Source organism: Malaclemys terrapin, chromosome 10, assembly GCF_027887155.1.
Source record: "Malaclemys terrapin pileata isolate rMalTer1 chromosome 10, rMalTer1.hap1, whole genome shotgun sequence".
NCBI lineage: Eukaryota > Metazoa > Chordata > Testudines > Emydidae > Malaclemys > Malaclemys terrapin.
This window is the reverse complement of record NC_071514.1, coordinates 86119672-86174252: the sequence shown is the minus strand read 5'-3', so window position 1 is coordinate 86174252 and position 54581 is coordinate 86119672. Positions and strand designations below refer to the sequence as shown.

The 54581-nt window shown below is 48.5% G+C and overlaps 3 protein-coding genes across 5 annotated transcripts; 1 reads left to right on the top strand and 2 right to left on the bottom strand.

The window, feature by feature from the left end:
* Positions 1–1645: 1645 nt before the first annotated feature.
* Positions 1646–24845, bottom strand: GGA2 (golgi associated, gamma adaptin ear containing, ARF binding protein 2). Its single transcript, XM_054042338.1, has 17 exons — positions 24759–24845; positions 20374–20458; positions 19326–19401; positions 18387–18485; positions 16116–16239; positions 13258–13361; positions 12578–12658; positions 11851–11988; positions 10355–10436; positions 8660–8776; positions 8249–8413; positions 7959–8014; positions 7120–7277; positions 5651–5820; positions 4648–4817; positions 3634–3744; positions 1646–2915 (listed from the first exon to the last, which is right to left on the bottom strand). Exons 1-17 carry the CDS (start codon positions 24796–24798, stop codon positions 2805–2807), a joined length of 1887 nt encoding a protein of 628 aa, XP_053898313.1. The 5' UTR covers positions 24799–24845; the 3' UTR covers positions 1646–2804.
* A 1445-nt stretch (positions 24846–26290) lies between these two features.
* EARS2 (glutamyl-tRNA synthetase 2, mitochondrial) lies at positions 26291–37538 on the bottom strand. Of its 3 annotated transcripts, none has more exons than XM_054042584.1 (9): positions 37188–37538; positions 34517–34672; positions 32957–33146; positions 31993–32465; positions 30553–30661; positions 29704–29857; positions 28509–28639; positions 28165–28300; positions 26291–27384 (listed from the first exon to the last, which is right to left on the bottom strand). In XM_054042584.1, the coding sequence occupies exons 2-9, from the start codon at positions 34530–34532 to the stop codon at positions 27301–27303; spliced, it is 1293 nt and encodes a 430-aa protein (XP_053898559.1). In that variant the 5' UTR covers positions 34533–34672; positions 37188–37538; the 3' UTR covers positions 26291–27300. The 3 variants fall into 3 exon arrangements, with proteins under 3 accessions (XP_053898559.1, XP_053898557.1, XP_053898558.1); XM_054042582.1 differs by lacking the exon at positions 37188–37538 and adding an exon at positions 36811–37176; XM_054042583.1 differs by lacking the exons at positions 34517–34672; positions 37188–37538 and adding an exon at positions 36811–37175.
* An 81-nt stretch (positions 37539–37619) lies between these two features.
* Positions 37620–51356, top strand: UBFD1 (ubiquitin family domain containing 1). Its single transcript, XM_054042056.1, has 7 exons — positions 37620–37699; positions 38089–38370; positions 38488–38696; positions 39895–39960; positions 40138–40243; positions 44063–44145; positions 45827–51356. Exons 1-7 carry the CDS (start codon positions 37672–37674, stop codon positions 45935–45937), a joined length of 885 nt encoding a protein of 294 aa, XP_053898031.1. The 5' UTR covers positions 37620–37671; the 3' UTR covers positions 45938–51356.
* The last annotated feature ends 3225 nt before the right edge of the window (positions 51357–54581 follow it).

The window sequence follows — 54581 nt, the reverse complement described above, 5'->3', positions numbered from 1 at the left end:
CTCCCCTCCCTCATGGCACCAAAAGAAAAAAACTGCAACTGCAAGTCCATGCCCAGTAACTGGCCCAAGTGCCAAGTTCTGGGACCTCTCCTCCTAGCTGGGCGCCTGCCCAGAGTTATTTGCTCTGTAAGGAGCAATAACATCTATGGCCCGGAAACGAAAGGCAAAGAGCAGCCTCAAGGATCCTGAGGCTGGGAGAGGCACAAATACCAAGAGATTCACCCCCATGCATACTCGGGGAAATCGGCACAGCTGACAGCGTGTTCTTTGGCCGGTGGTGGGGAGTTACCGTGGGGATGGGGTGTTCAGACCGGGTATTTGCTAAGCTAGATGATTGGAAAGTGTCACAGGCACTAGGCGGCTGCTCTCTAACGTGGTTAATGAGGGTGGGGTTGAGTTGTGAAGTGCTTGTACCTTAAAGAATTTGGGGACAGAGGAAGAGTCAGGTGGAAAAACATACTAGTAAGCTGGGGGAGCATAGCTCTTCAGGCCAGATCAGCCCATCAGACCTCTTGCATAGCCCAGGCTACCAGCAGCGCCCACCACCCGCAACCCAACAACCAAAGTCAGACCAAACTATGACAGCCCACAAGGGACAAGACTATGATGTGCCACAGGCCGAGAGCAGGAGGGGCCCCTGGACCCAAGGTCCCTGCAAATGGCAGGGAAGTGATTGAGATAGACCCAGATAATCCTGGCAAGTGATTGCACACACCCCTGTCGCAGAGGAAAGCGAAACCCCCCAAGGTCACTGCCAATCTCACCAGGGGTGGAGGTAGAATTGTGGTGATCAGTTCGACTCTGAGCATGTGAGCAAGAGCCAGCCAGCCAGCCCAGCACCTGAGAGCGAGCATGCTCAGAGCCCTCCCTGTCCAACCTCCCATCTCCAGCTGTGGCCATCAGAGGAAGGTGATGACAAAACCCCACAACCAACCCAAAATAGATGGGGGGAGGAATCCCTTCTAGACCCAGGCAGGTGGCGGCTGAAGCCTGAAGCTGTTGGCCAGGCCAGAAGTTGGCTGGGCAGGGCCTGACCCAGTGCTCTGGGACAACCGCACCTTTCACAGGGATTTGATGGGCACTTCAGTGACAATATTAACACTGACCTCCAAAAAGGGAGGGCCTTGCAAGGTGGTGGGGGGGAGTGGCACAGAGGGAGGAGCTTGGATATCCCAGGGATGCACTGGGTGTGAGACCTGAGACAGACCCCAGGCTACTTTGGGGAGGAGCCAGGGTGTGATGAGGCACAGGGCCGTGAGGGAGATGGCAAGAGAGAGGACAGGAGGGATATGCTACACAGAGCCAGGGAGAGCATGTCCTCTCCTCCGTAGGCCCTTCCAGCCCCTGGGGATGGCTTAACAAGCTCCGTACCTGACAACCACTGCTCAGACACAGATCCTGTCGTGAACCAGACATCTGCTGTCTGCTTCCAGCTCTCTCTCCTCTGCCCGTTCCTCGCTACAGCAGATGATCTTTGCAGCAGGAGCCTTGTCTTCAGCTCTGGCTGTGAAGTGCCATTGAACATGTTTGAATAAAATGAGGAGGCTAAAGCCCAAGTGCCCCTCGTCCCCCTCACTCAGCCATTCTCCTGAGCGGCAGAGAGACCTTGCATGCAAACTCAGGAACCACCAGCAAGCAGCACCTGTCAAAGCAAATGCTCTTTATTATGATTGTACCTGGGAATCCAGTGCTCTGTAAAGTAATAAAAAGCTCAAACAGCGCCCCTGTGTGGCCAAACTCCACCGAGCTGGGGATAACTAACGCTATGGCATTTCAGTCACCAGCAGCAACAATGACAACCAGGAGTCAAAAATACTTTGATTAAAAAATGTGCAAGTTCAGCATCTTATAAAACCTGACGCACAGGACGCTGGACTGGCTGGCTGGGCACGTTCCACTAATAACAGCACAGGGGGTCCTTTCTCCCCTGCTTCCCGGCAGAGAGGACAAGGGGAGAGCTGGCCTAAGCAGAGGTTTATCTAGACACGGATGTACAAAGTGATTTCTCCAGACAAGCTCTCCCCGTGGAGCAGCTCAGATGCCTTAGTACTTGATCCATGTTTCCACTTGTGCAGCAGTGAAATTCTTTATACATTTTTCCCCTTAAGTTTTGAGTGACCAGGAAGGAAACTTAAGCTTTGCATAGACACAAACCCCCATGCTGCAGGGGGCCCTGCCTGCTGGGATGCTGCCCAGCGTGGAGGCTGCCTCAGGAATCACGGTGAGGCTGAGAAGGCACCGTGGATCCCAGGGGAAAGGGCGAGGACCCAGGCCCTTGCGGTGCTGAGGCTGTGGCAATACCCAACAGGTTTGGCTTATGGATCCGGCCCTGTTTCAAGCCACAGTCGTTCCGTTCCATTCCCAGGTGCTCACACCACACCCATCACTGCGAGGTCAGAGCACCGATCCCCAGACACTGCGGACACCAGCATCAAGAGCTGCTCCGCCCTGGGAGCAAACAGGGCCTGAATCGGAGAATTGTTTTCAAAGAGGCCAGCGGGCGAAATGGCTCAACAAGCAGAAGGAAGCAGAAATGCTGGTAGAAAAGGAGCATCCAGCCACTGGAGGGATGAAAGCTGCGGTAAGGCCAAGAGCAGGAGCAGCTGGTTTGCACTCCCTCCTACCAGATACCCACAAGGAAAACCGGAGCAGGAGTGGGAGACTGGGCCCCGGGGAGAGCAGCCAGCATGGAGCCCACCCCGGCTTTCCGGGTGCCGGGCGCCTCCCCCTGCCCCCCCAGGTGGCTCCCCACAGGGCTGCGCTAAGGCGATGCGGCAATGTCCACGTTCCATCAAAGCAGCAGTTCAGCTCCCGCGCCACAGCTCGGCCTCCGGGAAGCCAGTCACCTCCCCCACTTCGCTGAAGGGCCGCTCGCCCTGCGTGAACATTAGCTTGTACCGCAGTCGGATGGGCTCCTGGACAGGGGAGAGAGGAACGTTACACGGGCAGGTTACGTGGTCTGCTCCCCTCCACCCCACCTCTGCTAATGCCAAGGGACTGATGGGTCCTGCAAGGGGAGGGCAACATGCTGAAGCAAGGGACACAGCAGTTGTAATGCTACGGGGGGAAGGGAGCTGTCCCACAGGCCACCCAAGGGAGTTCCCGGAGAGCTGCGCCTGGTCACATTCCCCCTCTGGCTGCAGAGATGGCTGAGGAACCCACAGTCTACCCCATAACCATTAACCGCAGAGTCACCCTCTAGGGCCTGGCCAGCATGACGAACTCCTCTAGGGTTGCCTCATGTTCCAGCAGGAAGAGCCACCAGCGTTCCCATGGCATGTCAGCACCAGGGATCCCACCAGGTGCCACCACTGCATACAGGCTGCAGCGGGGTAAGGCAGTGAAGGGGATCAAGCTGCAGCCCGCAACAGCCTGCTTCTCCCCCCCGCCCCTTGAGATCACCAAGCCCATCAGCTGGAGTCTCTCCTCTCTCACCTGGCTCATCCCCCCCACTGCCCTACAAAAAGCTCCAGATATCACCGATTTCTCACAGGATTCAGCGCTCTGCACTGCTAGGAGAGCTCCCCAATGCTGCTGCCTTGCTGGCAGAACCCAGATGGCCCTGCCTCTCCTAGCATCAGTTCCCCATACACACGTCCAAGGTGAGCGCTTAGCAGAGTCACTGCCACGTACTTTGTGTGGGTTGGCGAGCAGCAGAACCTGGGATATCACGGCTGGAGGGAGCAAAGGGCTGAAGGCAGGAAGCTCAGAACCAGACGCCGGCTGCAACTTTACTCTCATAACCTGCCAGGAGAGAGAGAACACAAGACACATTCTAATCTCCACTGGAGATGGGCTGGGAGTACTCAGAGCCAGTCTGGGTATGCCAGCCACATGTCTTGTCATCCACTACACGATCAGTGCACCATGAGCGAAGAGTAAGTGCTGAGAGGAGCATGCAATGGATCCACACAATGCAAACCACCCTCAGTGTCCAGAGGAAGGAAAGCTGCTACTATCGTCTTAAAACCCAGGGGGCAGGGGTGTCCTGGTTCTGTGCCTGGGTGCCTGAAACTGGCCCACAAACTCAGGACAGAGGCTTGCATGTGGTCTCTGGAGGGCGTGGTCAGTGCAAGGGGCGGGCTGAACGTAGGAGCAAAAAGCTACAGGAGTCCAAGGGCTGGGACATCCCAGTGACACTGGGAGGCAGTACGATGCAGAGAGCGCCAGGGGACAAAGGTAGAGACTCCAGGGGTTTGGCACACGCAAAAACCTGGTGAAACTGAGCACAGACCCAGTGTGTCAAACCCCTGGAGTCTCTGTTACACGGTTCTGTTCACACACGTGTATAACATACCTGGGCTTTCCCCAAGGCCCAGTACAGCGAGGGGGGCATGCAGAGGCTCTAAGCCAATGCATGCCCCTTCAGTAGAATTTTAATTAAAGGCTTTTAATTGAGCACAGGTACAAAGACAGGATGTGGGCTTCCTCACGAGGTGGTTATCCTCAGTGCTAAGTAATGCACCCAGGCCAGGTCTCCCGCAAAGCAGGGGGCAGAGATGCATATTAAGCATCTAGTGAATCCATTACCAGAAACTAGCAGCTTGGTTACTTCGTTATTTCAAGTGCTTGAGGAAACCCCTAAGCCAGAAACGACAATGCTTTTATTCAGGATAATTTTCACAGGTCCCGCTCTCACGTTCTCACCTTTGGGACCGCGGCCTGGAACACAATGTCCTTAATTGGCTGAGTGGATGTGCTGAGCATGGAGAGCACCATCACCAGTACATCTGGTCGCCCGGGGGCTAGGTCTCTGGAGAAATGGATCATGACCTTGAAACCATCTTGATCATACACTGTAACTGGAGGGATACTGCCTGTCAAAGACAAAACAGAGAGTCAGGAGAGGATGCAAAGGCCACCTGGGAGCGGGAACCGCCCCGTCCTTCAGAGAGAGAACAGGAGAGAGATAGAATGAGGAACAAAGGAAACGTTCTCACAAACCGTCATCTTCCTCAGTAACATCACAGGTCAGTGCAAAGCCCAAAGGTGTCTGTGTGCACCTGTCCTGCTGCTCCTTTGTGACAGAGCGCAGGGAACCTGAGCCTGCCTAAAGTCAGGGCTGGGAGAGCAGCAGCTCCGATTTTACCATCCAGCTGGGACTTCACTGTCCAGGCCCTCCAAAGTCTGCTGAAGTCCTTCACGTAAAAGAGGGAAGGCAGGCAAGGAGGTAACGAAGCCTTTGAGTCTACCTTTATAGCTCAAGGAGCAGTAACAGGCTGGGCCTTTAACATGACATTGACATGCTTCAGCCGTACCTTGCTGTGCTGGGCCCAGTATTGCAGGGAAAAGGCAGAGGGAAAAGAGCAGAGTTCTGCTTATGGAAGAGAGAACCTGCCAATGCATCAGTTAAGGCAAACTCTGGCGCCCAGGCCCGGCAGAGAGCTGCTCAGAGGATGATGCCACCTGCAGGTTTCAAAGCCCACTGTACAGTTCACGTATGTGTATCGTGAGAACAGGAGGCAACCTGGCCATGGGTAGGGAGGGCTAAGTACATCTCCAGGGCTGGGCTCAAACACGGTAAGTACTAGGAAGAGTCGTCCTAAAATCTGTCCAGCTGCCCTTCCCCACCCCATGAGCAATCCCAGCCTTGAATGCCATAAAGACGCTGCGGTGAGCAGAGCTGGGACACAGAGATCAGTGCACTTACTCGGTGTAATTGAAATGAGCGGGACAAAAAGGTTTGCCAAAGCAGCATCATTGGAGGCTGGCTGCGAAGGAGCAGCAGGTTTCAGCTCATAGGCTGGGTCAGAGAACAAAGCGTCTGCAGCTAAACTGCCCGGAAGGCCTGCCGCGGACAATTGCACTGGTGGTAAGTTCCTGGAAGGAAAAACATTCAGATAACTGACATTAACTGACGAGATCACGTACGGGATCTCCTCCTGTCCTCTCCAGCATCTGCCCTGCCCTCAGAATCATCCACAAAGAACTACTGTCCGAAGACTTACGGGAGTTGTTGTCAAGTTTGGAGGCAGGCAGGCAGCGCTATGTTACACTGAAGATGCTGCTGCTTCAGTGTTCGTTAGGCTGACCTGTTGTCTCTGTCGCAGGGAGTAGATTTTGTTACAGGGTGCTGGCAGTGGCTCTCCCTGACTGCCACAGCCAGGCTCCACTACAAACCCTGCTTTCAGTCTCCCTGTAATGCTGGAGCAAGATTAAAGTACGCTCCCGCCCCCCCACAAAGTAAGGAGTTGAGGCAGGAATCACTGTGTGAAATCCCCTGGCCAGCGGTCAGGCTAGATCATTACAATGGGCCTTTTGGGCCTTAAAATTGATGGAAGATTAATTTAGCCTGACAATTGTGACATTTTCTCCAATGGCCTTGAAGAACATGTTGGCAAAACTTGAAGAACGCTGCTTCAAGTGTTATTTGAGTTACAGTGTTAGAAAAAGACCCAATTTTAAATTGTGTGCGCGCGCGTGTGTGTGTGACTGACGGACCACTGGTCCATCTAGCCCAGTATCCTGTCTTCCAACAGCAGCCAGTGCCCAATGCTTCACAGGAAATGAACTGACCATCCCTGACCATCTTAGCTACTTGCCATTGAGGGACCTGTTTTCTATGAACTTATCTAGTTCTTTTTTGAACTCGGTTATACTTTTGCCCTTCACAACATCCCCTGTCAAGGAGTTCCACAGATTGACTGTGCGTTGTGTGAAGAAATATTTCTTTTGTTTGTTCTAAACCTGATGCCTATTCATTTCATTTGTTGACCCCTGGTTCTTGTGTTATATGAAGGGTTAAATGACACTTCCTTATTCACTTTCTCCACACCAATCATGATTGTACAGACCTCTATCATATCTCCCCTTAGTCATCTCTTTTCCAAGCTGAAAAGTCCCCGCCTTTTTCATTGCTTGCTCCTAACCCTTGGGATTGTCCATCAAGTTAGAACTCCTTGAAAACATGGCGCTGGCTATACCCAAAGACCCGAGCTTGCCAGTCAACAAAGCTAGAAATGACTGTTGTATCCAACGAGACGAAGTTACAGTGAGCCGCCAAGCAGCTTGCCCTCTACTGGCAGGTTGCAGTTTAACAGATGATGAGGGGTTTCCCGTACTTCAATGCCAGAACAGAGGACTCCCATTTTCCAACCCAGTGCTGTACAGTCTGCTTACGTTGGAAATGGCCTGGTCACAGGAGGCGGAGACAGCTGCCCTGCCAAATCCTGAAGCGCATTTCTCTCTGGCGAGCCGCCCTGCCAGCTGTCCCCCAGCACCACGGTTTGATGGGTATCGGCATTTCCAGTTTGATTATATCCATTGTGCCCAGCACTCTGCCAAATAAAGAGGTCCTGATTCACTGAGCAGCTACAGAACACCAGCAGAAGCCACACACATCCTGCTCAAACAACCTGCTTTTAAACACAGGCTGAAGCGGGACGATTATAGGCAATGTAGTGGCAAGTCCCACCCCACAACACTGCCACTCTCAGACTAGGGCTGGGACACAAATGCCTCCCCAGCCTGCCATCCTGGTGGCTCTGCATCCGCAGACACCTACAAACCCCAGGAGTGTCCCTTGACCTCCTGTGTTACAAGGCACAGGGAGCACATGGCCCCTGTTTCTGTAGCAGAAGGCTGTGCCTTTATACCTAAGCTGAAGGAGAATCCCCCTTAGCTGTCTACAATATTGGGGCTCGGAGCATCTTCTAATCTCTCCCTTGCAGGAAGATCAGAGCACTTGTAGATCTGATTCTATCCAGTAGGGGTCAGTGGTGCTCTTACCAAATCAACTCTCCCAGTGGCTGGACTTCCACGAATATTGATCAGCACATTACCGCCAACCTCTCATTGGGGGAATGGGGGGCAGCCATTATTGTTTGTAATTCTATGCCCCACAAAGTGCGTGTGTGGGGGAGAAATGGAACCTGCAGCTAATGCATGTTGGGGCAGGCTAGGTCAGCAGAAAACTGTCGATTGTACATGGAGGACTACGCTACTAGGGGACCACTCACCTGTACGGAGCTGAAATCAGGTGACGGTCTCTGTCCAACAGGGGAATCATTGAGACCTACGGTAGGTAACCAAAGCACAGACCAATCAGAGCAGGTAGGGCATTCCTACGAGGTCTAATAGCAGAGCTGGACTGTGCTTGGACTCCCTGAAAACTCCCAGCATTTGCCCTGGCTCAGAGGGCTCTGGGTGGGTCGTGACAAACATTAAAAAGAAAGCTACCGAATCTGCAATATACACCATATTCCCTAAGGATCAAGGACAACCCCATCCCTGTGCCCCGAGGACGGACCTAATGACATTAGCTCCTCGTCGAGCAGGCAGGCGGAGGTGCTGCTGTGCTGAGCCGCGGCTGTCGTGTTCACGCCCTGCTCCGTGAGAGACTTGAACATGGAACCCAGCTCGGAGAAGTCGATCAGCGTGTAGCTCTTCGTACTGCCTGGTGGGGACTGAGGTGCTTTGGGAGTGAGAGAGAGCGTTATAGAGCTGCCATCTCTGGGACTACGCCCCGGCCACTCTGACCCAGGCACTAGCTCAGTGGTGTTCCAACTTTTTGGTTTAGTGACCCCTTTCACACAGCAAGCCTCTGAGTGTGATTCCGCCCTTATAAATTAAAAACAGCCGAGCCCCATTCAGACACCGTAAACCAGCCAGGAAGCAGGTTCCTTTGCAGCTGTGGGGGACCCTGTGGGATCCTTTCTACCTGAGGCATCAGTGGAGCTGGTCACCGAACTCCTCCTGCCCTGGTCATGGCCCACTACAACCTGCCTGTACAAGCCGAGCGCCTGGGTGAGTTTGTCGTTGGCCTGGAGAATCTCCGCTGTGGAAAGAGGAAGAGAAACGAATTATGAATACTCTAACAGGAGGGTAATGCAGTGCCACATTCCACGATGGTCACGACAGAGCCAGAGTCTGTGTCTGGGAACCTGCCATACACCGGGCAAAGCCCAGCGGGCCATTCGGCTTTTGTTGCAGGGGTTGAGGATAGGTCCATTTAATACCAGCTTCTTTCTCAGACTGACCTACGTGTATCTAGCTGAGATGCTGTGATGTCACACACATGCCCTGTGAGCCCTGCCTAGAGGCTGCAGCCTGGAGCTGGGATTCTCTGGTTAAAACAAACAAAAGGAAGTATTTTTTCCACACAACGCACAGTCAACCTATGGAACTCCTTGCCAGAGGATGTTGTGAAGGCCAAAACCTTAACAGGGTTCAAAAAAGAACTAGCTAAGTTCATGGAGGATAGGTCCATCAATGGCTTTTAGCCAGGATGGAGTCCCTGGCCTCTGTATGCCAGAAACTGGGAATGGGCGACAGGGGACATGTTCTCTTAAATTGCCACTTTCTTTGTTACGATCTGGTTTGCTTAGATCTGAGCCTGACTGAAGTGCTGGGTGCGTGGGACGCAGGCAGCGGTGTATTATCGCCTAGGCCGACAACGCCTACGCCTAGGGAGGCAAATTTGCAGGGGTGGCAAATTAAAGCACCCACGGAGAAGCTCCCCTCCCCGCCCTGCCCCCCCACTCCAGCTCGCCTCCACCTCCTCCGCGAGCACACCGCCGTGTCCTGTTTCTCTCCCCTCCCTCCCAGCGCTTGCACCGCGAAATAGCTGTTTCACGGGGCAGGGAGGGGGGGGGGAGGAGGGGGAACATGGCACGCTGGGAGAAGAGGCGGGGCCGGGGCGGGGATTTGGGGAAGGGATCCAATAGGGGCAGGGAGGGGGCAGAGTTGGGGCGGGGACTTTGGGGAAGGGGTTGGAATGGGGGCAGGGAAAGGGTGGAGTCGGGACGAAGCCAGGGGCGGGCGGGTCGGCAATTATTTCAGGGCCTAGGGGCGGCAAAAACATTAATCCGCCACTGGACACAGGGATACAGTGCCTGCGTCTGAGACATGGGGACAGGGAGTCAGGATATCCTTAGGTGGGAAGGTAGAGTCCTGATGGACAGAGCCAAGGGCCTACTCGCCTCCTGACTCCAGGGGGCGCTATCACCACAACCCAAAACGAAGGTGAGAGACATTAAATGGAACCCCCGAGATGGAGATGGCTCTTGGCTAAGATCCTGTCCTCAAAAGCCCAGGGAGTTTGGGGATCTTGATCTATTTGCTGGGGGGGATAGTTTACACTTCACCGAAATCGCAGCCTTTGATATGTTTGCTCCCGTGCTCAGGGGGCTGAACAGCAGGGGCTGGTGCGGCAGGTGAGGAAGGAGGTGCATTTCCAAAGCTGGGGGGCTCTGAAGTGGAACAGCAGGGATGCTGCCAGTTAGGAACAGGTAGGCCAGGTCAGTAACGTCAGCAGAGTCACACAGACTCTGCTTGCACGAATACCCAGAGTTCAGACAGTAGGATGGGGAGCGAAGGAGGTGAGGAAAGAACAGCAGCATATTTTGTTACCTACCCAAAGCCTCATCGTCGTCAGTAGTCTCGCTGGCAAGGCGGAAGAGCAGTGGCCTGAGCTTCTCACAGCGTTCAAACAGGCTCTGGAGAAGAGAACAAGAGTCAGGCTATTTGCTTGTCAGATCACAGGTCCTCAGAACCCCGGCCCAGGCTCTGGGGCCACAGAGGAAAGGAAGTTAGCTATACAGGCAGCCCTGGTAAAATGCAACCACGCCTTCTGCTCAGTTCCAGACGGTGGCTTTGTCGACGCCAGAGAAGATAGTTCAGCTTGTTGCTGCCCCATTCAAATGTGCAATAAGTAAGGCTACGATTTAGTCATGGGTATGTTTAGTAAAAGTCACGGACAGGTCACGGGCAGTAACCAAGAATTCATGGCCTGTGACCTGTCTGTGACTTTTACTAAAAACACCCCTAGCTAAATCTTAGGTGCTGGGCAGGGGGGGCACTCCTGCAGACGCTGCTGCTGGGGGGGGCCTGGGGCCCCACCACTGCTGCTGGGGGGGAAAAGGGGGCTTCACCGCTGCTGCTCCGGAAGCAGCTGCCTGGGGCCGCCCAAGTTGCTCGGGCAGTCCTGGGGTCAGCTGTACCAGCCACTGCAGAAGTCCCAGAAAGTCATGAAATCCATGACTTCCATGAAAGACTTGCAGCCTTTGCAATAAGTCCTAGGTGCAGAGACTGATGTAGGAAATTTCCCATCCAACCTCCCAACTAGCCTCACCCCTTTTACACACACAGATGGGTCTTGCAGGACAAATTTCACTGTGCAACATTGTCCAACTTAAAAGAAATGGAACCCAGGAGTTTGTGGATTTATCTTAGAATTCAACGTATAGTAAAAGCATCATGGCCACTAAAACTGGCACTCACCAAAGGAAGCAAATGTGCAATTTGTAACTCTCCTCCCAACAGCAGCACCATGCCCAGCATTTCCACTCTGAGGACAGCCTCTCACTGCGGTCTGAAAGTGACCCACCACCCATCAGCCCAACACAACATCTCATTGGGTTGCTCTCAGCCAAGGGAGGAGATCTTTCCACTTACCATACATTCAATCCCCCAAAGCGTTTTGCTTTTGGAATAGGTTTGTGGTGCTGGTGGATACTTGGGGGCCGGGCAGCTTCTCTACGAGTCCCATGAGCTGGCTCAGATGTTTCCTTAACTTAGAACGATTTACACTCCGAAGTGAAATCGATGTGGCCAATAGGCTGAGAGAGGGAGACTGCGGAGACTACAGCAGGAGCTGGGGAGCTCACAGCCATCTCCAGCTTTCAGCACATCCAGTCAGGTCTTGTGGTATCTGGTTAACCACACCTGGCCTGGAGGGAATTCCCTGGGATTTACCGCACCCCGAGGGAGGGGGATCTACCCTCTGCCAGTCACAACACTCACATGTACAGATTAATAGACAGCTCTGCCCCCAGTTTTCACATCCCGTCGCTGCTAGACACCACCAGTGATACCGAATCAATGAGCCTCCGGGCAGGAGGAGTCATTCACCTGCAGAATCTCTAGGTCAGATTTGGATAACTCCTGCCTTTTGTAGCTGGTCAGCATTTCACCCAGTAGCTTAACGCTGCTGTGAACCTCATCAATCGCATTCAGTCTTTTGGACACTTTGGCAGATTTTTCTTGTTCCTTTGAGACAAAATAAAACACAGGGCAAAGGGGGATGAAGTCCCTGGTTTAGCCAATGACCTCATCACACATTACGCAGATAGCTTGGACTTCCTCAATATCCCATTGCCTGGCCAGTAATTTCTACCTGTATTCCATAAAAAAGAGACCCGTGCTAGAAAGGACACACAACACACCTCAGTGCTAGACGCTGTGGGTGAAATTCACCCCGTCAGAAGGCAGCACCTGAAGTGCCAAGGGTTGAGCCAGACTCCCCAGAACGCATGGGCCTTGTTCTGGTCCTCTCCACGGGGCGAATGTCACCCCAGCTGCACCAGCTTGTGCTGCGCAGTCTTCAAACTCTCCTCTCTGTTATAGCTAAACAAGTTGTTCTCTGACCAGGCAAACCCGTGAGCTGCCAACGGGCAAGTGGTGCCAAACTCTGCTTCATTGTGAGCAGCGGCAGACATTACGCACACAGTGCTTCAGAGCATTACTGTAAAACCAGACGGTGAAACTGCCTCCCCTCCCCTCCCCTCCCGCCTCTCCCCACACCTGCCAGCAGCAGCTGCTTTGACACAGGGAGCTGTGAGCTTCTCATGGTGCCTACCTCTTTAATCATGCTCTTGATCAGCCTGTTGGCTGCCTGCAGGTCCTCAGGGTGGTTGCTCTTTAGAAGTCTTGCTAAGAGCTGTTGAGTGGAGACCATTAGAAGACAGACAGCGTGAGCAACAGCCCCAGGCACCAGAATGCTGCCACTCACCAAATAAATGCAGATGTGTCCAGGGCCCTACTGCCATAGCTGGGCTATAGCCCTACAGACATGTGGACTCAAGTCTCACAATCTGGTCAGGGTCACACTGCTGCCTCACAGGCTGCCAGCCTCACTGAGCTTCTATTGCTGCCTGCACATGTCAGCAAGAGGACAGAAGGAAACTATAGTCAACAGTGCGTAAGGAAAACAGGTGACAAATACAAGCCAGATGTTTAGAAAAATGAATACTGGTTCTGACACAGACTCTCTCTGGGGCATAGGGCAAGTTACATAATCCTCGGTGCCTCTGTTTCCCCGTCTCCAAACAGAGATAATGATACTCACCTGTCTGACTAGAGGGTGATAGGGTTACTTATTAGATAGCACATTTCATGCTGCACAAAGGCTAAGTATTAGCATTATTCTAAGGAGATCTTCTCCCTGGAACTGTAAAGGCCCAAAATACAACCACACGCACTCTCCTGACAATACAACCTAGCCAGAGGAGGACACAGATTTGAAAACATGAGATTTACCTTGGATTTCTCTTCATCAACATCAAAAATAGAATTCTTAGGTCTCGGAGAAGGAGGTGGTAAAATTTTGTCTTCTAGGAGTTTGGGGTCTTGTTTTATGACTCCTGAAATGAATAGAGAGAGAAAGAGATTCTACCAGCCCCCATACAGCGTTGCACAGTGTTCAGCCGGGTACCAGACCCTGCTGACCGTTACCACGTCTGCTGGCAACTGAGTGCCCCTACACGATTTTAAGGAATGAGGGGAAGAAGCAACCAGTGGGCTTAGCATGTACCCCAAAAGCAGGTACATGCTAAGACAAGAAATACACGACTCACCTGGCTGTCTGAGATCAAGGGAAAGGGTGGGGGAGGCTTTCAGGACAGGAAGATGGGGGAATGAGGAATAAAAGCTTGGTGGTTTCCCTAGAGGGGAATCTGTGGCGCCATCTCCCAGAAAGGGCTCTGTTCTCCATTAGTTCAGAATTAGGCAAGTCAGAAATCCTTTCTGAGCCTGCTTAGCCCTGCAGGGTTATCTGCCAGAGCCCAGAGCCAAAACACAGGCAGCTCACTAACATGAACACACAGCAGAGGCAGCCTCAGAGTTTCTGTGAAATTCTCTTTCACTCTCTCCTAGACACATGCGTGACAGGCTGATGTCATCAGATGTCACCGGTGTGGTGCTCCACTCTGTTCAATGTTGAAAACAGTCGGCTGTGTGCGTGTGTTCCCTCTGTGTGCTGCCCCGGCTCTGCAGATCGCTGGCACAGCAGACCTGAGAGAACCCCCAATGACCACAGACTCTGATAAGGTACGAAGGCACCTGGCCAGGTTTATTGTCAAACGAAGCACAGTAATAGTTTCCAGCAGACTCTACAGGACATACTACAAATATGAGCCCACGACAATGCACCGGTGCAGTCAGTGGCGGGATTCTCCCCTGCCCCCTAGGCCAGGCAAAGACAACTCTTCAGGGATACATTCTTATACACAGGTACAAACAAGTTACACAACACTCCTGACATACAGAGGTACAACCTCTCTACGTGTTAGGGTGCCGCCTCTCACTTTGTACATGTTGGTTGGAACAAAACAACTCTATCCATCATATTACCCTCCTGCCCCTGTCTTTAGGATGGGTCAGCCTGCTCCTTGTGATCTATGTGGAATGTGCTAGTACCGGACTGTTCTGGTACCATCCTGGCACATGTTTATATTATTAGTGCTCAGTACCTTTTAGGTATGTGTATATTTGCAAACATCAGCCTTCTTCTTGCCAGCTTCTGCGAGCAGGGCCTGCCTCTGGCTCACAGCTTAACTTTGCTTTATGTTAGCAAAGTCTTGACCATTACTTTAGTTCAGGCTTTAGGTCTCATACCGGGCCTCTGATACAAGGGCTTATGTTTTAGGGCCTCATCTTACCCAGCTGAATCCACTGCTGCATGCAGGAGACATTGCAGCCAGTCACACACAAGGCTGCTGACTGGTTTTGTGAAAATATGTGCTATCCAGCCAGCTGATTTACTGTCCACCTGACCTCTGCAGGCCACCTAATCTGATACCTCCAGGTCCTGCCTAGTGCAGGCTTCCCAACAAATCTAAACCCTCCCCATCAAACACTAGCCCTGGCCTCTGAAAAAATACTCTTACAAGTCGGGATTTGACAGAGGGTCCACGCAAGTTTGGTATAACCACCCCGTCTGGGCAGCTGTCATATCCATCAGTGCCAGCCCTGCACTGAGACCGACAATCCCAAGCTTCCGGTTGCTGACACTCCCATCTGAAAGAGGCTTTGGTTGCCACTGGCAGATCTAGGTTATTCTTATTCTCAGGGCTGGGTACAGTTCCTCTGGTCTCCCCACTGCAGCTCTGTGAACAGACACCTTGTCTGCCCTATGCTTCCCACCCATCCAATAAGGCAGCACTTTCTTTACCCCACCTAGTCTTGCAGCACGTTCTATACTAACCTACTTCTCGCTAGCCCTACCAAATAGCTAACAGTTGTGGGTTCTCCGATTCTAGCCACCCCAATCCCTGGGCATTTCCACACCCTCCTCATCTCATTAATATAGAAGCTTTCCTCTGACAGCGTTGTAGTTCACTGAAAGAGAGCAAGAGTATCTAGCACATGACACAACCACACAAACGGCTTAACAACAGGACATTTTAATGTGCCTGTCAAGCGTACAAAAGATGTTTGTTGCCAGAGCACAGGGCCAATGGGTAGCCAAATATTTACAACTAAAGCAGAAGCTTCTTGTAGCAGGAGTCAGGGCCAGATTTACAGACCTGTGTAGGCACAATGGTCTTTAGGAAGTTATTTATTTAGGATGGTATTCAGATACAGAGGAAGGATGGGCATGGATATGGCACTAGCCTAATATTTGGGAGACAAGAACTTCACTTAGATTTCCTGCTCTGCCACAGACTTCCTGTGTGCCCTTGGGCAAGTCATTAGCTGTTCCGTGCCTCAGTTTCCCATCTGTACGTGGGCATAACAGCCCTGCACTGCCTCCCAGGGGTGTTGTGAAGATAAATACATTAAAAGACTTTGAGGTGCTTTAAGATCGACTGATGAAAAGTTGCTATGTAAGAGCTAGGGATTTATTAATTATTATTATTATAAGTTTGCAGGTAGGCACCTAATAGGATTTAACTTCCTGAGGTGCTTTTATTGATCCCACTAGTTGTTTATTGGCATCTTTAAGTGCCTAAATCTCTTTGTAAATCTGTCCCTTAAACCTTCATCTTGTACAAATAATCATTTATGGAAAAGTCAAATCACATGGGATGAGCTTTGAAACAATTACTCAGCAATTCATGGTTTGAATCCACATGACTTTGACGTGACAAAAGGAAACTGAAATAACAGAACTAAACCTTGTTTCTTCAGCATCTGATAAGCATCCCGGATTTTAACTTCCTGAGGAAACCACACCGTCCAACTGAACATTATTTCTATAACTCTCGATTTGACCTTTTCTGTAGACCAGGTTCCAAGATACTGAAAACAAAAAAGTAAGTGATTACAACCAGCAAGTTACTGTCAGACAGGAGTCAGGGATTCTGCCCAGAACGTTCATGCTGAAAGACTGGGGTGAAAATGGGTTCTCAATGCATTATTCAGAGTGCTGTCAACTGTACACCTTACAGAAGATACAATTCCACATACAATTACAGTGCTATATATGTAAGTGTTATATTATTAAATGTGTTGAATTTTATATAAATAATCTATCACTACAAAAATGATGGCACATTCAGTGCTGCTGTGGTCAGGGTTTACCAAATCCAGGATCAATATAAAGTATTCTTTTTCATTTGTTTTTAATTACACTGAAAATAGTTTCCTGCTTGGATTTAAACATCCACCTTCAGCATTACAACCTGGCCAGAGCCAGAGCAAAACAAACTGAAAACTGACCATGAACAAAAGTGAAACTGCACACTATGTTTTCAGTGCCCAAGTTTTATCTTTCTAGACACTTGTAGGTCCCGATCACCATAGTATCCAAACACCTTGTTGAATAAAATGCAAAACCAACCAGGATGAATGGTGAAAGGTAAATGTGAGTTTTAAAATTCTTTTAGTTTTAATAATCTGACATTACTATGAATCCAGAGACAGATACCTGGTGTTTAAAATATGAGGCTTGATTCTTCAAGGTTTTTAAACGAGGTTTTTAAGGTCAGGCTTGACAAAGCCCTGGCTGGGATGATTTAGCTGGGGATTGGTCCTGATTTGAGCAGGGGGTTGGACTAGATGACCTCCTGAGGTCCCTTCCAACCCTGAGATTCTATGATTCTACAATTCTATGATTCATGACTTTACCCCAGCTCTGAACTGGTGGAGCACCACTAAAACCAGGTTTTCCTAAATCCAAACTCAACAGAAGCATTTGCTTTAACCTATTTGGTTTTTAACTACAATGAAAACAGCTTCATTAGATTTAAACATTCCCATGAAACCAATGGAGGTCGTCCTCTGCCACAGAGTTGGGGTAATGCAGAGCAAACCAAGCCCATGATATTTAACCTGACAGTGTCCCTGTAATTATTGAGAAAAGGGTCCCAGTTTTACTAGTTTTTCCAAAGAACAGAGGTGATGATCATGCACAGTAAGTGATGTAAATTACTCTCCATTTCCCACTATTACAGGAGGCGTCAGTGCACTGGAGAGCTTATTCTCTCTGCACATTGAGCTTCTTTAGCATTCCAAGCTAAAATTCCTATTCCTAGCAGTTACTTTTCCCAGGAGACGTGGAGACGATATCCAGGAAGCTGAGTGGGAGCAGGGTGTAGCACACACCCCAGAAAGAGAGATGAGCAGCAGAGATAGCACCCTGCAGAACTCAAATTAAGTCCCCTCAATCTCTCACTTGAAGCAAATCAGGGCAGAGTCTCCAGGTGCCTACTGGGAGTTCACAGTTCCCTATCTGGGCTTTCGGGATGTTCCCGGGGAGAGGGACCCGTGGGGCTCTCATGGGCTTGTGCTATGTGTAGGCACTGAAGACAAAAGCCTAAGAAGAACAGTTCCAAAGGCTGAAATTTGAAGAGAGCAGGAAGGCGGGGGAAGGGCCTATGATACAAGGCCAAAACGTGGCCCGTGAGCCACTCCTCCCACTGCCACCCGTATGGAGTCCCCCCTCTTACTGTGCGGGGCGAAGGTCCAACCCTGCAAAGTGCAAGCTGGGGAATGACAAGAGCAGATTGGCTCTTCTAGGGTCACTGACACATTGCAGTGGAGTTCAGAGCAGTAAAAAGAAGAAAAGGTCCCCCAGAAAGAGACAACCAGGAATAAAACCTACTGTATTTACCAACAGTTACTACCACGCGACCTGGGCCCTGGCACACCAAGCACCTTCCTCACACTGGCCTTCTCGTGGCGCCCGCCAAGTTGTTCAATGCTTTTAGATTTCACCCCAACTCTGTACCCATCTCCCCTCCCCCCTTGAATTCGAAAGAGACGTTTCAATTATTATCCTTGTTGCTGGGAAATTCATAGCCTGTCCCCTGCCATTCATTGTCCCAGGGGAGCACAGCAAAACAATCACACTCAGTTCCTATGTGGAAGTGGTATGAAGTTCACATTTTCTCATCTGAGATTAAAAGTGCACTTTGCCTGCTAGATTGGGGTAGCTGGGCACATACCTTCGGGGACAGCACTTTTATCAGTTCATTCAGAAATCTGAATTTTGCCACTTCGTAGTGAAACCTTTCACCACAGTTATTCACACATGTCTCCAGCACCTGGGAGGAGGGGGGGAAAGCATGAGACATAAAACAAACTCACCAGGCAATTTTAAAACCTCTTCCATCAAGACAAAGATCTAAGAACCTGTTAGCAGCACAGACACAGATAACGCATAGTACCCTCGGTGAAACTGCTCATTAGGCAACACGAGTCATTTTTACCCAAATCCATCACTCATTTTCACCCGTTTAAAATGAATGAGCAAGAGCAAACTGGCAGCGCTTCATAGGTATAAATACAGACATTGACAACGGCTAAGACATTTCCTGTCATAATCACCACACACAACATTCAGGCTGTAAGCTTCAGGGACTGAGTGGCAAAGGGAGCTGACGTGTGATGGCGTCTAACTTCCAGGAGCCAGCCTCCATATTTGCGCTTGGCCACCAGTAGGAAAGGAGGGCGGAGCCTCAGTCTAGTCCCTATCAGACATTTGTTCACATGAGAAAAGCAAAAGACATTCTGGCAGAACCAGAAATCTCCGCTCAAGAGGTGCCTAGGACTGGAATAGCTAGGGGTGCTGTAAATCAGGAAAGAGGGGTGGGAGGAGCTGGGACAGATTAGATAGTAATTTGGGAAATTATATTTGATATGAAGGGGATTATCGAGGCATATGGAATCACTGGGATGATGGGAATCTTACGGCTGTGAATGCACAAGGAATCCTGGTGACCATGATGAGTGACAGGAACAGGGTTACAAATCTGAACACAGTGAAGGGTTAAAAGGGAGAGACACTAATTTTTTTTTAAAAGAGGCAGATACAAAAATCTATCACAAGAAAAACATTTCCAGCTTATCCCAGCCCATGTCTGTGTGCTGATGGAAGCACTCACTGTTAAGGCATGAAGAGCTTCCATCTCCTGAGGCGACTGTATCTTATGTGCTAGCAGCCTGGGTGCAATGGACGGGCTAGGGAGAAGAAGCAGCAAGTCAGATCAGGCAGGAAGTCTGAAGAAAAGCAAACACTGCTACTTTTCTTGCAACCACGTTCACAGATACACATCACAGCAACCCTCCCACCTGGCACAATGCTGGGGTTATACACACAAGAAGTAAGGAAGAGATTAATGCAGGCAAGGAAGCCAGAAGTGTCCTGCAAGTGCTGATTACAGCTGCTCTAAGAGCTGTCCCCTAGAATGGAAAAGTGGGGAGGGAGAGGGCAGTGTACTCTTTGCAGAAACATCACATCAACTGGGTCACTCAGCATTTAGCAGAAGTGCTCCACTTCGCTGTTCATCACGGCTGGCCCTTTGTCTCAAAGTCTCCCACAGCAGGAACGTTCATTAGGCAACAAGTGCAAGTTCTATAGACAGAAATTATGTGCATCTGCTCAACAGAAATGCTACCTCAGGGACCTTTATCAGCCCTTTCACTTCATCAGTGTGTATGCTTTGCTGCATATATCAGAGACAATCCCATGAGCTGCAGGGGTGGGGAAAGCCCTGGTGGAGACCTCATCTCCCAGAGACCAGCAGCTAAAGCCACATCAATAGCTACAGATGCCCAGGTCTTCTCCGCAACACAGCCCAGAGGAAATCAGCATCCCACTCATAGCACAGGAATTCTGAACACCAAAGGGTGGGATCTGACCACCTCTGAGACTGTGAGGGGGAGAAGGTACAGTCTCCTGCTAAATGAAAAGTCCTTTCCTCTAGATCTGCCATGTTACCACAATGTCGCAATAATCTGGCCACTCTTTATCTACCCACTTCTTACACAGGCATCTCCAGAAGTCACAGTAATTAGCCATTCCCTGCCATTCTTCCTAAGGTCTTACAAAACTGCAATTTACAGATTATCCTTCCCCCTCTGAGGTCAGAAAAGCTCAGAGCCAGATGCACAGTGCAGAGAGAATACAAAGAGCCCTTCTGTCTAGCTTACCCTTCCAGGTCTGCATTCACCTGGTCGCAGAACCGCTGGATACATTCCCAGTTTTCTTCAGGGATGCTTGGGTCTGTGGCTTTATCTTACAGGGAAGAGACGAAAAGATCATCTCAGTGTGAGATGTATACAAGTGACTGACCGATGAGAGAGTTCAAAATACATTCTTCCCCATTACGATTCCTCCAGGCTCCATACTCACTCCCACTGCGCTGTCACCTTTGCTCCAGGACTGTTATCAAACAGGCAGAGCTACTGGTCAATACAGGGCCAGACTCACAGTGTTACGAGTACAGCATCACTGAGACTAACACATAGCAGTACAATCATTAACTATGAGGCAGGTGTTAAAGTAGTGATGTTACCCTTGGCAGGAAGTAGTGGGGGCTATTAAATTCCCAGAGGTGTTGGACAGGCTTCTGCCCCCTACCTAGGGGCCATCTATGGACAGTTACATTACATACAGCTATGTGACCTTAAGGCAGTCTAGGCACCTTCCAAGCTCATTCAGACTGTTCTCCTTTCTCTTTTTGCCTGATTTCCCCCTGGTGTGAGTGGGTGCTATCCCACAGATGTCAACCCGGTCGCACCTACTTACACCAGTGATCAATTTGGTCCCCATTGTTTAGGGGAATGTGACAACAGCTAGATTCCAGCTGTCCCACAATTTCTGGGAGATGAAGTTTTGCTTTAATTAAACTTCCAAAATTCAGTGCAACAGAAGTGAACCAAAGACAGGATAGATCCCTAGGCTGAGGAACCTTCTCTGGCTAATCATGATGCCATCCTCTGCATTTGTCCCAGAAAAGCCAGACTGTACACTCAGCTCGATGGCCCTTCTCTGTCTGTAATGCAGCAACTTTTGAAAACCGCATCTGGTGACTTAAAACATTTCAGAGAATACTCAAGTATCAGTGGGCAAAACCCTATAAAATTCTAGTGAAAATCTGAAAACCAGAAAAGCCTGATTTCCATTCATCAAACTGTTTTGATTTCCTCTGGTTCCAGGCATGAAGCAGTGACCTCAGGGTTAGGTTTAGGTTTAGGGCTAGGGTACCAGCCTCCTCTGCCTGCAGCAAAACACAGGCATTCCATGAGCCTGATTCTAGTGGACAGTAGGCTGCTGAAAGCCTCTTGCATCCCTCCAGCAGGTGGGCCCTTTGCCCCCACTCCGGTCAGACCACCCTGTGGGGCCAAGCCAGGCATACAACTCAGCCTACATAAACTTGGTTTGAGCATTGGCCTGCTAAACCCAGGGTTGTAAATTCAATCCTTGAGGGGGCCACTTAGGGATCTGGGGCAAAATCAGTACTTGGTCCTGCTAGTGAAGGCAGGGGGCTGGACTCAATGACCTTTCAGGGTCCCTTCCAGTTCTAGGAAATAGGTATATCTCCATATATAAACAATCAAATGTGAGACCTTTTCATTTGTTACATCTCCTCACACTTGTTTCCAGTGTAAACTGCTCACAGCTACACTTTGCAGGGCTCATGGGTGACTCAGGTTTACAATAACTGTGGGATTGACTCAGGTTTCTGGGGGATGTGTGTGAAAACGAAATGGCTTAAAATGACCAAGCAAACACGTTGCCCCTTCATTACAGCAGCAGTCCCAGGGAGCCAGGTATTTGCAGAGTGGTGTTGCTAAATGCCTTAGCACAAGGCTGCATTTTACAACCTGAAACTTAGTAACTGAGACAGGCAATATATGCAGAATAACACAGCCTCTGGGTAACACCACTGTGACTACACTTTGATTAGTAGTTGCTTGAACAAACTTACACCCACAGGTCTTGCTCTAGCTGTGGTTTAAAATGCTGGCCTTTCACCTCCAAGGTCTGTGCTAGGTGTTACAGGAAAACTTAGAAAGCTTTGAAAACTAGCCCCACAAACAACTAATGGAATTTTAAAATCAAATATTCAGCTGTAGCTGCTGTTTGACTGTCTGCTGTGACGTGGGCTGTGCAGCAGTTTGCACCTCATTCTAAGCTATCCAAAAGCCCCAAATTGATACATCGTTAGCTTACTATTTCTCCCTGGGTCCTAGTATTTAATTCCTGGCCCTAGGTAGATAGTTTAGGGCAGGTCTGAGAAGTCTTTTCCCATTACTGAGCTGTTCCCTGGTCACCCTGAACCGAAAACACAAGATGAGGTGCTACTTCCTCATTCTGCTCTGGGCAGCCTGCTCAGATGGTCTCTGCCTGAGCAGTTACTTGTTGTTTGGAAATGGTGACCCTTCCCGGGAGTGCTGCACTCAGCGCCTAGCTGAGAGCTAGTCTACACTACCATCGGTGTAGCGTGTGGTGAAGATGCTCTGCGCTGACGGGAGAGCGCTCTCCCCATCGGCATAATTACTCCACCTCCATGAGAGGAGGAAGCTATGTCAGCGGAGAGCGTCTCCCGGCAACATAGCGCTGGTGAGGACAGCACTTAGGTCGCTGTAACTTGCGTTGCTCGGGGGGGGGGAGGTGTCTTTTTCACACCCCTGCACGACGTAAGTTACATTGACATAAGCGGTAATGTAGACAAGCGCTGAGACAGTGCCTGCTCTCCCAGACCGACACACAAGACAGAACGCTGTTATTTGTCTCCTGCTATAGAGATGAGCAAAGGGGGAGCTAACTAGGCAAACTTCATCCCACCATAACTCCAGTGAAGCCACAGGGGTTTACCCAGGAGTGACTGACTGTCGGGGTCTGCTCCTCAAGAGGAGGCTCTGCCCAGCGCCTTCTTGGTGAGACGTACTGGGAGCTCTACCCGCTGCAGGGCAACGACTGTCAACCCCCTTTGCCAAGCTCATTTTGCCCAGGCCTCCCTGATGTGGGGGGCAATGGAAAACCAGGCGGGCAGCCAATTCTGTAGGGAACCTGCAACCACCTGGGGCACCCAGTCCGTCAGTCCGACCCACCCACTCCCCTGGGCACCCAGTCCATGTGTCCGACCCGCCCGCTCCCCGGGGCACCCCCAGTCCGTCCGTCCGGTCCGCCCGCTCCCCGGGGCACCCCCAGTCCGTCCGTCCGACCCGCCCGCTCCCCGGGGCACCCCCAGTCCATGTGTCCGACCCGCCCGCTCCCCGGGGCACCCCCAGTCCGTCCGTCCGACCCGCCCGCTCCCCGGGGCACCCCCAGTCCGTCCGTCCGACCCACCCACTCCCCTGGGCACCCCCAGTCCGTCCGTCCGACCCACCCACTCCCCTGGGCACCCAGTCCATGTGTCCGACCCGCCCGCTCCCCGGGGCACCCCCAGTCCGTCCGTCCGACCCGCCCGCTCCCCGGGGCACCCCCAGTCCGTCCGTCCGGTCCGCCCGCTCCCCGGGGCACCCCCAGTCCGTCCGTCCGACCCGCCCGCTCCCCGGGGCACCCCCAGTCCGTCCGTCCGACCCGCCCGCTCCCCGGGGCACCCCCAGTCCGTCCGTCCGACCCGCCCGCTCCCCGGGGCACCCCCAGTCCGTCCGTCCGACCCGCCCGCTCCCCGGGGCACCCCCAGTCCGTCCGTCCGGTCCGCCCGCTCCCCGGGGCACCCCCAGTCCGTCCGTCCGACCCGCCCGCTCCCCGGGGCACCCCCAGTCCGTCCGTCCGACCCGCCCGCTCCCCGGGGCACCCCCAGTCCGACCCGCCCGCTCCCCTGGGCACCCCCAGTCCGACCCGCCCGCTCCCCGGGGCACCCCCAGTCCGTCCGTCCGGTCCGCCCGCTCCCCGGGGCACCCCCAGTCCGTCCGTCCGACCCGCCCGCTCCCCGGGGCACCCCCAGTCCATGTGTCCGACCCGCCCGCTCCCCGGGGCACCCCCAGTCCGTCCGTCCGACCCGCCCGCTCCCCGGGGCACCCCCAGTCCGTCCGTCCGACCCACCCACTCCCCTGGGCACCCCCAGTCCGTCCGTCCGACCCACCCACTCCCCTGGGCACCCAGTCCATGTGTCCGACCCGCCCGCTCCCCGGGGCACCCCCAGTCCGTCCGTCCGACCCGCCCGCTCCCCGGGGCACCCCCAGTCCGTCCGTCCGACCCGCCCGCTCCCCGGGGCACCCCCAGTCCGTCCGTCCGACCCGCCCGCTCCCCTGGGCACCCCCAGTCCGACCCGCCCGCTCCCCTGGGCACCCCCAGTCCGACCCGCCCGCTCCCCGGGGCACCCCCAGTCCGTCCGTCCGTCCGACCCGCCCGCTCCCCGGGGCACCCCCAGTCCGTCCGTCCGTCCGACCCGCCCGCTCCCCGGGGCACCCCCAGTCCGTCCGTCCGACCCGCCCGCTCCCCGGGGCACCCCCAGTCCGTCCGTCCGACCCGCCCGCTCCCCGGGGCACCCCCAGTCCATGTGTCCGACCCGCCCGCTCCCCGGGGCACCCCCAGTCCGTCCGTCCGACCCGCCCGCTCCCCGGCCCGGCCCGCTACTCACGGAGCCATCGCTCCAGCGCCCCCAGCCCCGCCTCAGCCATGGCGCCTCGCCCGGCCCGGCCCGGCCGGAGACGGAGACAGCGACCCCGCCCCGCCCCGCCCCGGGCCCGGGCCCAGCCCCGCCGCTGACGCAGCCGTGAGCCGCGGCGCAGGGAGGCGGCGCCTGACGGGCCAGGCCGGGCCCCCGGTTCCGCCCAGCGCCGCGGCGAGAAGCTCCGGAGCGCCCGGCCGGGGGGTTACAGGGTCCCCGCCCCCACGGGCAGCCGCCTCTGGGGAGGGGCACAAGCCCGTTTACACAGCGGGTAAAACACCCGCCTGGGCCAGGCAAGGGGCTGGGACCGGCCGCTGCAATGGGGATCCCACAGGAGCCCAGCACCGCGGAGGGCAACAGCCAGCGCCGTGTACAACAGGCGAGAGACGCCAGCGCCCCTCAGCTCTGGCCCACGGGTGCCGTCTGTTAAGCTCAGGCCCCCACTGCAGGGCTTTATCTCGGTCCTCCTGCCCTTCCTAGGCCAGTTCAGGTAGGGGGACCAGACAGCAAATGTGAAAAATCAGGCCAGGGGGTGGGGGGTAGTAGGAGCCTATATAAGAAAAAGACCCAAAAATCGGGACATCTGGTCCCCCTAGGCCAGCATATGCTGGGAGCTGCACTCTCCACCGGCTCCAGCCGCACAGGAGCGAAGGTCTGCACTTCCCTCACCCCGCCATTACAGCAGGGAGGGCACACGGAAATTTGCAACCCCCCTCGGCCCCCACTCTAATGATTCGCAAACCACAAGTAAAACATGTGTCCATGACAGCACACACGGCACCCCTTCCCCAGCTGAGAGCCCCACACTTTGAAGGTGGAACATTCCCAACCACCTCAACTCCATGAGCCTCCTTTGCTGACAGACTAAAAGTGCACTTCTCCCACGGCTTAACAGGAAACATACAGCTCAGATCTGAGCATAGTTTTGGAATATGTTTGAGTGACCATCAGTGCTCTAAGGAGCAAGTGTTAAATCTGTGGGATACACCCAACCGAGTTCTACGTTACTATATTCAATTTGTCGCACTTACGCTTGTGTTGACTTCAGAACAAAATGGGGCCCATCATTATTTATCCACAAGTAAACTCGCATATGTTTAAAATGCAACACTTGGACATTGAGGGGGAGCACACAGTAGCTTGATGTTCTCTAGAAAGCACCTATCCATGATAATCCAATATTTCCAGAGAGAAAGCTACTACCCACCCTTCTGAAAACTGATTAATAAGAATCCCCAGAGCCTTCTGGTCTCATCACCCAGCATCATATTCACATTTAAACATTTTGCAGGTCAAATTTCAAATCAGGACTTCAAGCAGTATTTTTGTATAGTCTCTTACACAACACAATACACATTCTCACTCGGATCACTCAATTCCCAACGTATCCCATGGTTTATAGAGAACTTACTACACGTAAAACCAAGCAGTGCCAATGTACAGTTCTTGAATGACCTGGACACTTCCCCACCTCAAATGCACTCAAACTGCTGAGAGAAGGCCACAGTAAAACATTTACAGATTTTTAATATAGGAAAGAGTTACACACTCACTTCACATTTAGACACAGTTGTACAAATGTGCCCGTTTTCTCTGCTGCGTTAATGGGGCGGGGTTTGTGGGGAGGCAGGTAAGATTACTTGCAAGGAAAGGATCCTGCATCCCAATTTCATGTCAGAATGAAAGTGCATTTGTCCAAAAAAAGGGGCTTTAAAAATCAAATTGCTAACTGGAAATGACAATGTGCACTGTGATATTCTAGCACCGAAACGGCTGTTAGTTATCTTTTCCTCAGTCCAGTTCAAAAACAAAAACATCAGGGACCTCTTTAAAAAGCAGAATTAAGTATTCATGAAAAATGCAGGTTACAGTGCTAGAAAGAAAGGTCCTCGAGTCACCCACAGAACAGAGACAGTGGAAAGTGTACACTTCTTTCACACAACAGTCCCCACCAACATGCATCAAGCCAGACCTGGAAGGGCATTTTGTACGGCTAAGGAGATCAGATCTACATTGCCCATTTACATGTGACCTCTCTGCTCATATTGCCAATTTGGGGCTAATTAGAATCAGCTGTGGTGGTTTCTGGGTCATGTGGACACAGCTCCAAAATGAGATCAACACGCTGGTGGCTTATGGGAAATCAAACAGCCATCAGAAGTAACCACTTTCAGTCACTGCCAAGCTAGACTTGAACATACAGTTAAGATGAAGGACTCCATATCCCAATCTGAATGCCAGCCTGGTCCCATGAGATGAAGACACTGAAGCAGGTTTGAATCTGAATTCAGTTGCACCCCTTATATGAACTAGGCTATGCCTCATGAAGACACACAGAGATCTGCAAGTGTGCTGATGGCACACTCACAAATTCAGCACAGTATAAGGCCCAGTTCCTCTGAAAATACTGTGACCACAGAATTTAGGCCAAGGTACTGAAGAACACATGGGGCTCGGCGTATCTGAAGGGGAGTGCTGTCTGCTGGAGCCATTCCCTCTAGGAAGCTTCTTGCTAGTTGGAGAGTGCCTTCTTTATCCGTTCACACACTTCTCTAGGTCCCAAGGAAACCATCATCTCAGCAACGCTTGGTCCTTGCTGAAAACACACACAAAAGACATTGCACAAGTGAAAGCCAGCACTCTGTTGTTCTACTCACATTCCCACACTGCGCTCATCACAACGCTATCAGAAGTTGGAGTTTTTTATGTTTCTCCTTTGGTAACATCCAGTGGGTACAAGTCTGTATCACTCTATACTGGAGATGACTGAATGATGAGTTGTCAGTCACCTGCGATTAAAATATCCTGAAATTTAATTTAAGACTCTGGTTCTGTCGTCTGGGAAGAAAAGTCCCCAACATCAGGCCAACTTCTCTGCTGGGGTAGCGCCATCAAACTCAGAGGATTTATGCCACGAGAGAACTCGCCCTGGTTTTTAACAATCATTTTGGACCAATGGAGGAATTTATTGTTGGTTACGTTATGAACCATGACACACAAGGACCCAAAAGCTGACAACGCCCCTTACAAACAAGCCAGCTGCCTTTCCAACCACAGGTTTGCAACTCTAGGGGGATGGCTTGGTACCTCTTGCCTTTCTTAGCATCCCTCTCTGCCAAGGAGCTTTTTTCACATTAGCACAATGTGGTTGGAAAGGCAGCTGGCTCGTTTGTAAGAGGCATTGTCAGCTTTTGGGTTCTCGTGTGTGTCATGGTTCATAATGTAACCAACAATAAATTCCTCCATTGGTCCAAAATGATTGTTAAAAACCAAGGCGAGTTCTCCCGTGGCATAGGCTTTTCGGTGCTAAATCTTGTGACCAGAGAGCAGGCTGTTATCACTGGATGGGAAGGTCTCAACTTCAAATGGCTTTTACCTGCTGTCCACTGAGGGCCAACCGGAGGAGTTTCATCATGCTGCTGTACTTGGTCCCTCTTATCTGCTCCTGTAGGCCTCTCAGGTCTTCATTTAACCCTTCTGTAGTCAGAGCAGCAGTCTGCCCTTCCATCAGCCTTTGGGAGAAAAGATGCCCTCTCAGTCTAGTGACACATGGAAGTGAGGAATTCCTGTTGACAGTAGGAGCTGCCCCAAATGACCCTTTTGCATACAAGCAAACTATTGCTTTTAGGAGACTAAGCACTAACTCAGCAGCACCAGAAAAACAGTTAGCTCCAATAGGCAAGGGATTATAAAATGATGCCAGAGATCTGAAAAACTTACCCTATGACCAGCTTTCCTATCTCATCTACTTCTGCTGAAATGGTTTGCAGCTGCTCTCGGGACACTGAGGGCCTGACCCATAAGAAAGAATATTCAGGCGCCACCAAGTTCTTCAGACGACTTATGTGACCCTGCGGGATGGAAAGAAGGACTGTCACGGCAGCTGAGGGAGAGAAAAGATTAAGTCTATTTCCAGCTAGATGTCATTCACCACTGCTCTGCACTCTCACCAGTTCACAGGGCAGAATGCTGACACTTGGCTTGTGTCGCATTTTACACCCACTTTCCACTGGCGTAAATGACAATGTAAGTGCTGGGCAACAATGAGTCAGGGTAAGAGGCCAGCGGTAGAGCAAGCAGGCTGAGTCAGAGCAGGACTCTACAAATGGCTCCCGCCACATTCACTCGCTGATTCACTGAGGGCAGAAGCAGGAAGTCACATGAGTAATTTTGTATGTGCTGCCATAGTGAAACCACATTTTCAAAAGCCACGGTATTTCTTGCCTTTCTAGAGCAAGATGTGCAGTGACCCCTAAACCTGCAGTGATCTCATGGGGCTGGAGTGTAGGAAACCAGGTGGCCTTGCTCATGTAGCATTAGGCAGGGCCATCATCTCCTCTTCTCCCCCTCAGCCCTTGCTTTGCCACCTCCTTTTAGATCAGGGCTCTGAATTAAGGAACCCCTTTGATTTAACCACAAAGTATCACACTGACATCGTTGGACACATGCTCTCGCCATTTAGCTCTGGAACAGGCAGAAGGTAGGCAAGCTTCTCCAACTGCCAAGCCCTGGAGATAACCAACCTCCTGGGGCAAGAGAAGGCCCACTCAGTCCTTGAGACTGAGGTCAGTTGAGACCACCATCTGTGATGGTGGGTTGGGTGATACAAATGGCTGCTCACTACCCAGCAAGGTCATTCTGCATAGACACACAGGTCTGCAAAGATAGTGGAGATGCTTGGAGTGTCGTACCTGCAACCTGGACTGACTCCACAGCTCCACATTTTGGCATTAGGCAGGGATGCAGGTACCTGGAACTGCCAGGATAGGACCTCTCACTGTTTGCGAGGGCTTGGAGCTTTAGAGCTCAAGTTCTAGACCTGCCCAGAACCCAGCTGGGTTACCTGTAGAGCTTCTGCCCTCCCCACCCTCTATTCCTCTCCCAAAGGGCACTACAGCTTTAACACTGGTCATACTTTTCTCAGTAGGAGGACTCGCTCCACATAATCCTTCTCTAGAACCTCTCTGTCCACAAGCCGATTGCCATAGACCTGCTCCACCTGCATCTGCAGCTCCATCACCAGCTTTTGTCGTAGCCTCTCATCTCCAATCTGCTGGATCAGGTGAATCCTGCACAGAAAACAGAACCATCCCAATGACTACAGACCTCTTTGGCTTAGACTCAGACTAATGAACATCATTATACAAGGTTTACAAAATAAACCCATAGAATCATTTAGAAAAATCCACATTACAGTGAGTGTAAATATTCAATAGTCCTCAATACACGGCTCTGGGAGAAGGTGGGGCACTTCACAGAGGTACATCATTAATAATGATGATTTTTAAAAAGTAATTTCTCACCCAGACTTAAGTCCTGTATTCTCCTTGCAACATGGCCCATCTAGCTAGGCTTTCTACCATGACCACCACCATAGTATCCAAGCTTCTGGCACATGAATGCTAGTGTGATTAGGTGGTTGGGTCAATTCCCCCCATTTGGGATCCATTTGCAAAATGGTGGATTTCAGGGCCTTGCTCCATCAGCTGAAAGAGGAAGGGAGCAATTGCGCTGAACCTTCCATTGGGTGCAGCGGGCAGGACGCGTATATGGAGCTGTTGGAAAACTATTTGCTTTTCAGTAGATGGAGGGGCGTTCAAGGGAGAGAGGAACCCCAACAGTGGAGAATACAGAGAAGAGGTCATGAATGGAATAGCAGACCAGGGGACCAGGTGGACTGAGTCATCAGGTGAAGCTAAGTACACGGAGGGCAATTTTTAGAGTTGGTTGGAGATGAATAAGGTGCTACACCCAATTGTCATACCTGTTGAATTCTGGGAGTTTGTCAAGATCCAGCAGGGCTGAGTGGGTGGTAATTCTGCCAACATCAAACTCCAAGATCAGCTCCTCCAACGTCCTGCCCATCTGATTCCCTGCAAAATAACCCAACACTGGCATCATGCATTCACTCCCATGGAGAGCTAGTATCACTGCTGTTCATCGTAGCCAAGGAAACAGTGACACTGGAGGGTCCCTCCACACCTGCTCAGTGCCAACACAGAGCAGGGGACCTCCTTAAGAGAAAGGCAGAGCCCCCATGGCAAGACTTTGCACAATACCAATCTCGTCCTGAGAGCAGACTCCGCCAACTTTTCTACCAAGTCTCAGCTATAGGCAGTGCCCAGGGAATTCCTGCTGTTTTAAACGGGTGACATTGAGTGAAGTATTCGAGTAGAAGTGCCATTACCTAACTAATAATTTCCCCTGCATCTCTAACACCTGCCCGTGCAGCAGTCGGCCCAGCAGCGCCAGTGCAGGGTACCCAGGCCATGTCACAGCAGCACTGAGTTGTTACAAACGTTGGGGGGGAAAACACTGATTCAGAGCATTACTGCGAAGCTTCATAGAACAATACTGCATCTCCTATGCACCAGACAGCCTGGAGAGGCCCTATGGCTGATTGGAACCAGGGACTTGTCCCTCTGGCTTTTTGCCATTCTGATTCAGTTCTTAAAGAGAAATCATCTTCACATTGATCAACCCATCAGCAAAAGTGCTCAGAGGGAGAAAGTTTCATCCCCTGGGAAGGGGTTAATTCGCAGCGGGGTTCCTGAGCCACACACAGGAAGTGCTGTCTTGCTGAAACATGAGACTGTTTGAGACTCCTGCAAAAGGAGAGTCCGAAGGGGAGTGACTGGCCCAGCTTCCCATGGACTTTCAGGTTAAACAGGCAGGGGAAAATCTTTAATGTAGTGTTTTAAATACTAATCGGACAGCAGAAGTGTCCTTAACAGTCCCCAGGGGAGCTCTGCTCCCCTGACACCCCACCTCCAGCTCTTTTCATTTTATAGTGAAGCTGGTGCTGAACAGACAATCATGGGGACTGAAATCCTCTAGCGTGGGTGGAGGGGCCACCTCCCAGATGGGGGGAGCGGAGGGAGAGGGTTAATCTCCATAATCCAGTCCCTCTCTGCTGAGATTGTCACTGGGTGGCCGTTAAGATCTGGACCTCTGCCCACTAGGAACTGGACTCAATTTTAAACAGCTCCCCAGAGGTATCCTGACCCTCTTCACTCTTGTGGGAACTTCAGAGGAACTGGCAGCATTTTGGTTGTAGAGACCCTTTCTGAGACCTTCCTTTTTGACCCCCTCCAAAGAGAGCTCAGACAAAAACATTAATACACCAGATCTTTCCACAAGCAGCAAACGTGTCAAGTAGCCAGACCTAGGGCAGCTCCCAGTGTGTCAGGCCTGTCCCCAGTACCTGCAAATCCAGAGCCGCAGTTGGTGATGATGTCCAGTAGAGCTTCTGGCAAGCAGCCATCTTGAACAAAATGTTCTAGAAAAATGTCTCCCTGCCTTTTGGACAGTTTACTGCCATCTTTGTTCAAGAGCAACGGAAGGTGGCCAAACCGAGGAGGGTCCCAGCCAAAGGCTCTGTAGATAAGAAGGTGCTTGGATGTTGAAGTAAGCCACTCAGTTCCACGCAGAACGTGGCTAATTCCCATGTGATGGTCATCCACCACATTTGCCAGGTGGTAGGTGGGGAAGCCATCCCCTTTTAAGATCACCGGGTCTCCTTCCACGGTAGCTACTTCATGCTTGTTCCATCCATAGACCAGATCAAGAAAGGGCTCCACACCTTCCTTCAGCTGGAAGCGGACCACGTAGTCAGAGCCCTGCGCCAACTTCTCAGCCACTCGCTCTGAGCTCAAGTGTCGGCACCTGTTGTCGTACCTTTTGGGACAGGAGAGCAACGGTCTTGGGTCAGTACCACTGGCAAAAGGTCAGCTTTTTCTCTTCTAGTCTGGATCCTGAGTTCCAATCTCAGCTCCGGCAACAATTCACTCGGGGCTGGGTCAAGTCACCTCACCTCTATGTCTCAGCCCCTCGTTCTGTGAGGTGATGATAACGTTTATCTACTTACATGCCTCACTGGGAGGGTGAGGGATTGAGAAGCTTGGTCAGTTAATGTGTGTAATGCTCTTTAGAAACACTGTGTGCTATATAAATGTTAAACATGGTCATTTAGGCTAGAGACTGGGACTTTCTCTTCAACAACAAGATACATTTGGAGCTAAAGTCAAAGTGACAAGTAAGAGCTCTAATTATTCTGAGCTGTTAATGCCTTCAGTGCCCCTGTAGTTGGGCAGCTGGTGTCTCAGATTCCAATGCCAGAGACGTCTTCACTGGTTTTGCATGCACGCACTCCACAGGAAGCCCCCTACCGTGGTGTCTGCCGATTCCGTAGCGCATCCTTCTTCAGCAGTTCCAGGCGCTGAGGGGTGCAAAAGCAGCGGTAGGCAGCGCCATTCTCCAGAAGAACCTCGCTGGCTTTCTTATACAGCTCAAGTCTGTGAGACTGCTGGTAGGGCCCGACCGGGCCTCCCCTGTGAGGGCTTTCATCAGGTGGGATACCTGGAATGCCAGAGTTATGGGATTTAACAAGCTCTCAATCCAAGGTAAAGTTTGATGACAGAGCATTCAACAGGGATTAGAAGGCAAGAGTTTTACTTTGGAGTGTGTCCACAGAGCACACTGCTCACACGCAGCATGGGACTCTACCTGGTGAACTATACTGGAATCTTCCATGGCCATCAATAGCGTTAGCATTTATAGCAGCGGTGGCCAAACTGTGGCTCGCAAGCCACATGCGGCTCTTTTACAGTTAAAGTGCAGATCATGGAGTCCCACCCCATTCTCCACCTACTAGACTTGGGTGAGGAGAGAGCTCGGGACCTCTGTCTTGCAGGAAGATGGTGGAGTAAGGGCTTCTGCCCAGTGGGGAGGGGGGCCTTGGGGAATCCAGTCCCGCAAGGCACACCTGCTGGGGCTCAGGGCTTCAGCAGGAGCGGGGCTGAAGCCCTGAGCCCCGGTAGGTGCCTCCCGCAGGGAAGAAGCCCCAAGCCTGGGCAGACCTACTCTTGAACTTCTGAAGATTGTCAGATTTGGCTCGGAGGGTCAGTAAGTTTGGCCACCCCTGGTTTATAGTCTCTTTCAGGTTTCCAGCCACTGGCAAGTGAGACCATCACAAACTGGCAAATACTTGAGCAGGTCTAATACGTTTCAAGTAGCCGAGTGTGGCGGTATGCAAGTATGGGCACATGCACACACCTTCCTCTGGTAAGTTACGCTATCTTCACAGAAATACAGCTGAGATTTTAGAACCCATTATTTTTTCTCCTGTAAAATTATTTGATTACCAGAGTACTTGGAATTCTATCTTTAAATATAAACATGGTAAACAGAATTTACAGTAACACTATCTTCTCAAACGCTCACCATCAATGTAGTATCTTTAAAACTCATCCAAGCACAAAAAAAGGCAAAGGATGCAGCCCGGGGACTGGTGTGTACACAGATGAATGGCCACCTCTGAATCTTATAAGACATGTCACAGAACCCTTTTTTGCAAATTACACACACACAGACACACACACAATTTTTTAACTCATGCTGAGTTCTCTTAGTTCCAACTCCTGGCCTTTTCGCCAACCTCCCACACACCTCTTTGGGAGGGATGCATCTCTTTCCAGCTAAACATGCATGGGTCCTTCTGCACAGGATAACCAAAGGACATTCACCTAATCATTAGCTAAAGTCTTACTACAATAGGACCCTTCTGGCTCCTAGCCCTTTACGATAACCACTAGATCAATATATTGAATAGCAAGGGACAGTGCTGACAGGATTTTGAATTTTAGTGAGGTTCTTTTTAATAGTAAAACTCTTCATGGTGTAGATTGTTTCAGTAGTTAAGAAGTGAAGTGTGTAGACTTGGAAGTTACCTGCCCAATCCAGCATATCCTCTATTCCTTCTGCAGCCCCAGTCACCACGCGACTTTGATCCGTATCTTCCAGTCTCAAGATAAAAGCCCCTTGGTGTTTCCTGGCAAAAATGTAATTGTACAAAGCAGTACGAAGGCCGCCCAAGTGCAGAAAGCCTGGGTTATCAGAGCGAAAGCAGAGCAAGTCAGGCCAAATTAAATACAATCGACAAAGAGGTTTTGCAACAGGAGCTGTAAACTATTGTTTATGATGGCATTTAACACATTATTGCACCTGAACAGCACAGTGAAACAACAAATGGCTATGCAGGCCATTAAAGCTCTGTCTACATTAGGAAACTGAAGCACTGATGACTGGTTTTCAGAAATGGCTTCCCTGAGCTGGTGCTAAATATGGTTTAAATGAGTGTCCACTGAAGAAAGCCATTCTCAAAACTCTTTCAGAAGGCATAACTAGCTTCTGTCTTCCACTCTGAAACACTGAAGAGTTTTGTGTGGTCTGCACTAGCACTTACACAAGTTCCAGTACTGGTTCAGGGGATCTCATATTGATGTTCAATTTCCTACTACAGACAAGTCTTCAAAGAGTAAATATGCAACCTGAGGGTCAAAAACAATGGCATACTAAAGGCAGGGTGGGCTGTGTGATCACAAGAGTCTGCACATATTGCCAACTCTGCCCAAACATTTGCCAGTTTGTAATGATCCCATCCTCTAGGAGCTGAGGCCATTAATCGGTGCTTCTAGTTACAGAGGAAGGAAATTGCCCTCTATCTTATTTATTTGGGAGACTTGTACCGCTGGAGCAGAACACTGCAAGATCTGCTCCTGACTCGGCATACAACATACCCATATGCAGTTTAACTGATCCCTAATGCAACTAATTGCAAAGTGTGATAAGACAGATCTATTAAGGGACAATGTCAGTTTGGTGTAAAACATACATTTTTTTAAAGGTATTTAAATGTTTTGGGAGCCTTCACAGACGAAAGGATGTAAACGTCAGGTATCACAGAAGTGTTTTCATGAAGGTTCAGTTTCAGTTCAGAGGGTTTCCCCTGCAACCCACATTAAACAAACCCTTGTAGCAAGCTACAAAAGAGAACCTGAAAACAAAAGGGACTAAAAATAGACCCGTATATTTTCACTGGGAGAGAGTGCTAGTACTGAGCATGCAGAACTAGCCATCTTAGGCTGTTACTACAAACCACTCAGCACTGACACACTGAAGTCCATGGGGCTCTGTACAGGCTGAGGGGCTCATACAGATAGAACAGTTTGTCAGATTGTGTCCTTAATTATTTTTAAGGCATCTATTCCTGTGACCCAGAAGTGGCAGCTGGTAGTTGGAGTTCCATTCTCAGATCTGCCACAGGCACAGGCCTTGTTTAGATACAAAACTTGTATCCGTTTCATTTTTTTAAATATATCTATTTACTTAAACCACTGGAAACCTCTGTGTGGATACTCTTAAATCAGTTTTCTATTGCTTATATGTATTATAACTTAAATTGAGAAGGAATCAGCTTAAAACTATATTGACACAACCCAGATTTAAAAGTGCATAGAGCCATTTCCATGGGTTTAACTAAATCTATTTAAGACATTTATTCTAGCTCAACTGATGCAACTTCAGTATGTATACAAAGCCTTTGCGTGTGACCCTGGGCCTTTAAACTCAGGAGAAGAGTGATATAATAGAGCTCTCTGTCACAGGGGCACTGTGAAGCTTATCTAATTGTTTGTGAAGTACTTTGAAAACTTTTAAATTAGAGTTTCTCCAAAAGTGCAAATGCCAAATGCAGGTGGGTTGGGAAAAGAGCAGAAAATATTATTAATGGGGGAAGGGTTATGAAACAGCAACTTTTAATTTTTTTAAATTATTTCTGGCTCTGTACTAGATAAGTGATTTTTATAGTTTAAGTTAATATTTAGATTCCAAAGAAATTTCACCATTCTATTTACATCCCCACTCCTGAATCACAACAAATGAGGCTCATTTTTAACTCACATCAAGTTTATCCTCTCGAATATTAGCTACATTTCGGTAGTTTTGATTTAGTTGTCAGGCCCTTTTTGAAAGTCTCAATGGGTGTTTCAAGGAGACATTTACAATTCTCAATCAAATTACCACCACCACCACCACCCCGAGTGTCCCTTCCAGTAGGGCAGAAACCCCCCCACCCGGCCAATAATGTGCCATCCCAGTAGGGACAACTTCAGATGTAGGCAAGGACAAGAAACTCTAACCCCAACTGCTACCGCCGCCCTGTGCTGGGACTGGGGTCCTTTACCTGTGGGGCTGGGCGCGAACCGCACCCTCACCCCCGCTCCGCAGGGCACATCCCCCGCCTGAGACGATACCCCAGCGCCCCGCGGGGGCAGCCAGCGAGGAGCAACCCGCAGGAGGGGCCCAACCCCCCGCAGCGCAGGCGCCATAGGAGAGCCCGTTCCGGCACAGCCAGCATGGAGCTCCGCACCCACGTGGCTGCGGAGAATTGCATCCGGGTTTGCACAGCCAGCCAATCAGCTGCACCCCCGCACTGTAGGGCGGGGCGTCCCTTAAAGGCGCAAGGTCCCCTTTACCCAGGCACTGTTGTCGTGTCTAAACGGGGGGCCGCGCTCCAAGCCACTCCGCATTGGCCCCTCATAGCCCCACACCCCAACTAACCCCGGTTCTCCCAGGGGCTGCGGGGGGCAGGCTGGGGAAGGGGCACGTGCAAAGGGGCTACGTGCCTTCGCAGCGCGCGAATTCCCGGCAAGGTGTCAACGTCACCTCTCCCCGGGCCCCGCCGCGAGCCAGGCCCGGAGCGCGCGGGGCCCGGCTCGCAGGAGGGGCCAGACCCGGGGGGTAACGCCGGCCCCAGCCCTCCCGTCCCGCCCCGCCCCGCTCCCCAGGGCGGCAGCTGGTGTTGGGCGCGGGGCCGTTTCGGGGCGCGGGGTGCAGCAGGGCCCACGTCCTGCCCGCGCGCTGGAGCCGAGGGGAGCGGGCCCAGCCCGCCACGGGACCGGGCTCGAGGCTAGCCGCCTCTGGTGGTGGAGGCGGGTACGGGGGCTAGCAGGGGCCAATCCTTGGCGTACGGGGGCCGGTGGGGGCCAATCCCAGCGCACGGCGTTTCCCAGCACCCCCCGCGGGCGGATTGTACACAATCATCATGGCTGCCGCCTCTGCCTCCGCTGAGGGTGAGCGCTGGTGGCAGCCGGGGCAGGGTCCGTGGGGGGACGGGGCCTGGTGCCGGGGTCGGAGGGCTGCCCCAGAGCCTGCCGTGGGAGGACAGGGCCCCGGGAGGGAAGGCGCAGCCCGGGACCGGGGGGAGCCCTGGCAGCTGCCCCCCGCCACGGGAAGGGGTGTCCGAGTCTCCCGGGCAGCTGCGGGGCGGCGTGTCCCTCCCCGAGAGCCTGGGCCTGGTTCCTGGCTGGAGGGCAGCGGGAGCAGAGGCTGCGGAGCGGAGCGGCTGCCTTAGGGCCGGGGCCAGGGGACGGGGGAGAGCGGAGCCGGCGGGAGCCCTCGGCAGCGTTAATCGCCCAACGTGCCTCCCTCTGGGCTTGTCTGGGTCTGTTTGTCTCCTTAGAAGTTGATGAACCTGGTATGGAAACAGAAGCTCAGAAACTGGAGCTCTGCTGTGGAGATGCTGGGGAAAGCAATTCCTCCGCGGCTGGAAAAGCCCTGGAAATGGACCAACTGCACGAGGATTCCGACATTTCACAGGCTTCAGTCAGCAACGGTGGCGATTCCGAGACTGGGAAGGAACTAGTAGAATTAAAAATCATTTGGAACAAAAATAAATATGATGTGAAGTTCCCGCTTGACAGCACAGGGGCTGATCTGAAAGAGAAAATCCACTCACTCACAGGTAAAGTGTAGCGTGTGCAGCATGCAGACATAACTACTTACCACATAAGTTTGGTTCTCTTCTGACCACAAATATACTCATGGGGGTTTAAAATGCCCTTTAATTCTTGCCTCTTAGGCCTTCCACCCACTATGCAGAAAGTCATGTTTAAAGGACTTCTACCAGAGGAGAAAACATTACGGGAAATCAAAGTAACAAATGGTGCAAAAATAATGGTTGTTGGTTCAACTATCAATGATGTGCTAGCAGTAAATACTCCCAAAGAAGCTGCTCAACAAGAGGTGAAATCTGAAGAAAATAAAAAAGAGCCTCTTTGTAGACAAAAGGTAAGTGATGTCTCAGTAACTGTTGGCCTGGGACAAGGAAATCTGGGCTCGTACAGTTCTTGTGTAACGTTGTGTTCTAACCCTTGGGTTCTAGTCCACTCTGACGTAGACTATTTCTTACTTACAATCATTATTACAAGAAGGGGCCAGCCTAGATGAGTTCTAACAGAACATATTGGTATCTATCTAGTCCAGTGGAAGCCCTGGATTCGCAAGGACAGTGTTGCACTGGTGACTTATGGAGCTCAGCAACTCAGTAAGACAAATGTTAGCAGCAAGGATTCCCAAGAGACAGGCTTCATATTCCATTTTTAGTCTACTCTTTTAGGTCAGGTGAGCAAAAATTGGTGGCTGTTCAGTCACTAATGTGAAACAACTTAATGATCTTAGTCCCATTCCTAGCAGTCTAGTTTCTATGTCTCCCAAACCACCTTCATAGTTGGTCCCTTTTTTGGCAGCTTCATCAGCCCAGAGAACACTGAACTCCTCTCATATCTAAAGGTGTTTTTCCCCCCATAAGAAAGTTCAGCGACAGTGTAAGAAAGCATGCTCTCATGGCTGTGCTGCATCTGTGGTAGGGCTGAATAAAGGGCTTTTAATTCTAGTTGTTTTCAGCCACATATTTTTCATCAGCAACAAATTCCATTAAAAGTTAATGTTCACTGTTGCAACTCTTTTATGAAATATGCTTTTGTCTTTTTATAATCTATCATAGTTCACATTTACTGTACATTTCATCATTGTTCAAAGGTACTCAGCAAACTTGTCAGTTGCAAGCATGTGTTTTGTTAGTACTAGTGCTCTAATTTATTCTGGTTTTGTTTCTGTGTTACATTCCCTAGATTTAATAAAGTATTTGACAGTCATTGAACATAACACCTGATTATTACAATTGTCTTGCTAAGGGATAACTCCTCTGTGATATTAAACTTGTGCCTGGCTTCTGCACACAATAGAAGACTTTTTTTCCTTTTTTGCATCTTCTTTGGGTTTTGATTCTCACGGTATTTCTTTAGACAGTCATTAAAAAAACCCCTGTTGACTTTTAAAACTAACCAGTTTCTGTTTGATAAATGACTTACCCTATTTTAAAAAAATGTTACATAGAGCTATTGCACAGTATTTCAGGAAGTGGTCAGGGGTAAATTAAAAGCTTTGTGTCCTGTTTCAGTAGTCTAATTTCTGGTTTTCGTTATAGCAACACAGAAAAGTATTGGATAAAGGAAAACCTGAAGACGTGATGCCTTCTGTTAAGGGTGTTCAGGTAAGTTAAATAACCACTTGGACCACTGTCCTGATCAGGAAATACGCTACCAGCCCATTGTTCATGCTCCCTGAGACTTTTTCCAGATTTGTTTCCCCCAGCTATCTTAGTACTCTACCGCTTTTTCTTGTACATTTTAAGTCTTGCATTTTCACTTTTCGTATTGCGTATTTTTAGGAGCGCCTGCCGACAGTGCCCTTATCCGGCATGTACAACAAAACAGGGGGGAAAGTGAGGCTGACCTTTAAACTAGAGCAAGATCAGCTGTGGATAGGCACTAAAGGTAAGTGACTAAGACTGTTACGCCAGGTATTGACTAGTTGTGTATGTACAGACTAGACTCATAGATTTTAAGGTCAGAAGAGGCCATCATGGTCATCTAGTCTGACCTCCTGCACATCGCAGGTCACAGAACCTCACCCACCCACTGCTGTAATAAACCCATCACTTCTGGCTGAGTTACTAAAGTCCTCAAATCATGATTTAAAAAATTCAAATTATGGAGAATCCACCATTTACACTTGTTCAAACCTGCAAGTGATCCGTCCCCCACACTGCAGAGGAAGGAGAAAAAACCTCAGGGTTTCTGCCAATTTGACCTGGGGGAAAATTCCTTCCTGACCCCAAATATGGCAATCAGTTAGACCCTGAGCAAGACCCACCAGCCAGACATCTGCGAAAGAATTCTCTGTTGTAACTCGGAGCCTTCCCCATCTAGCATCACGTCTCCCGCCGTTAGCGATATTTGCTGCTAGCAGTCGCATATCGGGTACATGCCATTGTTCGCAGTCCCATCATAAAGACCAGTTTCAGTCAAGAATAAACTTTATTAAAGGAATAGCTCCTGCTCTTTTTATATTAATCATTCAAAATCAAATGTTCACTCTGTTTCTTTCCCAGATAGGCTTTCTTCAGGTGGCTGAATATTACAAAATATTTTATGTATTTGTACTTGGAAAGCTTGAGTTTATTTTGTTTTACTATGCCATAAATAAGGTTAAGATTTCGTCATGGTTATTTTTAGTAAAAGTCACGGATGAGGGGGGCAGCACCCACCACCCACGGGAGCTCGTTGCTCCGGGGTCCCCTTCCACCCGCAGCAGCTTGGAGCTCCAGGGCTGGTGCCTGGGAGATCCATGACCTCTGGGACATAATCTTATTCTTAGCCATAACTCTCAATTGTGGATTATAATACTTAGCATTCATAACATTTCTTATCTTCAGAGCACTGCGTAAGCCATTTAATCCCCACAGCACAGGGAGGCTCAGTGACTTATCTAAGGCCACAGAGAGTCTCTCTCAGAGCTGGAATACTGCTAGGAATACTGGCACCACTCTCATTATCTGTTCTAGGAACTGAAATGAGTTGGGTGACTTGTTTCAGGGCTGTGCAATTGCAATCTAGTTTAGAGAAGACAGCATGTGCCACTGCAGGGAATTCAATTTACAATCTTGAAGACAAGCCAGCAGAAGCTGAAAGTGCTGTGGAGATAGCACAGTATGCGGGGGACATCACTCTCAAATAACCTCTTTGCCTCCAGATAACTAAAGGAACCCATGCCTTGCTCCCCTTGGCCAGAATGGGATGATGCTGCAAAGATGGGGGAGAGGAATAGGGGGAACTTGTTGTCTGAGTAAGAGAGCTTAGCTGGACTGTTATGCTAGCTTGGATAACAATTTCCTGCTGCAAGATAATAATAATTAATACTTATATTGAGATTTGCAAACATTAGCTCCCATACAGCACAGGTCTTCTTCCAAGGCCTAGCAGAAACCACTGTCTGGGTTCTGTGGGCCTGTGATGTCCAGGAGGTCGGACTAGATTACCATAATGGTCTCTTATGGACTTAAAATCTATGAATTTGTGGCACCAATCCTGTGGCAACACTCAGTACGGTGATTTCATTTTTGTTGGGCTAAATGGTTGATGGAGAACTAGTCCTATTACAGCATGGGCTGGGTGTTGGTGCAGTCAAGTCAGAGTTGCTCTCCATTTCATTATTGATAGGTGTGCTCTATTGGCTAATTAGTGTTTGAATAATTACTTATCTTTCCCTCTGCTACAGATTTTGAGGATTAATATTTCTAAAGCACCTTTTGATCCTAGGGCAAGCAACTTCCCCTGGCTGTGCCTCACTGACCTGTCAATTTCAGAGATGTTATGAGAAGTAATCAGTTAATGTTTGGAGGATGCAGAATAAGTGCCAAGTAATTTGCTCAGTAAATGATCATCCTCCCATCAATTTGATTGGAATTGGTCTGTGACAGCCATAGGGCCAGGGTAATTATTGCATTAAAATGGAGAATGTTGGGTTTACATTTTTGTCTTCTCTATGGTGTAAAAACAAAGTGCCTCTGTGCTGCTGCATTTCCTTATGTATCTTTTCCAAGCAGTTGCTGCTTTCTGCATTGCACTTCAAAGGGTGCTCCTCATTTAAGGTGTGCATTGCTTGGCTTATCTTCTATAATTAGAGCTTGTTTTTATCTATGTCCTGTTCTCAAGAAGATGAACTTAGAGTGTCAGACTGACATGGGTGATGGAAGTAGGAGTTAAAAGGAAAGATTTTAGTTAAAAGTCTAAAGGAAGAAGTGAGGACATATGTCATAGATAAGAAATCCATCGTGAGTCCTATGCTTTAGTAATTCCTCTTGGTCACAGCTAACTACCTAATCCATTATTTTGTAATGTTCTCATAGTCATTTATTCAATATCTCTTGTATTTTCTCTCCTTTCTATACTCCCATGAATATTTCCCTTCCTATCATTTTAATACCTTTATAATAACCACTAAATGCAGTCTTGTGCTGGAGACAGGACTAGATCTTGATGGAGAGTTGTACGCTTTTTCATAGCTCAATTCTGCAGAAATTGGAAGGACGAAAAGAGTTACCATATATATATACCGTTCATAAGCTGAATTTTTGTAGTAAAAAAGGGAAGCACCAGAGAAGGGGGTCAGCTTATGAACGGGGATAGAGAGGGAGAGGTGGGACACAGCCCCTCCCCCCAACAGAGAGAGCAAGGAGAGGCAGCAGAGACAGAAGGGAAGAGGCAGGGCCAGAGTCTCTCCGCTTCTGGCCACGCTGCTCTCCCCCCAGCTTCAGAAGCAGCTGCAGCTCCGCCACTTGGCCCCACCTCCCAGAGCAGGCTGTGGCCACGCCACCTGGCCCGTCGGAGCACGCTGCGGCCGTGCCACCCAGCCCAGCCTGCTGGAACATGCTGCGGCCCGCCGCCTGGTCTGGTCCGCTGGAGCAGGCTGCAGCCATGCTGCCCAGCCTGCCGGATCAGCTCCAGCCAGGCCAGAGACATCCTCCCCTGGCCCTTCCCAGATAAGGTGGGAAGGGATGGGATGGGGAGAGTGTGGGGGTCCCGGGTTAGGGGTGGGGTCATATGGGGGTGGTCACAGGGGTTACTCCCCTGACTCCCAGCTTCCCCACCCCAAAATTTCCCCACCAGTTGCTGTCCTGGCCTGTCAGGGTAAGCAGCTGGCGCACCGGGACACTTTGTTTACTTAGGTTTACCCCCGTGCCTGCAGATGCTCGAGGTAAATAAACCATCTCGGCCTACCAGTGGCTTATCCTGATGGCCCAGGAGCCAAAGTTTGCTGACCCCCAAATTATAGGGTCGGTTTATGAATGGGTCATAAAAATTTTCCATATTTACTTATCCACCTTGGGGGTTCAGCTTATAAATGAACCGGCTTATGGTCAGGTATATACGGTAATTGTTTTACACACTTAGACCCTGATCCCACATACATATATGTACGCGCTTCACTTTACAGTTGAGTCCTATCAATTTTAATTCAACTGCTCACAGTAGTAAAGCTAAGCACATGCATAAGTGTTTGCAGGATCAGAATCCTATATTGGTTGGTTAAAGAAAATTAGATTGTCTGGTATTTAGAGGGGCTATCTGGCACAATATGAGTCATCGAAGTTTAGGTGGCAGGGACTGGGTTTACTTTGAATTGCTTGTATGCTGCTACCCCCTGTCCCTCGTCCAGCAGGAGTGTGAGAGATGGTGTCTGAAGTCAATATGAAGCACTGTAGCAAAGCACTGCTGATAGATCAAACATTATTTTTATCCATTTTAATGTAGAGAGAACAGAAAAAATACCTATGGGGTCCATTAAAAATGTGGTGAGTGAACCTATTGAAGGACATGAGGATTATCACATGATGGTAAGTAATTTCTCTGCTTAAGTAATAATGGACTAATAACTCCATGCTAATACATTGAACAAGAGGTTTAAGTTAGAAAAAGGCCAAGGCTGACAGCCGTGAAGGTTTTAAATACTTCTGAAAGGCTTTAGCCTTCAATACTGTCTGCTATTCCCGAGTAAATATTCTAAGCAATATGAGCTGAATGCTTGCGATGACTTTGCGATACTGAACCGTTTCTACCCAAGCTTTAAAACCATTGAAAATCCTATGGCTTGAAATGACAGCACAGCCACTGTCAGAAATGTTTACATTTGGAGTATTTCCTAAAATGGTGTATCATTATAGCTGGGGACAGGCTTTCAGAAGAGCTCAGCTTGTTGTGTGCAGATTGGATGCTGCACTCTTCTGAAAACATGGCCGTAATCTGATTTTATGCATATTTAACATTTGTCTTTTCAGTTTCTTCCTTTGTAACAACACTTATGTCCCTAACATTGGGGCCAGTAAGAATTCCACATCTTCAGCATTACTTTCCACTAAAAAACCCTGCCAGAACAATCTTTAGCTCAGTAAGAACTTAACTGACAGTTACAGTAGGAGAAAGTTAGTAGTCCTAGAGTGAACTTCCACCTGATCGTTTTCTCAAAATAAACACTTTGTGGTGGTGTTCCTTTGTCAGAAAAGAGCTTAACTCTTGGTAGGTTACTGTTGGTATTACACCTCTACTCCGACTTAACACTGTCCTCGGGAGCCAAAAAAATCTTACCGCGTTATAGGTGAAACCGCGTTATATCGAACTTGCTTTGATCCACCGGAGTGTGCAGCCCCGCCCCCCCTCTCCTCCGCGGAGCGCTGCTTTACCGCGTTATATCTGAATTCGTGTTATCTCGGGTCACGTTATATCGAGGTAGCGGTGTACTTCCCCGTATCTGGTTCTGTATTAATTCCTGTTGCATTCATCTTCTCTACTTGCCTCAATGGAGGTAAAGAATTTTCCCACCGTCCATTTTAATGTATTGAATCTCTGAAAGGTTGGTAATGTGTTTAGGAAAGTGATACATATCAGGCAAGGGTAATGTTGATTCTGCTATGGGGATTTTTAAAGTCTAAGAGTTCCTTTTTTTCCAGTTCAGGCTTTTCTTTTAAAGAATATCACTGTAACTAAACTTCGTAATGTTGAGATAAGTTTCTTAGACAGAAATTCTACTTCTTTCTTTGTGGGAGGAAAGGGGAAAATGCCCTGAGCAAAAAATTATCTGCAAGAGGAAGCTGTTCCATGCCTTTTCCAAACGTTCCATTTGTGATCACTCAGATGGAAGAGCAGCAGCTTCAGATTAGGACATAAACTATTGCTCAAACCACAAGGCTAGAGACTGTTGCCACTTCATAGTTCTCTCTCCTATTTACATCAGTCATAATAAATAGATAATGGTATTTAACATTTAAATACAAAATACTTGCTGAAACTTCAACTGCTACAATGCAGCCATCTGCCTCAGCCCTGTGCACTGAGTTAACTGGCTTAGATTTTTTTCTAGGAGTTGTGCTGCAGATTCTGCTCTGAGTATGAGGTAGGGGCATTTGGAGGAGGCAGTAGTTGCAGTAGAGTAAATGAATTGTCCATCCAGATTGTCTAACACCATTTGTTCGGTTTGTTTCCAATCTGTAAATGCTACCTGTTGTCCTTTTAATTTTGCAGGCATTTCAACTGGGCCCTACGGAAGCATCTTACTACTGGGTCTACTGGGTCCCTACTCAATATGTTGATGCAATCAAAGACACAGTCCTGGGCAAATGGCAGTATTTTTGAAAGCACGCTCACCTCTGGCACAGGAGACTGACACAAAACAAAGGACACTGCTGGGAGAGGCCTCCGACATCCCTGGATTTGACAGTCCTGGAACTTTATTAATAAAATATGATATAACGAGGCATTGACGGAAGCCAGAGGTGATGTTCTTTCACCATTAGTTTACTTTTAACTTAAAAATTTCAGCATCCCTTTTCTGCAGTCAGCTTCAATCATATTTAAAGTAAATACAATGGAAATCAATAAATCTCAATTCATAAAACATTGTGTGTAATACACTTAAATCTGCTGAGAGTAGATCTTCCAATTTAGTTTTCAGAAGAAAATATTACAATGTATTGTTGAAGATTTTTTTACTTGATTTGAACAAAAAACAAATATTTTCATAATTCTTCCGTTACAAACAGACTTAATTTAGTTATTTGGTTGTGATTGAGAGTTTGAAAACAGTTTTTAAAAAATTTTTTAAACAGTATGCAAAATTGGGGTTTAGTAAGCCATATTACACTGGCCCTTTTATTTCAGGTTTCACTTCTTTTAGTAGCAACATTTTAACTTTTTTTTTAAACCCAAAGATGCCCAGTTCCTCTGTTTTGTTTTGTTTTTATACCAGCAGCTCTGGGATGATGCTTGCAATGTTGCATATTGGGAGCAGGAAGATACCACTGTAGACTTTCTGTAGGCAAGATGGCTTGGTGCTGTTTCTATCCCATTTCATGCAATTTCAGTCATTCTGCGTTGCTTGCATAGCTCTGTCCCTTTGTCTCTTTCAGGGGGATTCTGTTTCTATGAGCATCTTCTTTACCTTTTATGTTGGGGTCCAAAATCCTATTGCAGCAACGTCGTAACACTGACCTACTTGGCTGAGTTAGTATTGATTTTTCAATCTGCACTCTGCAAAGGACTCCTGGAGTCAGTGCACTGCGATTGTAACAAAGATGATGCTAAAGGAAGTGAACCAAAGAGACCTTCCTATTAATTGTTGGGATAAGCTGGCCAAGATGCCACTTGATTTGGATACTGCATAAATAGGTAGAATAGTCAGTCCTTTGTGATCTGGGTTTGAAAAGTCCTAGTAATATAGTTCAGTGAGTCTTACGAAGTTTTGTATATGCACCCAACCACTGACCTTTATCTTTAAAGGGTAAAGATGGTAAGGCTCCATTTCAGCTTTTCTTTCCTCAAGTTTCCAACAAATTATTCTAGTCCTTTACCCTAGTTCTTTCTGAAGTAATGTTCCTCATCTGTGGCTCATGATATTTTGCCTGTCAACTTAGCAGTTAAGTTAAAGTGCCATTTATCTCAGGTTTTCTGAGTGGACCCTTTCAGTCCTGGAAAGGTTCACACCCTTAACGGATTGTATTGCACAGCAAGGCTGAATCAGCCCTGCTATCCGTTTAACCTGCATATAACAGATCACTGTTCTGATTTTTATCTCCTGTTTTTTAAAAAAAAAAACACTGTACACTTCTTAGTATTGTTTGATACATGTAGTACAAAATTTTGTGAAATTGGTAGGGAAACATCCCTCTCTAGCAAAGGCTAAATTTAACATATTCCTTGTCTATATTTCATTTTATTTGAAATAACCATGTTGAAACTCAGCAGATACAAATTCCTGAATGAGTATTTTTATAAAGATAGATGGGGAGGGGGTCAGTTATGGTGATGGCTTTTTTTTTTTTTTTTTTTTTCCAAATATGGTGGTTGAAAGTCAATTTGGATTAAGGTTCTCTGTCTGCCTGTAGACTATTGGTGGCAACATAATTTTGGTTCTGATTTGTCTTTCCAGTTTGAACATCCCTGCAGTATAAATCGGTGTTAAAGGTGTTCTTCTCCCCTTGTTTATAAATTGGTCACATGCATGTTACACTTGTAGCTTGAGATACTTCCTTTTCATATGAAAACTGGTACTAATGTATCTTGCCATATAATATATACATTATAACAGGGATAGTTTTGAAGTAGTACAATGTCAGTTTCCTAGGACAACCTCTGAAAGTTCTTAGCAAGTACATTAATTCTGGTAATAGAGTTGCTGTCAGTTCCATTACCTTTGAGCAATATGTAAAACTTAAATGCAGATATCATGCTTTTTATTTTCTAATGTCCAATTTTAGTATTCAGGCTAAAACTGCAGTATATGAAGGAAGGTGTATGTGCTGTACCTACAGCAGACACAACCACACTCTACATCAGTGCACAGCAAGAGGCAGTGACACACATGTAGCATTTTCTGTCCCTCATACTCATTCACCTACACCCTCACCCAGCCTTGCTGATTCAGCGACTATCAGCTTCCACACGCTGCCTCACTTACCCCTGAACTTGTCCATAAACCCACTTGGGTTCCCTTTCCTGTGCTTTCATTGACTTCTCATTTGAAAGGCCCCAATGCATTCTGTCCTGTTTTGCAACTCCTTCTAAACACTCCAGTGAACTCAGTGTTCACACTCAATAATGTGGCTGAGCACACACTACCACCAGTGCTTGTAGTTCTGTGGTAGTGTGCACACGCGACCTCACCACTTCCAAGAGAGTAAGGGCACAGAATCCAGTGTAACATTTCATGTTCCTGTTTGCTCCTTCCCTGAGGCCTTTATTGATTCTACATCCTGTGCCTGGTAAAATAGATCACTGATATTTAAAAGGACACTGTCAGTTAAAATATTCTAGATCTTTACTTGTGTTACAAACATTTTATATTATTACAAATGAAGAAAAATATTAAATTCAAATGTACTTGTCCCTGTTTATGTTCCTTGTTTCCTTTTTACCTTCATCTGATTTAGAACATGAAATCTGTTTAGTTTTTGTTCACCCAATTTTACTTTCAGATTCTAAGGACAGTTGTTTGGGTTACAACACAGCAAGGGGAGATGTGTCTAACCTGTTTTCATTGTTGGCTTTGGGTTTTTTGGCTATGTTTATTGGTTTGGGGTTTTATGAAAGTTTCTTAAATTCAACCTGAAATATTAATTTTAAAGTTGACAGTGCTCCTTCAAGTTATCTCAACACTATTTGGAGTGACATGAAGCTTTGTGTCTTCTGGTATTACCTAAAAAAGTAACTTAGGCTATGTCTACACTAGCACTTTTTTCGGTAAAACTTTTGTCAGTCAGGGGCCTGAAAAAACACACCCCCGACCGACATAAATTACATGGACAGAAGTGCTGGTGTGCACAGCGCTGTGTCGGTGGGAGACGCTATCCCACTGACATAGCTACCACCGCTCGTTCGGGGTGGTTTAATTATGCCGGCAGGAGAGCACTCTCCGTTGGCATAGAGCGGCTACACAGGAGACCTTATAGCAGCGCAGCTGTATCGGTACAACAGTGCCGCTGTAAGGTCTTTAGTGTAGACATAGCCATAGTTAACTTTGTTCATAAAAACTTAGAAATACACAATAACTTCAGCATACGTTCTACAGGCTGCAGAGTCCAAGTTCAAGAGCCATTGGCTACTCTGTGTCTTTACACTGAATTCTCCTTATGTAACCATGGGAAATTCCTTGTTGGATCCAGGTTATCCATTGGTCCTAAGAGCCCAAGGAGCACATGGGCAGTAACGGAGTAAAGAGTACATTGGTATATCCTTAAGTAATAAAATCATTTATTACAAAATAAGTGTTAGAGGTAAAGTACTAATAAAATATATATTTCTAGATTGGCTGAATAAGATTGTTAAAGATCATTCGTATAGTCCTTCTGTAGTGAGTTTGCAATAATTCTTAATTATGCTTATGAACAATACAGAAGTGGAGTTCCTTCAGTTATTTTCACATTACACCCTTTAATAGGGGGTTCTGTTCCCTATTCTAAAAGAATGTAATTCCCAATTAAATGGGATATAGCACCCCATAATTAAGTAGTAGCGTAGGTGCTTTGCCCCACTTTAATGGTTACTGACAAGCAGTGAAAGTATTTGGAATGCAAGTGAGGATATTTTTGGTGGGAATGAGGAGGAAAGTATTTCCATGCACACAGATCCTAGATGCTTTTCATATGTTGTATGGCCAAAGTATCCATTTTAGCTATTCTAGGTGCCATACTTCTTTGAAGTACACTAGCACCAACCCATGGAAGTGAGGAGCCTCACTGAAGTCGAACACCTCACGGTGCTGGAGCTGGTGCTACCGTTACTGATGTAGTACAAGCCCTTCACTGTATTACTTTTGATCTTTCCTTGCCTGGATTTCTCATTTATCTCTGCTTGTTTTGATTATAGTATTCACTCCATAACTCTCTACATCCCAAGTGTAAACGCCTTCCTGATAGTATTTGCAAATCAGTACAATAAATGTTTTTAAATTTTTGCTAGGCACAAATATCAACTACATCAACTCTTATGCTCAGTCATTTTTGTATGAAGAATTTTTAATACCTGTAGGTTTCCCATGTTAAGTTCAACCTTAAAGTAAATCATGCATTTTTTTAGCACCAGTAAGTACATCTCAAAGATAGTGTATTACTAGCTAGGATAAGGATGCTCTTGTGGTGGTTAGTTGGGCAAAGTCACAAGAGAAAAAGAAAAAGTGGTTCAGGGGATGGATCAGTTAAGAAACTGATAACCTGCAATACTCTAACTTGTAGCACATGCATACAACCTGATAAATTATGTAGCTGTTTCCACACATTGTATCCACCATTTCATATAAGGGCCAAAGATAAAAAGTTCATTTGCAATGCCATTTATATCAAAGGTGCCATATTTTGATGGGGTTTTCTTCCTTTTTCTCTTTTACCGGACTCCAGCTTTACCTCAGAATAACTGCTGATGCAACTATCCGGGCACTGGCATGTTCTCCTCAGAGCACATGCTCTGTACTCTGTGATCCAGTTGGTTGGTGTGCCAACTCAGTGGTACAAGTTTTGCTTTCAAATTCTCCTTTCACTGTTTACTCCTCTCTCTCTGTCTCTGTCACTATGCTTTCCCAAGGCACCTGTTTCATTTGGAGATTCGTACTCTGGACTTTCACTGCCTGATAGGAATTGATTCTTTATTATGTTTATTGTCAGGGTCACTTTTATTATACTTGAGGGAAGCCAGGATCGCTGTAGCAAGTCATATGTAGAACACATGGTCATTTTACCTTCCAGCAAAAGATTTCCTTTGTGTGGCTCAAAGAAGTTTACTATGTCTTACCCATATTCTAGGCAATTCATTCTTTGGTTCTGTATGTTTAAAAAAAAAAGACCATGTTTAAGTTTTCACTGCAGAATTATTATAAAATGGAATATGTAAGTACCATATTTATGGTATTTTAAAATAATCTATTACCTATTTTGGAGGAGGGGGAGATGACAAATATTTAGTCTTAGATTTGCACTGCTGGATTTTTTTAAGCATAACCTTGACTGGTTATCCTATTGTTTTATTCTGTAAAATTAGTCTTATCTATTAAAGTTTGATAATTAAGCATTCTGTGTTTGAGTGATTTACATTCTACACACATTATTTCCTATAGAAAATAGAATTCAAAATGTATCTGTTAGAGAATGACTTCATATGTACCAAGGAGAGAGGGGGACCATAGTTATCATCTAGTCCAAGCTCCTGTATAACACAAGCAATAGAACTCCCCCTTCCTTATAGATTGGGATATGGGTGCTTTTTTTTTTTCCTCTCTCCCTTACTGCGCTCTCCTTTTAAGTGTTTTCCCTCTTCAGGTTTTTGTGCTTGCATTCTGTTTTACATTTTTTCTCTTGTCCTATCCCCACCCTTTTAATTTCATTAAAATAAAACAACACAGAAACTGTATTCTTACCAGTCACTGATAAATTCATAGCCCTTCCGAATTGATCAAAGAAGTAGAAATTATCCTGGTACCAAGAATCAAGGTGTAGGTAATTTATAGATGCCAAAGGCATGTCTGTGGTCCACAGCATACTGGTCATCTCACAGTTTCACTTCTGCTCCTGTGCTTCTTTATCTGATGCCCAGGAAGTCAGGATTCCAGTGATACCTGTTGGCAGTTCTATAGACTAGAGTGTCTGTGTTAGATGCTGGCTTCCAAATATGGATGAATTAGCTATGTAGTTTGTTCCTTGTATTATTTAAAAAAAAAAACAATTATGAGACACAAATATCTACACTTATGCTTAAAAATCAGGTTAGGTTTTGTTTTAAATGATAGAATGTGCCTGTGGAGTGCGCACATACTAAAAATGTAAAAACGTACAAGTATAATCCAAAATTCAGTCAAAAGGCCCACTTTAGCTTCCCAATTCACAAGAAGTGAGACCCTGAGGAAAAGTTTGACGTAATAGACAGGACTTGCACAATCTGGGTTTGTACAGTCTCTAAACAGTCTGGGGTCATAGTGTGCCACTTGCTAATCACATAACTTTTCTGCAGTTCAGTTTTTCCCATTTGGAAAATGGAGAAAATTACTGCCTCTGAGATCTGTGGTTGAATAGTGCTGTCTACTGTGCAGTAAGTAAAAACTTTGTTAGATTGCATCTTAACTATTTTCAGTGTGTCAGTGCATTCTACCTCCACCCAGCAAATTAAGTGTTCATTTCCAGACTAACATCAGCAGGCCTTTTTTTTAAGTATAAGTGTTGGGGGGGAAAATGGTTTCGGTGTGAGCTAGACCTCATTAAAATTGCTTTAAACTTGGTTGCTTTTTACCAGATATGTTTATGGATATCTATGTGGGGTTATTTTTAGGAACTAAAGTTTATTTAAATAGGGTTGATGCAGGAAGGCATCTCTACTTTCTGAAGATGTTAAAGTCTATAGGAAGGGAGTTTGCTTTCCCCCCCCCCGGGCACACATTCAGCGGTGAAGCTGCATCCAACCGTGACACAGCACAAGGACCTGGCCTGCCCAGAAACAGCCTATGGCCCTGCCCCTCTGTGTGGGCTGACAGGCTCCAAGTGTGGAATGGCTTAATGTTGGGGGATCCAGGTGTGTGTTGAGAGGGTTGTGTGGGGCAATCTGGGGGGGATCTGGATGCACAGGGGCTTATTGGGGGGTTCTGGGTGCAACGGTAATGGGACACTGCTGGGGATCCAGGTGAAGGTGGTTGGGGCTCAGTGGGGGGGGGGGTTGAGTGTGTGGGGGATAGAGCTTGGCAGGGGGGTCTGGATGTGGGGGGCTCAGATGCTGGGGGGGATTCAGGGGTAGCTGGTTGGGTCTCAGTGGGGTGGGGAGCCGGGTTCATGTGGCTCATGGGGATGGTCCAGGTGCAGGGGGGTGCATCAGGGGGGTTCTGAGGGTGGGGGGTGAGGCTCAGCAGGAGGGTCTGGATACATGGGGGTTGGGCAGATGGGGGAGCAACTCCCTGTACGGGAGTCCCTCCCCCTGCAGCTGAGGAGCAATGGGTGCAGGAAGTGGGGAGGGGGAGTTTGCAGAGCTTCCTGCAACTGAGAGAGAAACCTGGGGGTGTGTCTGACCTGGCCCTGGATGCTGTGCAGGGGAAGAAAGTCCCATCCTCCCCAGCCTAGCAGGGTAGGAGCCACCAGCCGGGTCTTCCCCAGTCCTGCCTCCTGCCCCACAGTGATTTACCTCTCTGCCAGCTGCCCTGGGCACCTGAAACATACTGCTGGAGAGGGTCGCATGATCGCTCTTGTGGCTTCCCTTTGCTTCCCTGTCAAAGTCATTTTTCTGCAGGGAAGCAAAGAAACCTGCGAGGGACATCAATTCTGTGCATGTGCAGCAGTGCAGAATTTCCCTAGGACAATGTTTTCCCCGGGAATTGAAATTAGGGGGGGGGTTCAAATTTACAGGGGGGGTCAGGGCCAATGAGGCGTGAGGCTGTGAGGGTGAAGGGGGGCTGTATGGCGCTATAGTAAAAACTGAAAAATGTTTCATGACCATTTTATTAGATTTAACTCCTGTTTTAAAATCATCACACAAATTAAAGTTGGCTACTTAAGCCTTCTATGAAGCACTACCATCTACATGCTTCTTGTTATAATTTTACACAACTCTGTTAATGAAGTTCTTGAATGCAGTGTGTTCATCTTTGGTGGCTTCTCATGTGTCCGGTACCTCCATTCCTTCAATTGATAGGCTCATTAGTTCATTCACATGATCAGGGAGAAGGCGACTTCTTTCAGAACACAAAATTCTATTCAATGAGGCAAAAGAACGCTCAACTGTAGCTGTTGTGACTGGGAGGAACAAGAGATGAATTCCTACTTCTTTCGGCCCAGGAAACAGAGCACAAAGATTGGGTCATGCCACTAGTGACGATAAAAAAGAAGTTGAAGTCATTTCTTCATTCATTCTTCGTATGATATTCCACTCTGTGTTCAAATTCTCTATTCTGTCCTGAGCACATGGCAGCCCCATTGCTGGAAGTGCCTCACTCCACTCAACTGTCGGTGTTTTATAGGACAGGGATCTGTAAAAGCTACATAGAGGTTGAGTAGAGTCTAGAAGTTGCTGTTGTTGATTTTTAAGAATCAAGTCTGTGTACTTTTTCAGTTGTCTTAAACACTTCTTGTCCTCTTCACTTAAGAATTCAATATAAATGCCTTCATTAGTCAGCTTCGGGACTGAAGTCTTTGCTTCTTCCAGTACTTTTTCAATGAATAGCTCTCTGATTGATCCAAATGTAGCTTCTATTGCTGGACAAAGATCTACTACTGTTATAGCAGATGCCTGGATGGCATTGTTTAATGACCCAAGTGGT

Excerpts from the sequence above, each read along its gene's own strand:
- GGA2 (XM_054042338.1), bottom strand. The coding sequence starts at position 24,798 with ATGGCTGAGGCGGGGCTGGGGGCGCTGGAGCGATGGCTCC. Across the intron at positions 20,459-24,758 it reads GGCGCTGGAGCGATGGCTCC|ATAAAGCCACAGACCCAAGC; the intron begins GTGAGTAGCGGG and ends CTTCCCTGTAAG. Across the intron at positions 13,362-16,115 it reads TCAGATGCTGAAGAAACAAG|GAGTCATAAAACAAGACCCC; the intron begins GTTTAGTTCTGT and ends TATTCATTTCAG.
- EARS2 (XM_054042582.1), bottom strand. The coding sequence starts at position 36,955 with ATGGCGCCTGCGCTGCGGGGGGTTGGGCCCCTCCTGCGGGTTGCTCCT. Across the intron at positions 33,147-34,516 it reads GGATATGCTGGATTGGGCAG|GTATCCCACCTGATGAAAGC; the intron begins GTAACTTCCAAG and ends CTGGCATTCCAG. Across the intron at positions 28,640-29,703 it reads GAGTCCTCCTACTGAGAAAA|GGTCACATAAGTCGTCTGAA; the intron begins GTATGACCAGTG and ends TCCATCCCGCAG.
- UBFD1 (XM_054042056.1), top strand. The coding sequence starts at position 37,672 with ATGGCTGCCGCCTCTGCCTCCGCTGAGG. Across the intron at positions 38,371-38,487 it reads GAAAATCCACTCACTCACAG|GCCTTCCACCCACTATGCAG; the intron begins GTAAAGTGTAGC and ends CTTGCCTCTTAG. Across the intron at positions 40,244-44,062 it reads GCTGTGGATAGGCACTAAAG|AGAGAACAGAAAAAATACCT; the intron begins GTAAGTGACTAA and ends ATTTTAATGTAG.